Source organism: Leucopleurus acutus (genome assembly GCF_964270905.1).
Source record: "Leucopleurus acutus genome assembly, chromosome: 16".
In the NCBI taxonomy this organism is placed as follows: Eukaryota; Metazoa; Chordata; class Mammalia; order Artiodactyla; family Delphinidae; genus Leucopleurus; species Leucopleurus acutus.
In genome coordinates, this window is record NC_139158.1 from 87,716,630 (window position 1) to 87,785,801 (window position 69,172).

Below are 69,172 nucleotides of genomic sequence, written 5' to 3' on the forward strand. Positions count from 1 at the left end.
AATGTGCCCGCGAGGACCTGGGTCACTCTGTGTGATGGGGGTGGGGCATTCGGGGCGGGGGCAGAGGGGATCTGAGCCAACGCTGGGAGCTGGTCAGGGAGCCTGGGGTGTGTGTGCAGCCCGGCCCCTGCTGGTGGTGCCCAGCCCGGGCGATGGTTGCACGGGTGGAATGCTGCTTTGCATGGCCCAGCACTGGCAGAGACGGCAGGACAAGGGGCCTGCAGACTGAGGATGTGGGGGAGTGCCCCTGGGCCTCGGGCCACTGCTCTGATGGCTGGTTGGGGCCGAGCTCCCCCTGGTGCACGAGGCACTTGCACTCTGGTGAAGAGAAGGCGGGGGAGGGGCTGCTCAACGCCCCCCACCCCCCACTGCCTGGGCTGGGGAGGGGGCCGCGGGCGACCAGAGCACGTTGCTCAGCCCCGGAGTGGACAAGGTGGCAGGGGCGACGGTGTCTGCGGGGGGCAGGGGCTGCCTTGTCACCTGGCGCCCCAGGCAGGCAGGGCACTGGGCAACCAGTGAGCCTTGCGCGTTGGAGGGATAAACGCCGGTCCCAGGCCCGGAAGACCCGTCCAGATGCCCTTCTTGCTGACGTTTATCTTGTGGAAAGCCTGGCTGGGGGCCCTCCCTCCACCCCTGGCAGCTCCTTCCTTGTAAATTCACTCCGAAGTCAGCTGTCTACAGAGGCGATTCTAACGGGAATTTTGCGGTGTGAGTTTATGGGAAGACGGTCTTTGGGACCCGGCACCGCAGGGAGATTACTCAGCCAGGAAAAGGCTGTTTCCCAGAAGGCAGGAGAGCAGCTGCCACCGGAGCTGCCCCCGCGTGGGCTTTCTGCTCCCTGAAGACCCCAGGGCCACCCTCTCGGGACCCCTCCCGGCTGCTTGCAGGGCTTTGGGGTGGAATGCCTCGAGGTCCTCGGCATACGTCCTGTCCTTCACAGATGGCTGAATTCCCCCAAATGTTGCTTAAAAGACCCTCAAAACGAAACGAGAGATGTCTTCCACCTGGCTTAAAATGCTTTGCTCTCAGACGTGTTTGGGCTGATGGCTCCAGAGAGGACGGAGTGGCGAATGCTCGCCAGCAGGGGGCGCTGCTCGTGCTTGGCCTCCCTCTGCTTGGAGCCTGGTGTCCATTGCTCCCTCCTGTTTTCATTTTTGAATTTACGCTTTAAAAAATGCAGTGTTATTTTAATCAGATGCAATGAAAGTAACTCCAAGGATGGTTTAATCTGCCTCTGTCCAGGATTAGTCCTGGCCGGAGGGGGCAGAGCCCTTGCCCAGTGCTGGCCGCTCTGCGTCCCCGGGCCCCCCTTCTGCCGCTCAGGCACCCGGCGGGGCCGTGTGGGGTTGTGCGGACACGTGTGGTGTGTGAGGGGTTATTCCGGACTGCAGCCTGGGAGCAGGGTCCGCATGGAGGGTGCGCCGGGGACAGGCCCGAGGCACCGCGTGGCGCAGGGTGGCGGGCAGGGCGCAGGGCTGTGTCCATCCGGACGCGCCATCTGGCCGAGCTGCCGCCAGACAAGCCCTCACGCCTGGCTTCACACCTTGATCCTGCTCGATGTTGGTCTGAGGGCTCCTGGGGAAGCCATCTGGGGCCTCTCCTTTTCCCCCATTTTGTTGCCTAAAAACTCCACATTAAAGCAGCAGCGTGAGAGAGAGCTCCCCGGGGCTCCAGGCTGGACGGCTGCCCTCCCCTCGGCCTGCAGCCCCCGACCTCTCTCGTCTCAGACTCCGGACCCAGGGCCCACCTGCCGTTGCCTGGGAGTGAGGAGGGTCTGGCTTCTCCGTTATTCTTTATCCCCGTGCCTGCTTTACTCGGTCCTAGAGGGTTAGACACCTCGGGTCGCAGGTCTGGGGCGCGTCCCTAACTTCCTGCGTGCCAGGCGGTGTCCCTTCACTCTTCACACGTACAAGGTATAAAACGGCTTGGCCCCCGTTGTCCCCTATGGGCAGCCCGGTGGTTCCTGAGTGAAGGGGGGCACAAGACGTTTCACAGACTCAGAGCTGCACCTGTGACATAACTAAGGTGCTCTGAGACTGTAACTGTACTGGGCTCCCAGACTCAGTGGTTCACGACGGCCTGCTTGGTTACCAGACTGCTAACTGAGCAGTGGATTGGTTGGTTAACCATCAGTTTGCATGTGTAATTATGGAACTTCTCACTCAAGTCCCACACCTGCACAGCCTGACCGCCCAGGAGGTCATCCTCAGACCACACTGACCCTCGCTGCCCTCCTGGGTGCTTTCCCACTGCGTGGGAGACGTCCTGGGTCTGTCTCCAGCCTGTCTTCCAACCTGATTCTCCAGCCCCCATCTGGGCCACCCCAAGATCCCTGATCCACCTCCTGTCTCCTTTCACCTCCAGCTTCTCTTCCACGGCCTCTAACAGACGCCGCCCGGGCCCCTGGCGGACCCTCCCAGGCGTCACAATCACGCCCTTAGGTGTCCAGTAGTTGGAACATCTCTGCTATCGTATTGGATCCGCCTTGTGGGTGTCCCCACTTGCCTTGGAGGAGGGCCTGCAGGCCCCCAGGTCGGGGCCTCCTGGCGGGCAGTGCCTCAGCGTTCGCGGTTCCGGTACATAACGCAGGTGCTGGCCTGGGTGCCCTTGTAAACGCGGGCACTGAGCTGTCAGTGCTGGGCTGGAGACAGCCAGGGAAGGTTCTGAATCAAGGTGGCAGGAGAGTGCTTCAGTGTTCAGTTCTGAGTTTTGCCTGCACCATCTGTGAGTGAAGACCCTGTTGGCCTGGGTGTAAGGTTAGGCTCTGTTGTCCAGGCTGAGGGGGTGTTTCTGTCATTACCTTTTGTGGTCTGATTAGGTTCTGGCTAAATTACTTGGATGTTCGTGGCTCTCCTTTTAGTTCATGGAGCCCACGCCCCAGCCCTGGCTTCCTGGGGTCTCAGTGTTGTTTTCTTCGGCTGCACCGCGCGCGGCGGGTGGGATCTTAGTTCCCTGACCAGGGATCGAACCCACGCCCTCTGCACTGGAAGCGCGAGGTCTTAACCACTGGACCGCCAGGGAAGTCCCACGGGGTCTCATTCTGCAGCAAAGCATGTTAGCTGTGAGGCTCCCCTCCCCCAGCACACATAAGGCAGCACTTGTCACGACGTGTGAGAGCTGTGAGGAGCTGTGAGCTTGGCGCCTTCCTGCGTCCCGCCATTCTGATGCTTCTAGAAACACCACTGAAGCCATCAGAGAAACCCGTGGAGACCCCGAAGTCAGTGCATCAGCCCAAAGGGAGAGGAAAGGCGGCTTGTATTTGATACCGAATCGCATTAGCAAACTTTGTAGCCCCCTTGAAGGCTGCGAACGGGTCATGGGACCGGCTGTGGGCTTCTGGGCCAGGATTTGCTGGCTCAGCTGCAAATCACATGTGCAGCTTCTGGGTTCAGAACCTGCTGCCTGGTGTGGTTCAGACCCTGCAAGCCCCAGGGCCTGAGCTCTCATGCTCCGCCGTGGCCTGCACCTCTGGCACGCGGGGGACCCCAAATGGGCCCTGGTGTGAGCGTCAGAGTCCCACTGTTGCTGTGATGCCATCCCAGAGAGCATCCTGACAGCTCCCGAGCACGCCTGTCAGCGTGGGGGAGGAGGTGGGGGACGCAGGGCCTGGAGGGGCTCTCCCCACCCCGCCATGCCCCCCTCCTGGCGATGGACGCCTTACTGCCCAGAGCCATTTGGAGGCAAACGTATGGTTTGCGTTCTCTCCAAATTCTGTTCCGTGTTAGCACTCTGCGTGTCCCGCATGCCCATCCAGACTGGGAAATTCACATGCACAGCCCCCCAGTATTTCTAACTTAAAAGGCAGCAGAGTGGGCAGTGTACGAGGCTGACAGGTGGGTGTCTCTGCTGGCCACCCCTCCCCCGAAAATCAGCCACCACATGGGGGCCATTCTGAGCCCTGGGGCTGGGGCTGCAGTGGCAGCCCCCTGGGTTCACCCTCCTCCCCCAGACAGGAGTGCTTCCACGTCCTGGAGGTAGAGGGACTGGGGTGGGAGAAGGAGAGTGGGACTGTTGTCGAACCCCGTCCCCCAGGCTTCGAGGCCCCAGAGCTGCCCGGACCTCCTACCCCCGTGTCGGTCCCCTGTCCTGAACGGGACACGAGCCAGGGCATGGACAGACCTTCAGGGAGCCGCGAGCAGCTTGGATTTATCCTGTTTGTACGAGAGAGAGCCCGTTCTAGTCGGGTTAACTGCAAGAGCCTAAGTAAAGTGTGGTCTCAAGGAAGAAGGAAGCGGCCATCTCTCCTCTCCTCGGGCAGGACAGTTCTGTCTCCTGCAGGGGCAATCCCGGGGACCCTGGGGGGTGTGGGGGGCGCGGCGAGGACGCGGGCGCCTTCCCTGGCCTGCGTCCTGACTCGGTCAGTCGGGTGGGTCAGGGCCGTGGAAGCCCCCGCCCAGCGCCGCCTGTGCACCCAGTGGCCGTGTCCATTTCCCAGGCCCCGTCTCCAGCCTCCTGTCCAGGCCTTTCCTGTTGGCCTGGGGGGTTGAGGGAGGGCCTCCCCCGACCCCCACCCCCACCCCGACTCCTCGTCTGGGGGTGAAGCACGTGTGCCTGGGTGGGGGTCAAGGTCGGGGTCACTCGTGTTGACCGCTAGCGCTCAACTCCTTTTGGGGTGCGAAGGCCCTCTGTGAAATCCTGTGCCTCCGCCTGGAGCAGACACAGCCTGCGGCCTGCGGTCCCCGCACCTGCCCGGGAGTCGGAGGCCTGGCTCCACACCATTGTGCCTCTGCCGGGACGCTCAGCCCGCCCTGGGGCTGCGAGGCCCCCCACCCCTCGGCATCCGGGGGCCCCTCCCCTGCTGGCAGGCTCCCTGACAGGCCGCCTGGGGAGCCAGTCCTGTGATTGGGTTTGGAAAGTCTTCATTACTGCCCGGCAGTGTAGCTGTTGTTTTTACAGCGTGGGTAAAGTTAAAAGAAATAATAATAATCATATAAGAAGGACTCAGCCTCAGTAACTGCTTGCAACGTGCTATTTGCATTTTTAAGGAATCACTTCTTTGAGACAGCCTGGGTGAAAGGTCACCATTTGCATATAAATGGAAAATAAAGTGTACAATGCTGGAAGTTACATCTGTATTATTTTCTCAGCAGTGAGCTGCTGTTCGAGAGATTAGGGGACGTGGCTTGCGTTTGGCTTTTATTGAATAGAGAAGGCACCAGCGCGGCTGATTTAGAAGGAAAATAATGAGAATCGTGCAGAGCGATGGAACTGCCGGCTCCCCTGCCCCCAGCGCTCTTCTCTCATTTTCACCTAAACTCAGCAAAAGCAGGTCTGTCTTTGCTCCACTCAGCAAGTCTTCATTTTACTTCTCTCTGAATTCCAGCAAGAAAGAAAAAAAAAAAAGGAAAGAAAAAGAGCAAACCTTGCCCTCATTTTCCCATCGGCCCTGTTTGCATTTCCTGCCGAAAGCTGGTCCAGTGGGTGCGACACCAGTGCTGCCTCCAGACCCTGGAAACCAGGTCACAGACAGGCCTGGAGCAGAGAAGGGACCGGGGGAGGGGGAGAGGGGGAAGGGGGAGAGGGAGAGGCCACCCAGTTCAGCGCTCCCGGGGGCTCAAGGTGCTCCACCTGTCCTGTGCCCGGCCTGGGACCCGCAGCGTCCAGGGCACGGGTGCCGCTCCCTTTTGGATTTTCCAGGCTGTCAGACTCTCCCCGGGGCACGCCCTGCCGCCGCTGTCCCCGCCTCTCCAGGAGGTCCCTGGGAAGCCAGCCTTGACCCAGGACATTTTAGCCTCTTCGAGGAGCTAGGAAGCTGGAGACGGGCTGCTGGAGGGGCCTGAGGAGCCCCCAGGCCCCGGCTTCAAGCTCTCTTCGCAGAGGCCTCCCCTGACCACTGTTACTGCAGTCACACCCCACACCATGTCAGTTTTAAAAATAGTTTTTGATGCAATCTCAAACTCACAGCAACTTTTCAAAGGGTGTCCCTCCTGACCACGTGAGGGTGCATTTGCCACTCTGTGCCACTCTGTGCCCATCACCCGGGGTCGTCTGCTCCTCAGCAGCGTCTCGGGGGGGGGGGCTCGGAACCACGCGGTGTGTCGGTCTTGGTCAGGCGTGACCGCCCCCTCGGAGGGCGCTGGGCGCCGGGTGAGCTGTCCTGGGGCCTGGACGTGGGCTGCTTGGTGACACCCATGGGTAGCTCTGTCCCTGGGTCGGGGGCCGTCATCCCAGCATCTCTTGCTTCAGGGACACTTTCCTCTTTGCCATGAATCAGTTATTTGGGGGAAATACCACACTCCTCTTCACATACCAAGGTATTCATTCTGATTGACCTCTGAGCAGACGCACGGCTTACTTTATCTGGTGGATTAGAATCATTATTTTGATGCTCAGATTATCCTGAGTGCTGGTCTCTGTGTCCTGCTGATGCATCTGTGACTCTCTGAGCACTCTGTGCCCGGGACCTGGAGCCACCCCTGGACCTGGCGTGGACGTGCTGCCAGCCTTTCAGTGGACACACGTGTGGACACACACACATCTGACTTTATTTCTTGCTGAGAACCACACGTCCACACTGATGCCTCTGACTGCAGTCCCCCGGGACACGTTCTAGATCCCTCCCTTTCCGTCAGCAGCGAGGGACCCAGTTTCCTTCGTGTGCTCGCTTACTCCATCAGCCACGTCTCTGCGCCAGGCCCTTCTCACCCTTCCGCAGGCACTCGCCTGGCCTGTGGGCTCTTGACACCCACTCCCGTGGGACACCCCACACTCCACTCCAGGCCGGGCCTTCATGGGCCCCGTTTGCCCGGGACTGTGGGTTCACAGGATGTGGGGCAGGACAGACCCATCAGGGCTTACGGCCTCAGGACCAGAGTCTTCTGCCAGTCTCCATCCCAGCCACCGGCTGGCTGCCCCTGCGTAAGGCTGAGTGTCATCTTTATTCATTCGTCTTCACTTCTGCGCCCAGTCATACACAGCAAGATTATTTCTCACACAAGTTTTGCTTTTCTTGCAGATAATCTTCCCTGTCCCCTCTGCTAACTTTCTTAGCGTCCAGTGGGCTGCGTGCTTTTGAGACTGTCTCTGGAGGCGTTTTCCTTGACTGATATTTTGTCTGGGCCCAGAGGGCAGAGGGAGTTGATTTTCAACCTTACAGTTTGCAGGTCTGGCTTCGCCGTTGGAATGCCGTCCCGAGGATATCTTCCGTGTGTGACCTTCCCTCTGGGGGGGTCTCGGGCCCTCTCGTTTCTCCTGGTGCGTCAGGATCTCACGGTGCCTGGCCGGGTTGGAGCGACCTTCCCGCTGGGGGGGGTCTCGGGCCCTCTCGTTTCTCCTGGTGCGTCAGGATCTCACGGTGCGTGGCCGGGTTGCAGCAGGTCTTTTTCATTCACTGTGTCGGGCACTTGATGGACCTTTCGATCTAGAAACAGAATTTCCTTTAGTTTTGGGCAATTATTGGTTCTTATTTAGTACGTGTTTCCCTCTCATTTTCTTGGTTCTCTCTGGAGCTCGGGGTTGGCCTTTAGGTCCTACTCAGCGTTTCCTCCTTCTCTCCCATCTCTCTGTCTTTTTCTTTCTTTCTTTCTTTTGGCTGCGCCGCACAGTATGCGGGGTCTTAGTTCCCCAGCCAGGGACCACACCCTCGCCCCCTGCGGTGCAAGCGCGGAGTCTTAGCCACTGGGCCGCCAGGGAAGCTCCTCTCTGTCTTTGTCTTTCATGTGCTTTGCTAGCGTGTTTCTTTGACTCTCTCCCAGCTCTTCCACTGCATATTTCATTTTGGTTTTACATTTTATTTCCAAACTGGGGAAGACAGACGTGATGGTGTGAAGCCTTCTAAAAAAACTCGCATACCAATCTCTATGTGCTCCTGCCGGGGCCAGGCCACTTCCACTCTGTCCAGCCGTCCCTGGTTCTGTCCTGGCTCCCGCTCTTAGCCGCCATCCACGCTGCAGAGGAGGGCCGCTTCCTACGATGCTTACTCACTCATCCACTGAAGGTTCCCAGGTACATTCCACACCCCACCCTGCCCAAGGTTCTGGCCCACAGGTCTAAGGAAGGTCCTGGGAACTCCCTTTGATGTTGGAGGGATGCTAAACCTCCTTCTGCAGCCCTGGGAGCCGTGCAACGTGGCCTGGGCCCTCCCAGGGCCTCCAAGGGCCTCCCGTGTCTGGGAGCACCGTCTGCACCTCAGGGCTTTGGGGTCAGAGGTCCTCTGACTTCAGAGGGTAGAATTCTGGGCTGTGGCTGCACACCCCCAGCTCCCCCGCCCAGTGGCTACTGTGACCTGTGGTCAGTTTTGTGTGGGCCTTCAAGTGTTGCTACAATTTTATTCTAACCACTTTCTTCCTGCCTTTCTGGGCTTTGCCTTAAACCCGAAGAGCTGGAAGGGGAGGGCGAATGAGGATTGAGATGAAAGTACGAGAGAATTTTTCTTTTTAAATGTGTTTATATAGTCGCCCTTGGGTCTCTGCTGGGGATTGGTTTTAGGACCACCTCTCCAGGATACCAAAATCCACAGATGCTCGAGTCCTTCATATAAAACACTGGAGTATTTGCATGTAACCTACGCACATCCTCCATAGACTTCAGATCATCTCCAGAGTACTTCTAATACCTGATACAGCGTAAATGCCGTGCAAATCGTTGCTGGCAAATTCAAGTTTTGCTTTTTGGAACTTTCTGGAATTTTGGGGAGTATATTTTCCATCCATGGTTGGTTGAATCCGTGGATGCGGACCCTGCAGATGTGGGGCCGACTGTACCCGATTCCAGGGTCCAGGCTTTCAGTGGATGTGTTCAGTTCATGGCTTTGATGTGGAGAATGTTCTTCCAAAGTTGCCTGAGGGCTGGTGAAGGCTGAGGAGGCCCGCCCTCTCCAGGACAGTGGGGGCCCCGGCGTGGCAGCCCCACCGATGCACAGGCCGGACACAGGGCCATGTGGTCAGTCTTGGGGGTGAGGCGGGGAGAGGTCGGCTGCAGCCCTGGCTCAGCCACGAGCTGCCGACAGTCCTGACGTGGCAGAGTAGGGCCGCGTGCGCTGCTTGGGGTCACGGTGCCCCTGCTACACAGAAGCACTTGTCTCCTCCTGGCCTGTGTCCCCAGGGCTGCTGCGGGGTGGGGTCTGAGACGCCTCACCCTGCCCCCCAAGGCCCGTCCCACACTGCTGCCATTAGCTGTCCTCTTCCTGCACCCCTGGACCCAGCCCTGCCTCATCTCCAGGTGGGCCCGGAACACAGGCCCACAGAAGCCAGGCTGGGGGAGCCAAAGGCGGCCTGCTCGCACCTGCTGCCCCGTACGAGGGTCTTGGGTTGGGGGGCCTCACGGACCAGCCCCAGGCCTCCGGGCCCGCGGCTCACACGTCACGGAGGACGCAGCTCACCTCTTGTCCTGCAGCTGCTGTCATCAGAAATGTATTTTTGATGTGAGCCTCCACTGCATGGACCTCCTACAGCACCCGGAGCACAGCGCCTGCCGGCTGGACGGCCCTGGCGATCGGCGCATCCCTCGCCCGCCCTGCGCTCCCGGCGTGGACGGGAGCCCCGGCCCTGCCCCAGAGCACAGCGAGCCTGCCGGCTGGACGGCCCTGGCAATCGGCGCATCCCTCGCCCGCCCTGCGCTCCCGGCGTGGACGGGAGCCCCGGCCCTGCCCCAGAGCACAGCGAGCCTGCCGGCTGGACGGCCTTGGCAATCGGCGCATCCCTCGCCCGCCCTGCGCTCCTGGCGTGGACGGGAGCCCCGGCCCTGCTTGTCTCCTCAGGTTTGCTCACTTGGGCCGACCCGCAGGCCTCCGCCCTCTTTAAAGTCGGTCATCGCACCCGTGTCCGGGTGGGAGTTCCGTGCGTCAAGAGCTGGGCTGTGGGACTCTCACCATTATGCTCCCTCGTGTGTGCCATTGACTTTTAAAAAACAGCTTTACTGAAATATAATTTACTCGTCACAAAATTCACCCATTAGAAGTACACAGTTCAGTGGTCTTAGCATATATATAGGGTTAGGCATTGATCACCACAGTCTAACTTCAGAACATTCTCGTCCCCACAGAGAGACCCTGTGCCCGCGAACAGTCGTGCCCACTGCCCCTCCCCTGAGCCCCGGCACCACTGATCTACTTTCTGTCTCTGTGGGTTTGCCATTTTCGGAGACTCTGTAACTAAGGGACTGTGCCGTCTGGGATCTTCTTCCACTGAGCTGCTTCCCCTGAGGTTTCTGAGGTTCACCCACATTGAACCCTGGACAGACACTGTAACCCTTTTTATTGCCAAATACTATTCCGTCATGTCTGGTGTCGTCCGTTCAGCAGTCGATGGACATTTGGGTTTTTTCCACTTTTTGGCTAGTATAAATAAACCTGTGATAAAGAGTTGGGTACAAGGCTTTGTGTGGACGTATGTTTTCACTTCTCTTAGATCTATACCCGGGAGTAGAATTGCTGGGGCCTATGGTATGTCTATGTTTAATATTTTTTTTTTTGCGGTACGCGGGCCTCTCACTGTTGTGGCCTCTCCCGTTGCGGAGCACAGGCTCCGGATGTGCAGGCTCAGCGGCCATGGCTCACGGGCCCAGCCGCTCCGCGGCATGTGGGATCCTCCGGACTGGGGCACGAACCTGTGTCCCCTGCATCGGCAGGCGGGCTCTCAACCGCTGCGCCACCAGGGAAGCCCAATCAGGAGCATCTTTTATATGTTAACTTTGGAGGAATGCCTGTTCAAATCCTTTGCCCACTTTTTTTTTTTTTTGGCCATGCCGTGCGGCTTGCAGGATCTTAGTTCCCCCACCAGGGATCGAACCCGGGCCCTGGCAGTGAAAACACCGAGTGCTAACCACTGGACCACCAGGGAATTCCCCTTTGCCCACTTTAAAATTGGGTCATTTGTTTTATTCTGGAGTTGTAAGAGGTCTTCCTATACTCTGAATACAAGTCCCTTATCAGACATGTGACCTTGCACATGTTTTCTCCCAGTCTGTGGGCTGTCTCTTCACTTGACTCGTGGTGTTATTTGACTTCCCAAAGTGTTCAACTTTGATAACGTCCAGTTCATCCATTTCTTCTTTTGTCGCTTGTGTTTTAGGAGTCAGAGAAACCACTGCCTTACTCAAAAAGTCAGGATGATTTACTCCTGCGTTTTCTAGGAGTTTAACTCAGATGTTGAGATCTCCGATCCACTGTGTGAGTTTTTACGTATGGTGTGAGGCGGGTGCGCCTTGATTGTCTTGGATATTCTGTGTTCCTTGATCTGCCGTATCAGTTTTAGAATCAGTTTATCAATTTTTGCAAAAACAAAACAAAACAGCTGGAGAGTCAAAAGTGCTCAGATACTGGTGAGAGCCAGAAAATGACAGGCAGGATTCAGGGCTCAGGACAGGCAGCAGGGAGGGGAGAAGTCAGAGGAGGAGGTGGTAGGATGGTCAGTGGGGCAGAGGAGCAGAGGCTGGGGGTGAGCCGGAGTGCCCCAGGCGAGGAGGGAGGGAGCGAGTATCGGTGCAGGACGGGCAGGCGGCCAGGATGGTACCGGTGACCCTTCAAGGGCTGCTGCTTTGGTGGAGGGCTGGGAGCTGGCCTGGGGAGCAGGGACGGAGTCAGCTTCTCGGGGACCCTTAAGAAATCGGGTTGTGAAGCGGGTGGAGATGTGGAGCCCCGGGGCTGCGGTGCGGAGTCCAGACACATTGTGTTTTGTGAATGTGGACGCCTCAAGCTCGTTGCAGAGTCGAGAAGCCCCAGGAAGGGTCCAGTTAGGGCAGGTCAGCAAACATCTGAGAGGAAGATGGTCTACGGTTGCTTCTCCGAGGACACTTCGATTGGCTTTGGGAAGAAGGGCCTGACAAGCCCCGGGGGCAGAGGTGGGCTCAGCCAGGACGGGACGGAGCGGGGACAGAGGAAGGCGGGGGATCGGGGGCTGACAGGTCCTACCGGGTGGGGGCCTGGAAGGGCCGAGAAGTGGGCTCCCTCTAAGCAGAGACCCTCCTCCCTTGCTTGCCGGGTGGAAGGCCGATAGTGACAGCTCTTGGTTCCGCAGGCAGGTCACAAGAGACGCACACTCTAGTGAAGACTCTGAAAGCATTTTGACAGGACTTTCTCTTGAGTCCACAGGGTCTCTACTGCCTTCGGAGCTAAACAGTCCACATGCCAAAGTGGCATGTGTTGGGGAGGCCTGATCTGACCCTGAACACTGGCGTCATCAGAAGAGGGACAGACCTGGCTCTGGCCCCAGGAGGGCGATGCCAGTTGAGCTCCCAGGAGCCTCCCTGCCCTGTGGGCCCGAGTGTGGCTGTTAACAGGCCCTGGTTGCTTTTCTGAGCTTGTCTGTCAGCTGGAGTCCTGCCAAAGTGAGTTTGGGGCCTCTGTGGGGTCAGGCGCTGGGGCAACACGGAGCAGGCCGTTCTGAAGAGAGGCCACGGCCAGGGCCAGTGGCTCCCAAGCGGCCTCTTTGTTCTGTGTGTCTGGGAGCGGGGCTTCAGATGAGCTCACTAGAGACCTGAGAGCCCAGGAAAAGGGCCGGTCTTGAGGAGAGCGCTCCCCACTTGTGACCCCGGGCAACGGAAGCAGGCCACCCTCACGCGGCCACTGTGCGCCAGGCGCTCGGGCTCCGATGGCTCTTCCTCCCGCCCTGTGGCTGGCGGCCGCCGTTTGTGGGCATCAGGTGCCACCTCTGTGGCAGCTGGGCTGCTGCAGCTCAGCGCGTCCACGCAGCGGAGGGCTTGTCTGCGGTGGGACGTAGGCGGGTCCCAGTGGGGGACCAAGGGGCCCTGGGTTATCTCCAAGCAAAGGAGAAGCACCATCACGCTTTACTGTGGTGGCTGTGGTTTGCTACCAGAACATTCCTGGGAAAAGGAAGGAATCGTGTCAATTACGGACCCACGTCGTGTGGTGCTGGTCTCGGGGTGTGTGACCCCTGCAAGTTCCCTCCGCCTCCCAGGGCCGGTGCTGAAGGCATTGCTGGGGTGCTGTTGTGAGGAGATGCTGGGCACCTGTTCTTTTTACTCTTTCCTCTTAAGCTTTACAGACCATAGTCTTTATTTTATTTTTATTTATATTTATTTATTTATTTATTTTTGGCTGCGTTGGGTCTTTGTTGCTGCGTGCGGGCTTTTCTCTAGTTGCAGTGAGATGGGGCTACTCTTCGTTGCGGTGCGCGGGCTTCTCATTGTGGTGGCTTCTCTTGTTGCGGAGCACGGGCTCTAGGCGCGCGGGCTTCAGTAGTTGTGGCACATGGGCTCAGTAGTTGTGGCGTACGGGCTTAGTTGCTCCGCGGCACATGGGATCTTCCCGGACCAGGGCTCGAACCTGTGTCCCCTGTGTTGGCAGGTGGATTCTTAACCACTGCGCCACCAGGGAAGTCTGGGGTAGATGTTCTTAAGGTCCTCTTGTGTGGCCTGAGCAGGCGTGGGGCACAGGGAATGCAGGTGAGGGGAGGGTTCCCGTCAACAGGGCTTCGCTCCAGGAGAGAGTGGCGAGGCCCAGTGAGCTGGTTCCCTCCTGTCACAGAGCACAGAGGCCCCCTGGCACAGACTCGCGCCCTTCACCTGCTGGGCTTCTCCAGGAAGCATGTGGGACCGAGAGCAGGAAGGCCTGGGAGGGAGGCTTCCAGGACACCTGCTGGGACGCCGAGGGGGAGGGACCCATCCTGCTCTCAGCAGCACAGATCTCAGGGTATGTCCTTCCCTCCAGCTGCCAGGGAGATATGCCCAGTTACCCCACTCATTCACATATGTCACCATGGTAAGAAATTCCCCTGGAGCCTCGCAAACCAGCCCAGGATGAGGGTTTCTGCAACGTCTCCTCTGACGGGAGGTATGTGTGGAAAGGGAACCCCATTTGTGGCCAGGGGTCTCCCAGCCTCCACTGTCACTCTAGATGCAGAATTCCTGCCACCCGTCTTCAAGTGCGATGCATACCCTGTGGCCAGGGCTGTTCTTGTCAACTCACCTCCCCAGTTTCTTCCCTTCCATCGCCTTTGGAGGAGACTGTCTGCTCCCTCCTCACCACAGATGCTGTTTGCTGTCTCCTCCTCTGGGGTCCGGGGCCCTGGGCGACTCCTCTCACAGGTTTGATTGGGTGGGCCTGGCTCCTCTTACCGTGCGCTGATGGCCATGGGGTTGCTGGCCCGAGATGATCGGTTTACACCTCTCTAGCGGGGTCCAGTCCTCAGGGGGGTCCCCTGCAGGTGGCCCACAGCTCGGTGAGGGTGAGGCACACAGTGGGTGCCAAATTCTGGTGGTGTCACCCATTCCTTTGAAGACGGTGCACTAGGCCGTCTCCTTGACAACCAATCTGCTTACCTCCTGTGCTACTGGAGGTCAGAGGAGGCCCTTTAATGGGATGGAGACATTTCCAGACAAGAGGGCACTGTGGCCGGAGCACAGGGCTGAGCGGGGCAGGAGTGGTGGAATTATAGCAAAATGGCATTTGGGGATGCACATCAAAAACGTGAGGAAAGAAGGATGATGGGTGTTACAGCAGTGAGCCTGACCGGCCTTCAGCGGAACCCAAACTCACTTCCAAGGAGAAGCAGAGAGCAGGATGCAGGAATATTCATTTCCTGTTTTTATTGTTGGTTACTTCATGACCTTCCTTTGAAACGCTGCAGTTGTAGAAAGCTGGTTGTCATGGAAACAAGGGAGTGCCGGGCAAGGAATAGGTACACGATGCATTTCTTTGTCCGGTCCAGCTGATGCCTATAGCCTCTGCTTTGACGTGTGAATTTATGTGAGGAATTAAATATTAACTAGAAGTATTGCCCTGGAGAGAGGCAGAAACACAGGGAGAGGAAAGATGCCGGGAACCCGGGCAAAGGGGAGGCAAAGCGTTGGACCTCACCTGATTTGTGCCAGCCCCCTGGTCGGAGTGGCTGTTAGTGGAAATCCCCACCCCCACCCCCACTTTCTGACATGTTCCATAAAGCAGTGCAAGAGCTGGGACGAGGGTGCAGGGGTGAGGGTGCTAGCAGCCTCTGAGGGCTGTCCGAAGCAGAGAGTGATTTTCCCCCAAGAGCTCCTGTCCTGTATTCCTGAGATGGTCATGTCTTTCTGGTGGATTCCGGAAAACAAGGGTCGTATGGGTGCTGTGTACAAGAGTGGCCCAAGTTTCCCGATCTCTCCCCTCGAGCTGGCACGGCTGGCGTTCATTAGGTTTTCTTTTTCTGACTCTCAGAAAATGAGTTCCGGGGTGAGCTGCTGAGTCAGAGGTGGACGCACGGAGACAAGACCGACAACTGCAGGACCCCGAGGCTCTTCCTGGGTGGACACGGCAAGGTGAGGTGCTTGGAACGCAGCACCCAACCTGGGGCTCCGGGTCCGGGCAAGGGTCCTTCTCACTCCTTGGCGTGGAGCGTGGAGGTGACTTCTGGCCTAGTCATTATCCGTCTAGGTTAGGCCAAGAATAAGTGCAGGCTAGGACCATCCATGATCTTTAAAATGGAAGGAGGAAAAGTGCCTCTGAGTAGAGGAAAACCACAGTGTGGCGGCAGGTCCCGCATCTGCCGGGCCCCTGCTCTGGGGCCCGGCCCCGCCCGGGCTCCGCGGTGCCCTTCAGTACTTGCTTTTCTCCCCGCCGCTCGCCGGGCAGCCTGTGCTGCAGGGACTCCTGAGGTCTGCTGATCTGGGTGACTGCATCCTCCCAAGTGGGGGCCTGCGGTGCCCTGCTCACACCTGCCTGGAGCTCGCTGGTGGAGGTGACTCGGGCACTCCACCTCCACAGGGACGCTCCAGAGCCAGATATCACGTGCGCTCACACCAAACCGCTCACTCTGGACGTGCTCACTCCCCATGCTGGGCTCTGGGTGAAGCCAGGTGCCCAGCTCAGGTGACCCTCAGAGATGGAAGTGTGGGCGACGGCGGGCTCGGTGGGCATCCCTTCCCAGATCTCAGATTCTGATGTCTCATACTCTTTGACATGTGGACGCTCTCCACCCAGGATCCAAGCCATGGCCCAGAGCATGGCCACGGAGAAGTGGCGGCCGGGGGACAGACAGGCAGGGCTGCGAAGTTTTAGGCGGCAGCGTCATTTGAGGGGGCTTGCATTCTGCTCCCGAAGCCCAGCGTTTTCTTTTGAATCTGGTCTGTCCTAGCGCCCCGTCGGGCGCCTCCACGCACACTCTTGTCCCTGTGTGGCCGGCTGAGCTCTGCTGGGCCGTGTCCGGGCTCAGCTCAGACAGTAGCGCTGGCCCAGTCTTTATTTCAAGTTTTGTTATTTTGCTCATCATGGAAGTTTTGCACTAATTTAGATGTTTGAAAATATTGCATTAAACTATTATTTAATTTGATCACTTAGTTTTGTTTCCCCCTTAAATCTGCACCTGACTGAATGCTGTACTCGCCTCACCCATCCGGCCCTGAGCGCTCAGGGATCACGCGACCAAGAAGCTACCTGGTTTGAGGCCAGGGGCTCTGGGTGCCGTGTCTTCACAGTGGCTGGCGTTGTGTAAGGGGCAGGTAGGAAGGCTGCAGTCACCCCGCGGCTCAGGTGTGACGAGCTTGGAGCGTGTGGGACCTGCTGGGAACATGCCTGGTGGCCGTGCTCAGCTTCTCCCCCAGCGCCGACTGTTTCACACCTGCTCCGTTAGGGTCATTTCCTCTAGTTTGGGCAGACAGGGCCAGAGTTACTGCTCTGAGCAGAGAAGCGAAGAAGACTGAGCCAGAGAAGGAGGGACTATGGGGCTGGCGCCGGGGGCACCTTCTCACCGATGAAGCCAAGAAGGGGTGGGGACACAAGAGGGCAGAGCGTGCACAATGGCAGGACTGGCCCGAGAAGGAGGCGGGGAGCTGGGGAGCTCGGCGCCCCGAGGGCACCCGGAGCAGAGCAGCCCTGTGTGGGGGGTGGTCGCAGCCGCCTTGGCCTCTGAGTTCAGCACCAGGCGTGTGGACAGCTCGGAGGTGGGTGTGGAAGGGGCTGGTAGACGAGATTAGGTGGTTGTGTGCTTGTGGGAAGTGCTGGGCACCGGGCTTTTTTTTTTCTTTTTAATAAACTTAAGGAGGAAAGAAGCAGGTATGGATGGTAGGACCTTAAAGCTCTTCTTGACCTTGAAGAATGAAGCACTTGGGCCCCAGATCATGGGTGTTCAGTGGATGACCAGAGGTACGCAAGCCAGGAGCAGGGTGACTGCGGGGATGCCCAGCAGGGCCTCCCTCCTGCCACTGCAGGACGCGCCTGACGGGGGGAGGAGGTGGCCCCAGCTGTGTCCTCTGACCTGCCTGCTTGGATGTGGCTAGATTTCTACCCCGAGAAGGTAGAAACTCCATTCCTGCTGAAGTTTTAGACAGATGGACCCAGGCATGGCTGCTGTATCAGGGTGTCTGTTATATAGTTATAATTTTAATGTAGGGGTTGGAGTGAGCCATGACCCCACGCTTGGAGATGCCAGGGAAGCCCCTCCCAAGACGCGTATTAAATGGTGCTCCATGGGGTGTCCTTCCTACAGCCCAAGGAGAGGGCTGCTCTCTTCAGCTGCCAGTCGGTTGAACAATGGGTGGAGCGTCAGAGATCTTCAGACACACAGTCAGACGTCCTCCGAGGGGGACACAGGCATCACCGCCAGGAAGCAGGCGCGCTGTGACAGCTGTCAGGAGGCGCAGGGGTGCGTGTGTGTGGTTTAGCCTCAGCCGTCAGAGAATGGAGAGCAGGACGTGTGCTGAGGGTCCCGGAGACGGCAGGACTTCAGCACCTTCCAAGCAGAAGGCTGCTCTGGGGTCTGCCCTGCTGCGCTTGTGGGCTGGGCTGCTGGAATGGCTGGTGGGAGACGGAGCAAGGGACGTACTTGAAAGCTGCTCGGAAATCCTTCAAGGGGCGTCTCTCCAGAGGTAGGAGTGTGGGTTTGTCCCAACGCTCTGCTCCCAGGCTGTGTGCACGGTGAGGGAGTAAGACCAGCCCAGACCGTGCCCCTGCTCGGCCCTCCTCTCCCCACGTCACCCCTCCCTCTAGGCAGGCTGCCTGGTCCTGCGAGCCAGCAGACACTTCCCCTTCTTCGTCTGGGTCTTCCCGGAGGAAAAGGGACGCTATCACCCAAACAATCTTGTGCATTTTAAAAGTTGTCCTAAGTCCGTTCTAATCCCCAGCTTTGCACGCTGTTGCAACGCGTTCTAAGTGAAATGGGGCCCAGCCCGAGCTCCTGGACTTACTCCCGCAGCCCGGGGCCAGGGGGAGTCCTCTGTGGTCCCAGGGGCCCTGGACTCTCCAGCAGCTCGGGGCTCTGGTCTCTGCTCTGATGGCTCCTGGCCACCTTCTCCAGCTCCAGGATCTCAGAGTTGTTTCAGATCGTCCCAGTTTGTCTGTCCCTCTGCCTGTTTGTCTGACCTTACACAGTATGCCCCGAGCAGTCAAAGAGGTCTCTGCAGGGAGACACTGACCTCAAAAACATGAATGATTGAGCTTATTTCAGATGGAGATGAGCAGGCCAGGGGGAGAGCGAGAGAGGGGGTGCAGAGAGGGAGGACGCAGGCCTGACCACTGAGAGGCGCTGGCCACCCGAGGGTGCACCTTCTCCACGGGGCAGGCGCCCCCGCCCCCTGAGGCCCTCTTCCCTGAATGTCCTCAGGTCCTCTCTGATCCACGGGGCCTCCCCACTCCCACCCAGGCTCCCACGGCTGAGCAGCCCCTTCCTCTTGAGCTCCCCCCCGACGCCCTGACATCTCCCCTTCTCTGCAGTGAGGGACCTGCTGCCTCGGGTCCCATAGTTGGTGCTACTCAGGCCAGGACAGCCCGCAGGGGCCGGAGTGTCAGGCGACGTCCAGGGCTGCTCAGGGCCAGGCTCCAGCGTGGAGTCTGGTTTTCGTCTAGCCCTTAGCCATGGTGCAGAAGGGCAGGGACGTGGTATAGGGTGGAGGGGGGGGAGCTCTTCAGCTGTGAAGGCCCTGGGAAGAGCCAAGAAGGAAAGGGAAGGAAAGAGAAACAGAGGGAGACACAGAGTCAGAGAGACAGAGGCAGGGACAGAGGGAGAGAGTCGGAGGGAGACACAGAGAGACAGACCGACGGAGGGAGGGTGGCTGAGCCAGAAAGAGAAACGGGGCAGGCAGCCCTCCAGAAACCACCTGCAGGTCCCTGAACTGCTGGGTTCTAGGGGTAGAGTTGAAGGTCGCACGAAGCCCGTTGGGCCTCTGACTGGACGTTCCTGGGGGAGAGCCCACCCTGTCCACTGTGTCACTGGCTGTGCGTCTGGATTCTGAGAGCCCTTCTCACAGCCACAGCCTAAGAAGCTATTGGTTTCAAGGTTGCTCCGCACGTTTGCTCTCTTGGTCCCCGAGTTTGTAAACATCCAACTCGGGGACCTCAGGTTTGGCAAGGGTGCCACGTGGAAGGGGCTGGTTTTGTAACAAGTCATTGTGAGAACCGTTTACATTGAAGAAGGGCTTACACGATTACCCTTGACTTTACTGAAAAATACAAAACAGAGCCAAGCATCGCCACCCCCGTGAGTGAGACCATCACGTGACACAACAAAGCAGGTTCAGAAGAAGGGCGAAGAGACCGTTCTCGCTGGTTAAGAGATGTGGTCAGGGACTTCCCTGGTGGCACAGTGCTTAGGAATCCGCCTGCCAATGCAGGGGACACGGGTTCGAGCCCTGGTCCAGGAAGATCCCACATGCTTTGGAGCAACTAAGCCCGTGCGCCACAACTACTGAGCTGTACTCTAGAGCCCACGAGCCACAACTACTGAGCCTGCATGCCACAGCTACTGAATCTGTGCGCCTAGAGCCCGTGCTCCACAACAAGAGAAGCCACCGGGCTTCCCTGGTGGCGCAGTGGTTGAGAGTCCGCCTGCCGATGCAGGGGACACGGATTCGCGCCCTGGTCTGGGAAGATTCCACATGCCGCGGAGCGGCTGGGCCTGTGAGCCATGGCCGCTGAGCCTGCGCGTCCGGAGCCTGTGCTCTGCAACGGGAGAGGCCACAACAGTGAGAGGCCTGCGTACCGCAAAAAAAACAGAAACAAAAACAAAAAGAGAAGCCACCACAATGAGAAGCCCACGCACCGCAACGAAAAGTAGCCCCCACTCACAGCAACCGGAGAAACGCCTGCGCGCAGCAACAAAGACCCAGTGCAGCCAAAAAATAAACAAACAAACAAACAAATAAATAATTAAAAAAAAGAGAGAGGTGGCCAAATGGGGTGTGTTTGCATTTGTAAATTACTCTCCCATAGTTTTCCTGTTGAAGACAGAACGACTGAAATGTTAATTAGAGCGAAGAGCTGGTTCAGGGAGCCCAGGGCAGCCGCAAGACAGGCCGCTGGCGGCGGAAAGCAGTCGGCATCACAGAAGCAGCGTGGACCAGTTCTTGAGAGATCGCTAACCCCACGGGGTTGGGGGGGGGGGGCGCGCGTTGGGGCCGGTAGGCCGGGATGGGGCCTTTCACCCTCCGGTGGGAGGTCACTCAACTACGTGTGGGCCTTTCAGAAACAGACTTGACTGGTTTGTGCTCGGAACAAGGGAAGAATTTCAAAAATAAATTAATGAAAAATCGGGAAGTGTCTCCCTGTCTTGGCCTGTCTTGCTGTGGTGGGGGCAGAAGGCGGGGCGGCCGGCAGGCTGAGCAGGGCTACCCATCCCCACATGAGGCACCAGTGCTGAGGGCGGGAGGAGGCAGAGAACCACCCTCAGAGAAGGAAAGCAGTAAAAAGCCAGTGGCGCTGGCTCAGAAATCAAGGTTTCCCTGCTTGCCCGTCAGTGGCGGCACCCGGCTCTCAGAAGCTCATTCTCGTATTGAAGAGCTATAACCCTAGTTCTTCCTCCCGTAGTTCAGTTTTTCCCCTTTGCACATCAAAGCTCCGTGCACTGGAGAGAACTTCTCGCTTACTGACCATTTGATGCAGGTAAATTGCAGATGGAAAGGTGCTTGGCAGAGTGAATGCCACAGCTGTCGGCTCTGCCGACAGGAGCTTGCAGTGTGCGGCAGCGCCCGCACGCACCCCGCAACCCTCTCTACTCTGTGCTCTGTGAATAATTTATCTTCAGGAAATCCAAATGGCCAAGGCACGTTTTAGCCTAGCAGAGTGCTCGCCAATTTCCTTGGGAAAACTGACAAAAAAAAAAAAGAGCTGTAGATTGCATTTCAGCTGAGAGCGGCCTGGCAATCAGACGCCGCGGCCCCTTTGTGCCACTGCATCGGAAGCCGCTGTGCTGGGCTCGGCGCAGACGACATTTGAAGACTCATAAATGTGATGAAGTCCCTCTGACACCTGCTCCTCTCTTCGCTTTAAATGTGAGCCATCGGTCCATGGGGAGCGCTGCTTTAAAACAGGAATTACAGTAATTGTCTTCCGTGCTGTCGGGAGGCTGCAAGCGCGCAGCTCTCAGCTCTACCGCCTGGAGTCGACGGCGGCATAAATTACCCCAGGTTGTGATTTCCGTCCTTAACACAGCACATGAATCTCTGTGCGTTCGTGCTGCCCGGGTTGGGGGCTCACTTTGCAAGTTCTAGCTTACTAGCCGGGGAGTTAATGGGAGGGGTCCCTTGTCTTTCTTCCTGAGCGGCACCTTAGCTGCTTGTCCTGAGCTGGCCTCTGGGGACTGAAGCCCCTTCCCTGGCTGCTCCTTTCCCACTGGCTGGCTTTGCTCTGATGGCCTCTTGGGGGCCTGGGAGGTGGGGCTGCTCCCTCCCCCGCCCCCCACAGGGCACACCTGCTGGGAAGAGGGCCCCTTCTATCTCCCACTCGCTCCAGCCCAGACCCAGCTGGGGATCCCGTGTGATGACCTGTGCTCCGGGGCGTCCCTACCCTCCCGGGGCTCTGCCTTGTTCCCTGGAAGGATGTGGGCAGCATCCCCCATGGAAGTGGGTCTGAGGCAGAGAATGCGGGACAGGAGCTGATGGGCTCAGGCAGGGTAGCCAGAGGACGTGCGGGGTCCCCGTCCCCCTCGAGGGCCTCCACTCCCTCTCTCCTGGGGGAGTCAGCAACTCTGGGAGGGTGGCCTGTGTGTCGGGTCCAGGGGACGCCTCGGCCTGCGCTCCTACCAGCTCTCACCCCCGTCTGCTTCCCGCCTCCAGAACCAGTGCCGTGACCACGGGCCCTTGGCATGTGGCTGGTCAAACTCAGAGGGGCTGTGAGTCCAGGAGATGTGCAGGATTTCTAAGAGTCAGCACTAAACAAAATCCCGTTCATAACTTTTTCTATTGATGCTGTAGAAATGATGATGTTTTGGAGAGATCGGGCTAAGTAAAGTTTAGTATTAAAATCAATTTCACCCGCTTCTTTCTACACTTTTTTTTTTTTTTGGCGGTACGCGGGCCTCTCACTGTTGTGGCCTCTCCCGTTGCGGAGCACAGGCTCCGGACGCGCAGGCTCAGCGGCCATGGCTCACGGGCCCAGCCGCTCCGCGGCACGTGGGATCCTCCCGGACCGGGGCACGAACCCGTGTCCCCTGCATCGGCAGGCGGACTCTCAACCACTGCGCCACCAGGGAAGCCCTCTTTTTACACCTTTAATTAGAAAAAGTTATTAGAAAAGTTTAAATGACGTGGATGACCTGCACTCTCTTCCACTGGGCAGCGGTGCCTGCAGGCCCCTGTGCTGCTGGAAGCACCCGCGCATTGGGGTGCCCATGTCATGTTGAGGATGATCAGGTCCCCAAGCTCAGGCTGCCCCCCTTGGCTCTCCGTGGGACAACGCACGGGGGACAGTGAAGCCTGCTCAGGTCCCAGGCACCTGTTTCTAACAAGACGACCCTCGAGTGCCGGGGTCACCAACTCCCAGGGGAAGCTGGGCTCTCAGCATGGCGGGGTCAGAGTCTGCGGTGGGTGGTGTCGCCAGGGGACCGTGTGTTACGACACCCCGACGTTAATGAAGGCTTGGTGGCTGCAGCTTCCTCCTTGGATGTGAGCCTGGGGGCGTCAGGAGGGCCCAGAGCAGGAGATGAGGGACACTATGGGGCCAGTGGTCTCCGCCCCGAAGCTCCTACGCCTCACCTGCTGCTCGCGGGTTCGCAGGCCGTTCCCGCCACGTGAGCTCTTCCTTGTCTCCTGTGTCAGCTTCACAGGCCCCGGTGACGCTTGAGACAGAAAATGCCTGGAGGTGGCGCTGCAGACACAGGGGGTGGCTCTGCCATCTTCCTGTTGACAGCGCAGTTGTTTTTACTTGCAGATGAGCTTAGAAAATGACGAGAAGAGAGCTCGTACGAGATCCAAGGCCCTCCGAGGTGAGTTCCCCCCTCCCCTCCCAGCAGGGTCTGGCCAGGGCCGTCCACAGCCTGCCTCTGGCCAAGAGTCCCAGGTCCTAAAGCTGTAAAGGCCACCTCCCGCAGCAGTTGTCCTTAGGAGGACAGAATCCCGCAGCAGTGCCTCGCCCCTGGGACGCTCCTCCCCTAAGCCGGGCACCTGGTGGCCTCAGGCTTCCTCAGCCTCAGGGTGCATTTGAGGGCCACGGCCACTGGGGGGCTTTTGGCCCAGATGCACCTGCTGGGGAGGAGAGGAGGGGGCAGCCCCAGCGCTGCAGAGTGGGGAAAGCAAAACCTGGTTAGACCTGTTCTGTTTGGGAAGGAGAGGCCGCCAGCCTCGCATCACCAGCCTCTCTGCCTCCCAGATTAGTCTTGGCGCTGAGGGCACTGGGATGTTGCTGGGCTGAACTGGCACTGGGGTAGGGAGAGGGGCTGAGGCCCTGCTTGCTCTGCAGGGACCAAGTCCCGACACCCTGGCCAGCCTTGCCACCCCGACGCCACAGGGCACACACTGCTACTGTGCGTGGGTGGCCCTCAAGGAGGGGCCAGACGCCCCGAGCTTCTCAAGTGTCTGCCAGTCAGACTAATGCAAGTTCTTGTCCCAGTGGCCCCATCACTGAGGAACCAGGTGCTTGGGCCACCTGTTCTCTTCTCCGGCCAGCTTTATCCTCTGGGTCCTCTTTCCAGCCAGAAGATGACTGCTCCCTGAGATTAGAGAAAGAGATGCTGTCCCAGGGAGGCTGTCTTAGCTGGGGCCTCTGTCCGACTCTGCAAAACCAGCAGCCACGGGGCGGGGGGGGGGGGGGGGGCGGGGTCTGACATGCACCGGCTTGGAGGAGGCAGCTCCCTCTGCGAGACCCTGGAGGACATTCTAGGAGGGAAAAGCGGGGTTCAGGATGGGGGTCGCCCCGCCCTTCAGTCGCTTGTGCTGTGGAGACACACGTGCCTTTTCAGTTCTGCTTCCCACACGAGTTTCCCTGTTTCTCTTTCTCTCACTCAGCTCCCCCAGAGCCCACAGGTGCCGACCTCAGGTAAGAAAGGCTTCCCGCCTGCACCCAGCATGGTGCACGCCTGTGACCCCGTTCGTCCTAAATGTTGCACTGGGCGCTTGGAGTTGAGCGACCGCGCCCGGGCCCCTGCTTTCCCTAACGAGGCTCCTTTCTGCCTGGCCTGTGTGCATCCGTCTTCACCCTGCCTTGTCCTCTCCCGCCTTGTCCTGGCACCACCATGCAGCCAGCCTTGCACAGTGGCACAGATGTGCTCACACCTTGTCACCATGGTCCTCAGCCGGCAGCAAGGTGCTGTCTTAGTGGCTCCTCGGCCAGAGATGGGGGGACAGGCTGTCCCACGCCCAAGTCTTCCAGTGACTTGAGGGCAGCAGTGGCTTATGTACCGGCTGAGCTCTGTGACTTTGCAGATTCCAGGCCGGCCTCACAGGGACGGGCATCCTGAACAGGAGGGAGGACAGACACGTGGCAATTTCCTGGGTTGAAGCAGGAGGGGCCAGGCTTCCTCCCCAGAGGTCGACTTGCCCTCGCCTGCCGGCTTCCGTCCTGGGCTTGGCCAAAGCCCTTGTGTGTGTGTGGAGGGGAGGGGCTGGGGGAAGGCCAGAGAGAAAGCCACCCCAATGCTCACGGGCTGGGCTGCCCCAGCATCGCCCCACGTGGCCTTCGGACTGCAGGTCCTGTGGGCCTGGGCTCTTCCTGGGGCGTCCAGGGCCGGCCCGGGGGCCATCTTGCCCAGGCAGAGCTCCAGTGAATGGTGTCCAGTGAGTGGCAAGGAAAGCAGCCTCTCGCATCCCCCCTTTCCGGGCGAGGGGTAGGGCCAGTGCGTCTGGCTCAGAACACTGGAGACGGAAGGGAGGGCCACCCGTGTGCCAGGTGGGCTCTGGGTGCCCCGTCTAATTTTTATAAGTTTCCTGTGAGATGGGGCCAGACTTGAACTGTGGCCAAGGTAACCTGCCTGAGGCTTGCTGGAGGGATGAAGGGGCTCCGAGCCCACCCTCCCGCCCCTGGGGCAGCTCTGGTGCTGAGTTCGCCGCGGTCCTGCTCTGCCTGTGCTGCGGGGTTGGGGGTGACGGCCACTCCCTGATGGACATTTCTGTGGGCTTCCAGGCTCGAGGATGGAGACAAACAGAGCTTTCTAGTTACTGAGGGTGGGTGCTGCTATTTCGTGCTCCCTGTGCCCCAGCCTGGAACAGCTCTCTCCACCTAATTGCACGGTTCCAGGGCATAAGCCACTTCTACGTTCTTAGGGGTGAAGATTCTCACTAGACAGGGAACATGTCTGGGGCTGGGACCATCTTATTCTTCACCAGATAGTGGTTGAGTGGATGGCTTCTTTTGCCAGTCAGGAAAATGAGAGGACCCCAGAACATCCCAGCATCTCTCCAACCTTTGAGGCTGTAACCTGGAGGCGGGAGGGGAAGCACGTGGGAGCGGTGCTCAGAGCCCCGCGCGTGCGGCGAGCCCTGCAGCGGCTGCACAGTGCAGTCCGATCTCAGGGATTCTCATGGAAGCACTGGCGGCTGCTGGTGTTTCCCCATTTGTGAAGTGGGGAAACTGAGGCTCGGAGGGTTAGAACTCACACAGCCGGAAGAGCTGAATCATACACCCTCCTGCTCAAAGGCCAGTCCTGGTCACAGGGCTGGAGGGTGAGGGGGGCACAGCCGACAAGCCAGGCCCCTGGAGTTGCATGGAGCACAGTGGCCAGCTCCCTGGAGGGTAGGGGCCTGCGGGTGGACCAGTGGAGGAGACCCCACGTGACGCTCAGAGGGGCCGCAGACCGCAGGGTGCAGAGCAGGTCTCCCGGGGGAGGTGCTGCTTCCCTTGGGCTATGTGACGTTCACCTGGGGACATCCTGGGGACATCCTGGGGACAACGAGGGAGAGGAGGCTGGGCACAGGACTTGAGTTTTGGGAACAGATGAAGTAATGGAGGAGACTGGAAAGGCAAACCCAGAGGGCTAGGTTTCTCTTGAAACTTTGAAGCAAAAATGACCCAGAATAGATGTATTTTGACATATTCTGAGAGCGGACTTGACCAGTGTAAGTAAGGGGATTGTGTGGGCATCTGGAATTAGTGCAGCGTCATCGATCTCTTGGTCTCACCCTGTTTTCATGGTAATAGTGAGGCCCGCATGCAATCTGATGGAGAAACTGGGGAGAGATGCATTGACGTGTTCTAGCAACGATGTCCTCAGCAATTCTTCCCGTTTCTGAGAATCGATGCTTAGAGGAAAATCCACGTGGAACGTGCCACTCACGCCTGAGTTCACAACCGTTTGTTGGCCACGAACCAGCCGTGGGGCACGATCCCTGAGGCTCTGTGATTGTGCGCTCACCCCGCGGGAAGGGGCAGGTGCTGCAAGCCCGACTCCTGCCCCCAGCACATGGGGGGCTGTGGTTGGTCCCGGCGCGGCCTTCGCAGTGGGCGCCAGCACAGGCAGAGCGACCCTGGAGCAGACTTGCCGCTGGGATGTCAAAGGAACCCCTTCGGAATCACTTGACGGGAGGACGGGTCACAGGGAAGCTGTACCCGCGGGACTCACTCTGTGGACGAGGGACTTGCACCCTGTGGACCCAGAATCTGTGGCCCACTGCCCCCAGCGGCCCTTTCCCCATCGCAAGCAGAGACTCCGGGAGCCGCTTGCCGGCGAGTGGCGGTTGCTAGGAAACGAGCTGAGGAGCTGGTGGGCCTGGACCAAGCAGGACTCTCAGCTGCCTCCTCCCACCCGGAGCCCCTTCAGCTCTTGCTCTGACTTGAAGCCGAGTCCCTGAGAGAAAACAAGCGGGTCTGGTGGCCTTTCCCTTTGCGCAGTGAAGAGCCAGCAGACTCCCCCTCCACCCCGCCCCCGCTCTACACGGGGCCCATCTGCTGTCCACGCTGCGGGAGGCGGCTTATGCAGGGAAGGGAAGGGGGTGGGTGGACCCCTCTTGGGGCATCCTTGGGGCGTCTCCCAGTCCCGGGAAGGACGCCCGTCTGCCACGCCCGCGCCCCAGTCCGCAGCCCGCCTGTCCTCACCTGAGGACCTCCTCTTGAGCCACTGGCCAGCTCCTGCCAAGGCGACAGAAGGGAGTGGGGAGCCCTCTACCTGCCTCCACGGGGCCGGAGGGAAGCCAGTCGCTTCCAGGGGCTCCCACTGGGGCACGGCTCCTCCCGGCCTCCGCCATGGCCTGAGAGCTACTGTTTATGTCCAGATCCTCAGATCCCTCCGAGCCATCGCCAGGACCCCTCTCAGGCTGATGGCAGGCAGGCCCTCTGCCCACCTCCCTGTCTCTGCCACACTCAGGGCCATGCTGTGGAATCGGGGGAGGGCTTGGCCGGGTCTCCCTCTTCCTCCATGCTGGGGAGGGGCTCCAGAGGCCTGGAACCAGAGCTGGTGCCTCACCCTGCCCTCCAGCCCCGCGCACACAGAGGGCATCCTACCAGCACTGGGGGTGCCCGTAGGGTGACCTGCTGGCACTGAGCCCCTGGGGCTCGCTTTCCACGGGTACTCTCTGTGCTGGCACGTGGGGAGGAGGGGGTCTCCAGGTTCCTCTCCCAGAGGGGCCCTTGGCAGCTCTGCGCATGCCTGGCCCGCTGCCCTTGGAGGGCCGGCCCTCGGGGCTGGAGGCCAGGTGCTTCTGAACTGGTGGGCGGAGGTGTGCTCGGAGCAGGTGACGTGTTTGGGGGCAGTGCCAGTGCTACAGCAGCTGGCACCTAATTGCCTGACTGACTCAGTGATTAATCGACTAATTGGGACCTCAGCTTCAAATCCCCAATAACAAGGAGCTTTTGTGAAGAGTCTCAAAGCTAGTTCTTGAGAAAGTGACAGCAAGTGTGGGGCATAGATTTCAGAGCGAGAGGCCTCGGGCAGCAGCAAGTCCTGTCTGTCTGGAAAGGAAACCCACACAAAGTTCGCATGTTCCCCCCATCCTCCCCCTTCCTCTCCCTCTCTCCTTTCCTCTCTTCTTTTAAACACCAGGAGACGAGCCACGGTGGCCTCATCATGGGGGGCTGCAGGGTGCGTCCCTCTCAGAGACCCCGGCTCCCGCAAGGGCCACCGTTGCGCAGGGGGCGCGACCCTGCCTCCACGGACTGTTCTGTTTCTCGCTGATCCGTCAGTGAGTGTGGACCCACAGTCCTCTGTAGTCAGGTCCGTGATCGATCAGATTAGACACATCAGTGTGTCTGCACGGAGGTCCAGAGTGGGGCCCCTTTGTGAACCTCAGGAGCTCACAGCCTTCCTTCCCAGGCTCTGGGAGAGCCTGCTCGGAGGCGGGGGGCTCAGACCCTTCTTGGATGGGGACACCCTGGGTGATACCTCCCGGGAGGAGCTCGGGCTCCCCCTGTTCCCACCACGGGTTCTCCGTCTCAAAAGCCCACAGGACCCTGACCTCAAGCCCCACACAGGCCCCTTGCTGCCCTGGGGAGCTGACTGCTGGGGAAGTGGGTTGGGTGGTCTGTGCCTGGGACTGGAAGTTTCCAGAGCTTCCCACCATCTGGTTCTGTGGGGAGATAGATGATGGTGAAGGGAGAGGAACCCCTGGAACTGTAAGAGGCCAGGCTTCGCCCCACCGAGGTCTCCCGCAGCTCCTGGGTCATCGGCCCTCCTGGCTTCACCTCCCTTCACGGGGAGCTGGGATCACACCAGGCCGCAGGTTCTGGAGTGGGGTCTTTGCTGCCACCCGCAGCCGGGGTCCTGTGGCCTGGGTCAAAGCTGCACCTTTGCAGAGTTGCTCCTGCCGGGGGGGTCGGCTGTGTACTGGCGAGGGGCCCGCCTGGCAGGGCCTCGCAGCATCTGGAAGGCCCTGGAGGATCCCCGTGTTTGTGCTTTGCCCTTGGGCCAGCTGCAGGTGCTGCTCTGGGGGCACCCTGGAGCTTCCTTGTTCCCAGCCCCCTGGAAGCCTGGTGGTGGTTTGCCTGCAGTGGGGAAGACTCACTGTGGAAAAAGGAAGTCGTCCAGCCTTGATTTCGTACACACAGATCTTTAATTAAACACTCTTATAAAATTGTAATGCGCCATTCATTTATATAAACGGGGGTGAGTTATTTCATTAATTGTTCGCAAACTGCAAGCAGCCATTCTGAGATGAACTGTTTGGAGACAATTTTCTGCTTCCCCGGGTGAGGGTCTGGGGTGGGCCCCGAGATTCGGACCCTCTCCCCATGCCCCACGGGGCCCGCCCCCAGGTGACCACCCCGCTTGTCTCCCCCCAGCTGTCCCACTCCCGGATGCACGGGCTCGGGACATATCCGGGGCAAGTACTCCAGGCACCGAAGGTAAGGAGGCTGGAGGGCCCTCAGCAGGGTTCCTGGGAAAGAGGTTGGGCTGCTGGGGGTTGGAGCTCCTCTGCTGCTTGGGAGCCTTTGTGGGTCTAGAACCTTCCACCCCTGCTCTTGGCTGCCGAGCTGCGGTGGCCTCCCACGTGACCCTCTCACTGGGAGGCCGAGCGCGGCTGTGGCGTGCCTTTCCGGTGTCTCCCCTTTGGGGCTGCTGTGAGGCCGGAGGAGTCTGTGCGGGAGAGCCCAGAGCAGAGCCGGCACACGCTGGGTGGCTCTTCTCACTGCTGTCATCCCGGGGGTCTGCTGGGCCTCAGGGGCCCCCGACTGCGGTGCCAGGCTCAGGAGGTGGGTGAGGGTGTGAAGGGTCTGGAGGTGAAGGAGGAAGGGCCTGGGCACTCCTGACGACCTGCCTGGGGGGCGGTGGGCACGGAGCAGAGCAGCCTGGGCCGCCCCCCCCCCCCCACGCCCCGGCCATCCCAGGGGGGATGACTGTGGCGTGGACAGGGCCGTTGAGATTAGGCCTTCCCAGAGAAGCAGGAAGTGAAATTTAAAGCACAATCAGGGCCTTTTTAATGCAGACAATTACTGTAAAATTTTGAACACATCAACCTGCCAGTCTCGAGTTTGGGGCTTTGGCGGAGGGGTGGTGATGAGATGCAAAGAGAAATTTTCAGGACAGGGATAGCGCTGCAGAGGGTGAAGGCCGGGGGCCCGGGAGGTGCTGACAGGGTGGCCCGGCCTCCTCCCTCCCAGTTTACTGAGCTGCCCTCTGGCCAAGAAGAGGAAGCTGGGGGGCGCCGAGGCCGAGCACCTGGGGTCCAAGCGGAAGGCGCACCCCCTGAAGCTGGCTCTGGACGAGGGCTACGGCGTGGACAGCGACAGCAGCGAGGATGCCGAGGTGAAGGGCGCCTCTGTTTCTGATGAATCGGAAGGAACTGCGGAGGAGGACGAGGCTGAGGCGTCAGGACAGGAGGAGATTCATCGCCCCGAGCCAGCTGAAGGTGCTTTGTTGCTCTTTCTCCCCTGAATAAAGGCGCTTAGTGTGGGCCCGGAGAATCGCGGCCTGTGAGCAGGCGGGGCTCCCGCGAGCGAGGAAGCCCTGCTGAGAACAAGCGCCTCTTGTCTGACGTTTGCAAGGCTTCCTGGGGAGGGGCTGGCGCTTGGGGCTCGGGGGGGGCCCAGAGGCTCATCTGTATGTGAGCATTGTGGACCTGGATGTGTGTCTGTGTGTGTGAGAGGCGGTGGGACAGATGGATGTGGCTGTGCGTCTGTGTGGTGGGGTCTCAGATAGACCCGCCCCACTTGGCCTCAGGAGAGCCACCTGCAGGAGGGGCAAGGGGCCTGCTTGGCATCAGGGGAGCTGGGCGGGGCCCCCAGCCCTTGGCAAACACTAGTGCGAAGGTGGGACACGTCCTTGTCCCGAGTCCCTGGCTGACTGTAGGGTCCTGGGGATGTGTCTGAGGCCTGAGGCCCCAACCCCGCGACACCTCCAAGCTTCTGGTGCTCTCGCCTCTCAGGGCGTGAGGTGGATTTTTATTCATTTTGGAGCCACTCCAGGGAGGGTCCTCATACCCGCCTCCCTCCTGGCGACCCGGCTCTGCCTGAGAGGGTGCAGGGCCAGGGGACTCTCGCTTGCTGGGTTTCTTATAAAGGAGGGAGTTTGGCGCTCAGGCATCAGCCCTGGCTTGGCCCCTCCTAGAGTGGGAGGACGTGGGCTGGCTGCTGAGCCCTGGGGGGTGGTCCTTGTCGTTGATCCCAGGGGGCCTGGGTGTGGTGAGCACCCACTGTGTCTTAGCCGTGGCAATTAAAAGCCTTAAACTTTAAAAACAGCTTTTGCTGTTTATCAGTTATGAAACAATTTTTAAAAATCGGATCCATTCTTTTTTTTTTTGCGGTACGTGGGCGTCTCACTGCTGTGGCCTCTCCCGTTGCGGAGCACAGGCTCTGGACGCACAGGCTCAGCGGCCATGGCTCACGGGCCCAGCCCCTCCGCGGCATGTGGGATCTTCCCGGACCGGGGCACGAACCCGCGTCCCCTGCATCGGCAGGCGGACTCCCAACCACTGCGCCACCAGGGAAGCCCTGATCCATTCTTTAAGCTCCATTTTATGAAATGTAGATTCGCCTGATTTAAGAAAGTGCACATGACAGGGAGGACCGTTAATCAAAAGTATCAGAGTAATTCTCAGCTTCAAAATACAGCGGTGGTTTCTCCTTCCACCTCCCGACGTAAGTTTACTGTGACCTCCAGATCCGGGCAGAGGGGCTGACAAAAACGGCCACCCCGAGCCCATTTCTGGGGGTTTGATGTCCCCCGGCGGCAGTGGGGCAGGCTGGAGGAGCCCCGCCTGGAGACCTGTCCTCTATTCCCCGTGTGCCTCCCACGCAGTTTCTGATTTTGTGCAGGGAGGAGCCCCATTAAGGCCCGTTTCGGATCCAATCCCATCAGCAGCCTCACGGGCTCCTCCAAGGGCAGCTACAGCAGCTATCAGGAGATCATTGCAACTTCTCTCCTAAATTTGGGCCAAATCGCCGAAGAGACACTGGTCGGGGAAGACTCGGGCCAGGGGGCCAAGCGGGGCGCCGGCATCGTGCGCCTGGTGCGGGAGGAGGCTGAGGAAGGAGCCACCAGCGGCGCGGGGGAGAAGGGTGTCTTCGTCCAGCCGGAGGACGCAGAGGAAGCGATCGAAGCCACCAGGGAGCGCTCCCAGGAGCTGTGTCCCCAGTCCCTGGAGGGTGTGGCCAGCGAGGAGTCCAGCAAGCAGAGGGTGGCCCTGGGCACTGAGCGGGGGGATGCCCCGCCTGACGCGATCTGCCAGGAGCAGGCCCCCCCCGCCCCCCACCCGGAGGCCTCTGAGCCCCGACGCCCGGCGCCGCCCAGCCCCAGGCCCGCGTACTCCGTCCTCGTGGAAGTGCGCTCTGACGACAACGGCAAGGACGAGGACTCGAGGTCCCAGAAGTCCACAGTCACGGACGAGTCGGAGATGTACGACATGATGACCCGCGGGAACCTGGGCCTCCTGGAGCAGGCCATCGCCCTGAAGGCCGAGCAGGTGCGGGCCGTCCGTGAGCCGGGATGCCCACCCGCCGAGCAAGGCCCGCTGGGCCCGGGCGAGCCGGGGAAGGCGGCAAGGCCCCTGGACGCCGCCCGGAAGAGCTACTGCAGCAAAGGTAGGCTGGGCACCTGGGCACCTGGCCCTGCCCCGCCCCCTCCCGGGGGTGCGCAGTCCCGGACCCATGGGCGAGTCCTGAGGTCTTTACGGGCTGGGGGGCACGGGCGGGGGGAGGTGGTGTGGGCCAGACAGAAGCGGCCTGTGGTCGGTGAGGCAGGTGGCCAGGCTGGGAGCACTGAGCAGTGCAGAGCAGGCCCGAGCCATGGAGGACAGTGGGACTGGTTCTCAGGGACCGACTGACGCTGAGGTGCAGACGCCGTATGAGCCCTGGACAGAGAGGCCGGCGACAGCGAGCGCAGGAAGGCGGTGCCCGGGAGAGGCTTGTGAGCCCCTTAGGGTGCCCCTGCCTGCCGGGTGGTCTGAGGACAACTTCCTCCCATTTAAACCACACACACAGAGCCCACCAGGGCCCTGCCCTCCCTGGGGTGGGCTTTCTGAGGATGGTCTATGAATTCTGCATTGTGGCTTCCCTACCAAAGGGGATGGATGGCTCCTCTGGAAGTTTCCCTGGGACACTGGCTATGCTCTGGGGACCGTGTGTGTCCGGAGAGGCATTCCCTTCTGCCCCACACTGAAAGTGACCTCTCTGAGCCTGCAGAGGCTCTACGAGGTCAGTAACTGAGATTTGGGGTCAAATTTCTGCCCAGGCCTTTATTAGCTGCTTTGGGTAAGTGACTCAGCCCCTCGGTCCCTGTTACTGTCAAATACAAAGGACGTGTCCTGGCAGAGACCTTGTCACACAGCTTTACCTCTCTGTGCAGAGGCCTGGCCCCCAGTCCGAAGCCAGTGGCCCTCGCATGACATTAGCAGGACAGGGCAGAGGGTGCCAGCCGCCATCTGGGGGGGTCCCCCCTAAAGCCCTGCGGGTCCCGCTGTTTGTGGCTTGCCGCAAGCTGTGGGGAGCTTTTCCACGCGGACGGCCAGTGTGGACGGTCTCTCCAGGGTCCCCGTGCTGTCCAGCCACGGTCCCTTTTGGGCTCTTGGGCAGTCTGGTCACTCTCCTCTCTGGACAGCCAGAGTGAAGGATGGTGAGCTGCCCTGCCGCCTCCCTGCTCACCACCTCCCGCCCAGCTTCCTGGCTGCCCTCTGACGGATAGGCCTTGTGTGTTTAGATCCCTCAAGAGCTGAGAAGCGTGAGATCAAGTGTCCGACACCAGGCTGCGACGGCACCGGCCACGTCACTGGGCTGTACCCGCACCACCGCAGCCTGTCTGGCTGCCCCCACAAGGACAGGATCCCCCCGGAGAGTGAGTAGCTCTGCACGGCTCAGGCCGCCTCTGGTGTTTGGATGGTGTCCACATAGAGGAGTGGCCACCCAGGACCCTGTCCCTCTGGACTGGCACGTCCAGAAGCCCAAACTTGGGCCCTACAAGCGTGGCGACATGGAGCATGCCCAGTTATTCACCTTGAGATGGCAGCCTGGGTCAGGGCCCCTGGAAACCGGCCACAGACACGGGCACACAGGAGGGGAGGCCGGGCCCTGGACCGGGGGAGGGGCCGCCGTCTGTGTTCTGAGGGCTCAGGAGAAAAGCCGTCCTTGCTTCTAGGCGAGGGGCAGCAATCGTGACCATTAAGTTTGTAAGGTTTCTGCCTCAGGGAGGCCAGGGTCACCGTGAGAGGGGGCGGCGTGGCCTGACTGAGCGGGGCCTGGGGCTCCTGCACCCTCCGCGCTGGTGGTGCTCACCGGCTCCCCCCCCCCCCCCCCACGTTGTCTTGCAGTATTGGCCATGCATGAGAACGTGCTCAAGTGCCCCACTCCTGGCTGCACAGGCCAGGGCCACGTGAATAGCAACCGTAACACGCACAGAAGGTACGGGGCTGGGCTGGGAATGGTGAGGGCCACGGAGGGGGCTGCCTGCAGTGCATGCCCCAGCCTGGGACACGGTCTCCCTGTGTGCTGCCCTTTGGGGTGAGTGCACGGTCAGGGCAGACCTTTGGCGGGAGCAGAGCAGCACCTGGAGGGGTGGTCACCTGTGCCACTGTGAGTGGGGGTCCCGAGAGACCGGAGGGCGGCTGGAGGAATGGATGCGCGCAGCGCAGGGAGGCCTGCAGCCTGTGGGGAGAGCCAGGTAGAGACCCTGTCCTGCTGAGAGTCGGGAAACCTCTGGACACTAGCTTGTGCTCAAGGCAGAACCTCGGCAGCCGGGGCCGAGCCTGGCTGCTCCGTAGGGGAGCTGAGAGCCTGGTGCTTGAGATGTCTGCCCGGCTTCTGGTGAGAGGTCGCCCCCGCCCTAGCCCCGAGCCACGGGTAGCTGCAGCCGTGGCGGGGTGTGAAGTGGCTCCGGCAAGTGACACTCGCTGGAACGACTGGCCAGAGTTTCTGAGGCTAAATTCCCAACACCGCTGGGACGATGTCGCCTCTCCTGGCTGATCGCACTTTCTCAGTTCTGACAGTGGAAGCTGCACCCGTGGCGTCTCGGGTTGGGTGCTTTCCTGGGCAGGACCATGTCCTCCAGGGTCAGCACCCAGCCCGTGGCCCGTGGGCTGATGGACTGTGAGCAGCTCTGGTTGGTGGTGAGGGGAGAGGAGGGAGGTGAGGGGTGGCCCGGGCCCCGCGCCCACCCGGAGGAGGTGCCTTTGCTCAGAGCCTTGAAGAACTTGCGGGTGCATTTTGTCTCTGTGTCTTTGGCTTAGAATTTCCAGAAACAGAAGCTGGCTCAGCAGCAGGTGCTTTGAGGGCTTGAGGACAGACCTGGGGAAAGGCCCCTCTATAGGCAAGGCAGCCTTCCCTGAGCTCCTGCTGACGCCTGGCTCCCGGCTCGGACGGGTGGGGCCTGGAGGAGGGCTCAGCTGTCCTCCTGTCCTTTCTCTAGTTTGTCTGGGTGTCCCATTGCTGCTGCCGAAAAATTAGCCAAATCTCATGAGAAGCAACAGCCACCGACGGGAGGCCCTTCCAAGAATAGCTCCAGTTCGGATCGGATCCTCAGGTGAGTGAAATGAGTCACAGACCGGGAGGCGTGTTTTCGACCCCGGGTCCGTGTGCCTGACGTGCAGTGAGGCCAAGCTCAGAGTCTGGAGCGGAGAAGGTTTGTTACAAGAGCCGAGCCAGGAGGACAGGCGGCTCGCGCTCCGAAGACTCGACTCCCCGGTGGCTGTCAGGCAGGGTCTTTACGGCCAGTGTGAGGGGAGAGGGTCCAGGATGGGTGATCAGCTCGTGGACCCTCTTTTGATCAGCTGATGGTGAGGGAATCTCAGCCTTACGGTTCCAAGCAGTCTGGGGTCCACGTGCTTGCGGTCAGCATGTCATCACCATCCTCCACCGGGCGGGGGTCCTAGTTTCTGCAGAATGACTCAGAGATGCGTGTCAGATTGTTCCCTCTGTCTCTTCAGGAGGAACTAGGAGCCCTGTGACTGTTGTCCTATTAACTGACTGAACCTGCTCTTTGGAACTGGGTGGGAAGGCCTAGGGGGCTTCAAGACTGTTTTTTTTTTCCCTACAAACAAGAATCAGGGACGCGCAGGGGCTTTTTTACCCAGGAAGGCCCTGCAGGGTCCTGTAGGCTTCACGGCTGCCTCCGCAAGTGCCCAGGGGGCTTCTCGCCTCTCCGCCGCTGTGTGTGCGTGTCCACGCTCGTGTGTATGTGTCTCCCAGGGGGGACTTGGAGGGTGGTTTCGTGGCCCCGACACCCGCACGGCTGCCCCTGCCTCGCTGTCCCCGAGGGTGTCTGATGTCACCGCCTGGGATTGTTCAGGGATTTGTTTGTGGAGTCGCTGGTCCTGTTTGGAGAGAGTGGGTTGCACCAGCCCAGGACCCCTGCTGTCTAGGGAGCCCTGGGAGCTGCTCACCCCAGGACAGACCGTGAACTGGGGAGCGGAGTGGGTGCCAGTGGCACCCTCCGAGTGCCGCTCCCCGTGACCCTTGAGGTGCTGTGTGTTTAGGTGCATATGCACACGTGTGAGTGTGTGTGCACCCGTGTGTGCGTGCAGACACGGCTCATCAATGAGGGGGCTTCTGAAAGACCCTTCAGAGCGAGTCTGCTTGGTGTGAAGTCACCCGCAGGCCCCTGTAGGTGCCACGAACAAGGCCAGAGGCTGAGGAGCTTTCCCAAGGCCACACGCTCCCCGGCAGCCTGCCTTCAGAATCGCCTCCCAGTGGGACCGGGTCTCTGGCGCCCACCGTGCTGGGCGACTCTCCCTCACCCCCGCGTCCTTGCTCGGCGGACTCCCTGCTCCCTCATCTCCGAGGAGCTAGAACTGACAGGTCGTCCCGTCTAGACTCTCTGTTCCACGTCTGTCTCCCAAAGGAGAGTGTGGGAGACCAGGGCCACCGTCCCCTGCACAGGCCCGGCGTCCGGCAGTCACGAGCATGGGCGACGGCACAGACCATGGTCTGGAGGTGGGCGGGCCACCTCCGTCACCCAGCTGTCCCTTCCCTGGCATGTGCCTGGCAGAGCCTCTGCCTGAGCAGCGTGGCCTCCCACCTTGGCCTCAGGGTCACGTGCAAGTGGTCTCCGGGCTGGGCCTCGCCCTCCCGCACTGGGGAGCCCTTGCGGCCCCGCCCTTGGGGCGCCCTGCACTCCAGTTGGCTTCTTTCAAGCGGGTGGCGCTCACGGTGGTGGAAGCTGCTTCTTTCCTCCATCTTGTTCCTGTTCCTCTGGCTTCTTGTCGGGTTTCTTGCCTTGATCCAAGTCACTGACAAAACGTCAAACTACCAGGCAGGTGCGTCTTGGCGAGGCCAGGGTGGGGGCCAGACCGCTGCCAACTGTGGGGGCTGCGCCCCGGGAACGCGACTCCGTCTGTCTGCCTGTAAAGTGGGCCGACAGCGTTATCGCCTTCAGAAGTTTGTCTGCCTGTAAAGTGGGCCGACAGCGTTATCGCCTTCAGAAGTTTCTCATGAGGCTGGGTGAAGCAGGGCCGTCTTGTTTCCGGGCCCTCGGGGAGGAGGCCAGATGGTGGCGGCTGTGGCCGCGGTGCAGAGCTTTCCATCCAGGCTCCACGTGCTCCATGGAGGGGCCAGTACCCCGGGGTGTGGGGAGAATCTCTGCAAAGCTCTGTGGGCATCACGGACCCTGAGTCTGCTGCTGGCGGGAGCCCCAGCTGAGGAAGCCACCAAAACGTGGCGCAGACGTTAAGTGTAGGACTCGTCCCCCCCGGGGGTGCCTGAGCACTACCAGCCGCTTCTCCGATGCCACTGGCTGGCCCAGAGGCGCCCCCGCCCTCGCTTTCCCAAGGCCCTGCAGAGCCAGTCTATCGTGGTTGCAGGGTCTTCTGGCACCCGGCTCCCATTTTTGGGTCACACCTAAGTTCTCGTAGTGCCTGGCGCCCTGGGGGCCTCACCACTGACTCCTTCTTAATTCCGCCCACCACCTTTTCCAGACTGAAGTCATGCGTGGCTCTCCCAGGCCTCCTCCGCTCTTCTCTCAGCTGACTGGTACACAAGCCCCTCCGCAGACCGGTACAGACCCTGTGGCCTTTCTGTGCCGGGCTGGTCTTCCTCCCGCCGTGGCTCCAGTGCTGTCAGGGCTGGTGTGTTCGCACCATCTCTCGTGCATTTAAAAATCTGAGCTCTTTCAGAGCTTCAGTAACAGTGGCTGAATGCTTGCAGCGTCCTTTCATGCGCGTCTTTAACCCTTGCAGCAGCCCCTCCGGGAGCATCTCAGGTGACTTTCAGCAGACGACCTGGAGGGCTAAGGGCTGAGTCGGCCGCCCTGAGGCTGATTCTCAGAACCTCCTTCATGTCCCCTCCAGGCACCCCAGCTCCCTCCCCTCTGGGGAATTGTAAGTTATTCCACCACCAAGAATTCTGCCTCGGCTGCCTGCCGCCCTAAGGATGCTCCTCTAGGTCTCCCTGCAAAGGGCTCAGAAACCTGCTCTCCTCATTCCCTCTGTTGACGCGGTCCGCAAGGGGACACGCGCTGTTTATTCAAGGCTCCTAGTGCTTCGTCCCTGTGGCAATTCTTCCTGCACATCAGCCCCTAGGCACCCTGTAGTGGTGGATGTGAGGGAGGGCCTGCCTGGGTCTCTGTCCGCGCCGGGGTCTGAGGGATGGCTGGGCCAGGCCATGGCACGGGGCATTGAGATGAACAGCACAGAGTCCTTGTGTCCTGTCTTCATGATTCTCATCTCCGTCTCACGCCCCAGGCCCATGTGCTTTGTGAAGCAGCTTGAGGTCCCTCCGTATGGAAGCTACCGGCCCAGCGTGGCCTCCACCACACCCAGGGCCAACCTGGCCAAGGAGCTGGAGAAGTTCTCCAAGGTCACCTTCGACTACGCAAGTTTTGACGCTCAGGTTTTTGGCAAGCGCATGCTTGCCCCAAAGATTCAGACCAGCGAAACCTCACCGAAAGCCTTTAAATGTAAGTTGGGGAAGCTGCTCCTGGAGGTGTAGCGTCTGAGGGGCAGCGGAGGGGGAGCCCTCAGCAGCAGCGTGTCGGTCCTCTCCACCCTGGGGCCCAAAATGCCCCAATCCCCCGTGGCGGCTTTCTCAGAGTTCGTGTCTCACCCACGTTGCTGCCCACACGCTCACCGTCAAACTGGATGTGCCTCCTCACTACACGTGAAACAAACCCAAGTCCGTTATGCCGTGCGTGTCCACAGACTTAACGACGTCGCTGCCGTGGTTCACCCTACGAGCGTGCCCTCCCCTGGCTGTCCGTTCCCAGCCAGTTTATTCCAGCTCAAGGGCTGGGGGTCTGGGAGGGTCAGACAACCGCTGTGCTGAGCCTGGGTACCCGACAGATGCTTCCTGCGCGGGGACCATCTTGCTGGATACAATGTGACATTAGCAACAAACTTTCCGGGTGCTCGTCGCGCTAACAACATTCATTCCGCCAAACCTTCCGGAACAAGCCTTCCTGGCTTATTTTTTGGGGGGGAGGGGTCGCTTATTGCACTAATTTGTGAGTTGCAAGCCTGTTAGCCCTGGAAATACAAACAGAATGGAAAAGCGCCCCAGTGCACTTGAGATTGGAGCTGGCGGCCCCTGGTGGCTGTTGTCAGCCCCCAGAATTTGCAGTGATGAGTCTCCTACAGGTTAATGATACAATTGCCACCTGGAGTGCGAGTGTCTCTCCGGCTTGTTAGGACTGGGGGCTTCATGCCTTCCCGCAAGGCACCCACTTACGCTGGGGCGCTGGAAATTTGCTGGCGATATCCTGATTACTCAGAAATCATACCTGAGAGTGACCTTACGGTTATAGCACAGTTACTAGAAAAGATAACGTTTGATGCCCTCCTGTGTCGTGTTTATTTGAACTAATGTCATTCACCAAAGCCGTGGCTCTTGGCGGAGGGGGCGGGGCGACACCGAAATCAGCCTTTTGCGGCGTTGTGATCAACTTTTCCTACTTGAATGATATTCCAGACGCTCCTCCTACTTGCAGACTTTAGTCTCTAATGAGCATCACCGACAGACAACTTGCTTTGTTTGAAATATCGGGGGCGCTCGAACGTCTTTGGAGGCTTTGCCCTTTCTGCCCAAGTTAGGTCAGGATAGAAACGGCCTTCTCAATGCCCGATGGGCGGGGGCTGCGGTGGGGCCAGGCTCCCAGCCATCCCGAAGTACCCCCACCCCCACCCCATGTCTGCGTGGCCGCCTCCCGTTCAGGTTGTATATCAGCCTGCTCTTGTTCCCTTTTTGCAGCCAAACCTTTCCCAAAGGCCTCTCCCCCCAGGCCCAGCCCCTGCACTTCGTCCTCTTCTACAGGCTTCGACTACGCTCATGACGCGGAGGCCGCACACATGGCCGCCACGGCCATCCTGAACCTCTCCACGCGCTGCTGGGAGATGCCCGAGAACCTCAGCACGAAGCCGCAGGACCTGCCCGGCAAGGTTGGTGTGTCCCCTGCCAGGAGCCCCTGCTGAGGCAGAGAAGGGGGTTGGGATTTGCAGTCAGGGGCACGTGCTGCCTGCACGAAGGGGGCTCAGCAAACCCAGGGTCTACTAGGTGATTACCACTCTTTCCTCTTCTCCCTCCTGACCGTTGACCCTGCTGGGCAGAGACATTGGATGGGTCCCCTCCGAACTCTGTGCACTGTGCCTAAGGGGGCCCAGGTGGCTGTGCACACGTGTGTCCCGTATCTCGCCGAGTCTAAGGGCCCTGCGTGTGTTTTGGGGCCCACACGAGCTGCCGTGTCAAGAGTCTGCTTTTCCAGCGCTGGAAGCCTCAAGGCAGGGGGCACTGCGGCCCACATCAGCCTCAGGACGCTGTCTTCCCGCGTAGGCTCTCCTCTTCCTGTTTGGGTCTGCTCTCTTTGGAGGGAGACGCTGTCTGGGCTTCCGGTGAGCTGAGTAAGGGACCAGAGGCACGCGTGGGAAGGGGGTGGGGTCTGACACAGGCGGTACCTTTGCAATGCAGGCCACGGACATTGCGGTGGATGAGAACGGAACCCTGGATTTGAGCATGCACAGACACCGCAGGCGGGAGAACACTTTCCCCGGCGGCGGTGGCGGCCCCGGCGTGACCTCACCTGATGCCTCCCAGGGCCAGAGCATCACTGCCCCCAGCAGCTCCGTGACCTCGCCCCAGTCCAGCCATGCCTCCCGCCAGGACGAGTGGGACCGGCCCCTGGACTACACCAAGCCCAGCCGCCAGCGAGAGGAGGAGCCCGAGGAGGTGGGTCCTGGGGTCCTGAGCCGGCAGAAGGCCGAGCAGGCGCTGGCGGTCAGTCTGCCTTACCCGAGGCGGGTGTGAGCGCACTTTCGCTCCAGGCAGAGCCTCCGTGTGTCCTGCCCCTTCCACCCAGGGTCCTGCGCCCTTCGGGCAGCTAAGCCCACCTTCTTGGAGGGGTTTTCACCATTGGGCCAGTCTGTGGCCTGGTCCCCTCCGAGAGAGAGGTGGCCTTCTCACCTCTGCAGAAGCGGTGTTCAGCACCAATGCGGTTCTCCGAGAGCACGGGGAGGAGAGGGCTTTTGTTCAGACCCCACGGGGGATGATTCGGGAGTGGCTCCGAGTTCCTCGTTTCTGTGGGCCTCCCACCGACCTGCTGTGTCCAGATCAGGGACACCCAGAGCTCTGGCAGCAGCCTCTTCTCACTGTCACCAGGACACTCCAGGCGCCTGGCTCCCTGGACGGAGGCAGGAGAAAACTCCTGGACTCAGAAGCCCCTTGGGTGGCCAGCGGCCAGAGTCCCAGGACAGTACTGCCTGGTGAAGGGCCGCACGCCAGGCCACTGTGCTGGAGCTGTAGTCTGGGGGCAGTGGAACATCCCCTTCCCAGTTACTCCACCCAGCTGAGATGGGGCAGGGCTTCTCCCCAGAAGAGCCTCCCGAACAGCAGGGCCCTGCTCTGAGGGCTCAGACCATGTGGCCTCTGCACAGTGTGGACAGGCCTGTGGGTGCCCCCCCAGCCCTGCCCTCCTTGCCAGCCCCTACTCCCAGGAGGGCAAGGGGGGCAGGTCCCTGTGCAGGAGTACGGGGTGGTGAGGGTCCCACCCTCAGGGCCAGCTAGGGCCCCTCTCTCTGCAGGCTTCGCATGCAACCCCACTTTACAGAGGAGCCGACTGAGCCCCAGGCCTAGGTCTTCTGCCTCGGTCACGTGGCTGCAACTCAATGTCTGGCCTCAGAAGAGGGACACCTCTTCAGAGGGAGCCCCCAGGGGAGGGAGGCTGGCTGAGGGTGCCCACCCGGGGCCGGCAGGAGGGCTTCTCCCTGGCTGGTGGGCCCGCCTTCCTGTTCCTGTTCTGGGCCACCAGCGTAGCGTCCCCACGTCTGCTGTCACCCTATTCAGTTCTGCCCCCCGGCCCCTCCTTCGGCTCCTTCCCTTTCCCTGCCCCTTTCTCTGACCCCCAGCTCAGGCTGGCCTCTCTGGCCACGCTGCCCCCGCCCCCTCCACGTGCCCTCTGAGCATCCTCCTCCCCTCCAGGACTGTCATGCCCTCTGTGGATGACCCTGGTCTCAGAGGTCCTGTGGTCCCTGGCCACAGGGGCCTGCCGCTCTGCCCCATGGTCGACAGTCCACTCTCCAGCAGGAAGCCTCGGCTGACCCCCAGGCCCTTCCTCTCCTCCCCTGTGCCCTGGGCACAGGTGCCCACGTCCTATTGGGTGACCCCCCAGAAACACCTCCTGCATCAGGCCTTCCCAGTCCCTCTACCATGGCCCTGGATTCCCTGCTCAGACTCTCCTTCTAGCTCTGTCCGAGGCTCCTTGACCATCCTCGTAGGGCTACTGCCCCACTCTTTAGCCTTGCCTCACCCAGCTCTGGCAGCAGCCCCGCCCCAGGTCCCCCTAACACCCCAACACCCCTGGCCCCGTGTCTAGGGGCCTCTGGGATGCTCCCTGCTCTGCAGCAGCCTCTACCCCTATGCTCTGGGAGGCCCCCGCTTCTCCTGCAGACTGGGCTTGAGTTGAGGGGCTTCGTCCACCCAGCTGCACCTTGTTCAGTAACAGTAACAGTGGCGACAGTGACCTCGGCGTGACACGGTGCCGAGGGCCCTTCCTCCTTCTGTCTCCAGACGTCCTGGGAGGGGCAGCTATTCTTTCCAGTTGAAAAGTGTGGCGCCCAGGAGGTCGGACAGCGTGCCTGGGACGCACAGCAAGTATCAGTCCTGAGATCTGAATCGTGATCCCCCACGGGGGTAGTGGTCTGCTGCAGCCTGACCTGGAGGGCACTGACCTTCCTGGCTCTCGTGGACTCCTTCCCTGCGCCCGGACGCAGGGACTGTCCTCGTCCACCCCCTGCACCACAGCACCCTGCCCGTGGGTGGCGACTCAGCACTTGCAGGCCCCGCTTTTGAGGCCAGAGTGCTTGTTCGGTGCCGGCTGCGGCCAGGTCGCCGTGCCGGCTGGGGCTCGGTGGGGCCAGATGGTCCCGAGGTCGCGTACTCCGCGCATCGTGCCGTCTCAGCCTCATAGCATTTCAACAAACACGTCCTTAGTGCCACTGCCTACTGAGCGCATCCCCAGCCCCAAAGGAGCCGCCCTCGGTGTACACTCTGGCGTGTAGATTGCAGCCCAGGGCGGGTAGTTGGAGGTGACCCACCTGCCTGAGTCCGTGGAGGGCGTCAGGAGCCGTGGTGCTGGGCAGCGCCCGGGTCTCCTCGTTCCCGGGCAGCTCAGGAGCGGTGGCTGAGGTGAGGCAGCACCCCAGCCCCTCGGGGCACCGTTTCCTGTGTCTTCCTCCTGCTTCCAGAAGACAGGAGACTCCGGAAGATGCCTCTGAAAGGCCCCTCTCCCTCAGCCCCCGGGCCGGGCGCCCGGCCCCCCGCCAGCCGGTTAAAACCTCTCCCTGCTGGTCTTTTGCAGTCAGAGCCAGCAGCCCATTCTTTTGCTTCTTCTGAAGCAGATGACCAGGAAGCGTCGGAGGAGAATTTTGAGGAGAGGAAGTACCCCGGGGAGGTCACCCTGGCCAACTTTAAGCTGAAGTTTCTCTCCAAGGACATAAAGAAGGAGCTGCTCACGTAAGTCCCCACCTTGGGCGGCAGGACCCCTCAGGGCACCGCCACGGCCCTGAGAGGAGCTCGCCTCGGCGGGAGCGCCCCGTGCTGACCGTCCTGCTGGCCTGGCTGCCTTGGTGGGCAGAGGCTGGGCCTCCGCTACTAGGCCCCTCCTGGGCCAGGCAGCGGGGGAAGGCGTCCTCTCACCCCTGCACCACGCGGGCCTCTAACCCACTCCTTCAGGCTGATAAAGAGTGAGCGCAAAAGCCCCCGTCTGGCCCACAGAGCAGACAAGGGCCGAGGGGAGGGGCCGCCCCCAAGCGCCCGCTGCGCTCCTGGCCCTCGCGCCGTGGGCTTGGGCTCCATGACCTCAGCTCCGGCAGCCGAGTCAGTTTAACCACGTGCCACTGGAGAGGGGGCGGCTGCTGGTAGACGTGCGCTACCCCACGGCCTTCTGGCCGGCCCCCACTAAGAACCACCTTCCCTAGGGAGCGTGAGAGGCCTGGCCCCTGCCCCTCAGGTGATCCAGCCCCCACCGACGCTTAGAGTCTGTTCCTGGGGTTCCTCTTCCTGCCCCGAACCCCGCCAGCTTCCAGCTTCCTCCTGCCCTGTAGCTGGCTCGCCCCAGGATGGCTCTGGTCTTGTCCTCGGGGAAGGCCCTGCCACGTCAGGAAGGGGCTCCCTGCACACCCATCCCCCAGCACGCACACGTGTGCACGCACAGCACGTCTGCTTCGGAGGCACCCCGACTTTAAGCTGAGCTTCACGTGGGTTCCCTTTGCTTCTTGAGTTAAGTTGCGTGGGAGAAGCTTGTAGTCGGAGAGGCGAGGGCCCGGCCCTGCGGGCTGGTGGGGACGAGACGCTCCTTGGCTTTCGGGTGAGCCAGAGGCAGGTGGCAGCCGCCCTCTCCGAGCGGGCTCAGCCTGGGGGGCGGGCCTGGCGGGGGCCTCGCTCTCTGTTCTGACGCTCTGTTTCCTTTGTCCAGCTGTCCCACCCCCGGCTGTGACGGCAGCGGCCACATCACTGGGAACTATGCTTCCCACCGCAGGTTCGTCCCCCACTCGGGTCCGGCCCGGCCTGGGTGCTGCGTGGTGGGTCTTCCTCCTCTGCGCCTCTGCTCCCCCTCTTGGCTCACCCCGATATCCCATCTCTTCTCTTTCAGCCTCTCTGGTTGCCCTCTTGCTGACAAGAGCCTCAGAAACCTCATGGCTGCCCATTCTGCTGACCTCAAGTATGTCTGCCCTCCCGGCCCCCCGTCTCTTGGGTGGCTTCCTTGCTCTGCTCACTCCTTCCATGAGGCTCCGGCCCAAAGCAGCCTTCTGTGGGGCTCTGGCACAGGCCGGCCCCAGCCCGAGGCCCGGGGCCGTGGGGCCGAGAGGCAGGGCCACGGAGGGGCTGATTCTGCTTGGCTGTCGCCGCTGCTGCCTGTATCTCCCTGCTCTGAGCGCCGCTGTCTGCCTGCCCCCTTGGGCCCAGGGCCGCTACGGGCTCCTGCGCTCCCCTCTGAGGGCCGAGGGCCGGGAGGGCCAAGCAGGGGTAGGGCCTGGCTGCGCTCGTGGTGGCCCGGCCCGTTCTCTCCCTCTCCCGAGGAGCCCTGCCGGGCTGTCTGGCCTGCTTTCCTCCTGCCGTGGAGATTCGGGAGGAGTCCCGAGTTGGCCTTGGCTCGTAAGTCTCTCCGGACTCGGGGCTACAGGCCGTGCAGCTCTTGCTAAGTGAGCTGGATGCTGGTGACAGCAGCGGAAGCTCTGTGCGCCTCCCTCCTCGTGCAGCCCCTTCCAGCTGCCTCCGTCTTGGCCCCTCGTGCCCTCGCCCCCACGCCTCTCCTCCGTGCTCACCCCTTCTTTGGCTGTGCCCTGTCTGCTCCCCCTGCCCCTGACGTCTGGGCAGGGCCGCCCTGTGGCACCAGCCGCTCTCCGTGATGGTCTTGTTCAAGCACGGAGCAAGGCCCCAGAGGTTTCCGGCTCTCAGCGTCCTCGCGGGGCTGGACCCGGGCTGTGATTGCCTTTGGTTTCATGCCTTGAGCTGAGCTAAGCCCTAAGCCACAAGGCGCTGGCTCTGGGTTTCCAGGCTGAGCCGAGGTTGTGGAAGGAGGGCCCCCTCTTGGCCCCTCAGGTCGCCCCCTCTTCAGGGGGTTCCTACCGCCCTGGGCCTCTGTGCTGGGGGTCTGAATCCAGGCCGGGTTTCCCCGGCCCATCCCCGTCTGAGGCCAGAGAGGAACTGGGGCTCTGGTGCCTCTAAGGTGAGGAACCACGGTTGCCGCAGGCTTCTGGCGACCTGAGCTGACTCGGAAACGGGGCAGGAAGCTCCAGCTCTCTCAGCGGGTCCGGTCCTGCCGGCCTCATTTCTGTGGCTCCGGGGAGCCTGTCTGGTCCTAGCAGCCGGGGGAAGCGTGGCGTTGCCTCTTTGACCCGTGGGGCCTTCCGTTCCCGCAGGCAAGGCTGGGCAGGGGTCATGGCCAGAAGCGTCTTTCTGGGATCTATCGGCTTTGACACCTGCGTGTTCTGAGGCTCAGCTCATCATGGCAGCTTCACACATGTGCTCACTCACCCCGTGTCCAGCCCCAGAAAGGCAGTGAGGCCCTCAGTCCTGTAGGTTCGACGCACTCTTCCCCAGCGTCCTCTTCCCGCTTCCCTTCCTCTCTTCTTTTGCCATCTTTCTCGTGATCCTTTCTTCTATTATCTTTTCCAATTCGACTTGCTTTTCTAACTGATCAGTTTTCATGGTTTTCCAGTTTGAAGGCCTGCCTGGGTGGTGGTGGAATTCTAGAAGTGACCACACACCCTCAGTAGCCCTTTTCCTGCAGAGCCGTTAGTCAGGGCTCCTGGAAGGAACACGCAGACTCGGTCTGGGTCCAGAAATGTGGCCGACAGGGAGGGTCAGTGCCCTTCTAAGACTGAGAGCCTGTGAAGAACTGTAACCCAAACTTGTCTGGAAGTTAGCAATGGAAAGTTTTCCTCGTGTGAAAGCAAATCACTCCCTAACTCCCTCCGGCGCGCTTCTCTCCCGCAGGGCTCCTTCCGTGGAGCGTGCTCCGTGCTTCTCGCAGGCCGCAGTGTGGGTGTGGCCTGGCTCCCCCATGCTCCTCTCTCCTTCCCCCGCTCGGTGGGGGTTTGGCACCCTGATCAGCCTTGTGGCAGTGCCAGCTGAAGGTGACCTGTCCACGGGGGGCAAAGGCACCTGTGCCTTGCAAATGAGTCTTTTTTGGTGGCCCCCCATCAACACCTGGTTTGCAGTGACAGTTGCAGACGATGTGTTTTCTGTGTTTTGATCAAATCCCAAGGGCGTTTGTTCTTCCCATCCACGTGCCCAGTGTGGTCAGGAGCTGGGGACGCGGCTGCCTTGGGCTGCGCAGCCCACTTCATGTGTGGGCGTTCAGAGTGCAGCCACACAGCCTGCAAGGGCGTCATGGGGGAGCTCTGCACGGGGTGGGGGACAGCCCCCCGCCACCCCGCCCCGGCCACGGGACAGGGCTGGGGGTGGGGTGACGTCTGCTGTGCACCAAGCGGCATGGATTCTTCGTCTTGCCCAGACAACGCACTCAGAACAGAAGGTGGGAGGGTTCCTGGAGCTGGCCCTGGGGTTACCCAGGGCCATAAGAGTGGCCGACGCTACTGGCGCCCAGAGCACACACCTGCTTTTCCAGCCGTGTGACGTCATCCTCTCTCGGACAGGACTCTTGGGGAAAAGCCGTTACATCAGGCCGGCAAGGAGGGTGGGGCTGCCCCGCCTTCCTGGAGGGCCCCAACGTGCGTGTTCTCGCCGAGTCGCCTCCCCCAGACCTGAGACCCACTCACAGGCACCACCAGAGGCTGCAACTCGCAGGGGTGTCACCCACAGACCAGAGCTGTGCTTATGGCCACAGAGGCCTGGGACTGCCGTGGACCCGCCGTCCTGGCCACTGCCTGCAGCGCCCAGCTTGTGTGTTCCGAAGCTGCGAAGGACCAGGAGGGAGCAGCAGTGTCCTTCCAGAGGGTGTCACAAGGCCCGGGCCTCAGCGCAGAGAGCCATGCGAGGGACACCCTGGTACCCTCAGTGCGGCCCGGAGGGCCTTTCTGAGCAGCTGGCGCCCTGGGACCGTTGGCCACGCAGAGACGCAGAGTGTCAGAGCAGGAGGTCCCAGCAGCTGGGGTTCATTTGAAAAGGGTGATGCTTACCTGGACAGAGGTGGTGGGTGGTTTCCGTTAAAACACAAAAACCTCTTTGCCCCAGATGTGGGGGCTGGAATGTGACCACACGTGACGGGCGGGAGGTGTCCCAACCTCAGTGGGGTCTGAGTTACCCCAAAGCCCGACAGGAGGGAGATTGACCCGTTGGCCGGCTGCCAGGCCAGGGAGGCGCTGGTGCGTGGCACTTGGGGCAGGGGTGAAGAGAGGGGCCAGCAAGGAGGCTCCTGGGCATCTAGCCCCTCCGCGTTGCCGTGCCAGCCTGAGATGGGCGGGCAGTGTCGCCCGCTGCCGGCTGCCGGAGCCTGGGCGCGAGGGAGCCCTCTGTTGATTGACGGGCCGCCCGTGTCCTGCCCGCTGGCGCTCGGCCCTCTGTCCTTCTGGGTCCACGTTTGTGCTGAGGAATGGCCTTGGCTCCACAGTTCTCTCTCCGTGTGAGGATGGAGCCAGGAATGGCAGATAAGCACCCAGTGAGAGCCAGCCTCTCCCGATGCAAGCACCGAGGTCCTGCCGGGTCCATAGGGCGAAACCACGCCCTCACGAGGGGCACGGCACAGGCGGCAGATCCACCCCGGAGGCCTCCTGAGGACCCACCTGCGGGATCGGGTGCTTTCCCCACTGACGCCAGCAGGAACGGATTCATTTTTCTTCAGTGGACATTCAGGGAAAAAATAAGAAAACCCAAGCCGGTGTATCAGAGGGGAAGTCTTACCTTCTACGTGATACATTCGCCAAGCACTTGGGGTCACCCAGCTGGGCTTCTGTGCTTTGTTCCTCCCCTCCCTCCCCTCGGCCGGTGCCAGCCATCCCTCGGAAGCCCGCGCCCGTGTGAACTCGGCGCTCACCAAGTAGGACTCACGCCCCGACGTCGCCGCTCCTGGGGGTGGCACGTCTCAGGGGCTCAGTGCCGTCTGTTCGTGCTCACGACGGTGGCAGCCCTGGTGGGAATAGGCCGTCTTCCTCCAGCAGGCTCAAGGAGGATGAGCCGGTCCTAGGTGTGACGTTTGCATCCTGGGCGCTTGTTTAAAGGCCCACATGTGTTCTGGAGCCTTCTAGTCCAGCCTGGTCCTCTGCAGGAGGCTGAGTCAGGAGCCCATCATCCCGCAGTGGAAACGTGCTCTCCTCTCCGCCCCCCGGGCCCCCTTGGGGAGCGTGGGTGGCCAGGCTCCGAGGCCCGGAGGTCGTGGCAGCAGGCCGGCCGGGACACACGTGGCCATCTGTGAGACCTTAGTGGGTAGACGACTTGTAGGGGGCTGAGTACAGAGGCGTCTTCTGTGGCCGAGTGACTTCCGCGGCTCTGGTCCCAGCTCCGCTCTCCTCCGCAGGTGCCCCACACCCGGCTGCGACGGCTCCGGCCACATAACGGGGAACTACGCATCGCACCGGAGGTGAGCCTGCCGTGCCCTGGGTGCCAGGCCGGAGCGGGTGGGGACGGTTTCCTCCTCAGACGAAGTTCCAGGCTCCAAGTAAGACATTAACGTTGCTGCATCCAGAGACGGTTTCGTCCCTTTCGTGGGAACTGCCAGTGTTCCCAGAGCCTGACCAGGGCGCCCTTTGACCAGAGCTGGGGGCTCACGGTGCCGCCTCCTGCACGTGGCCCCGCTGCCGGGGCCGCCGGGGCTGCTGTCACAGAGCTTAAGGGGAGGGGTGAGGCAGGGGGGTGTGAGGCTTTGCTGTCCTTGGACCACTGTGGCATTGTTTCCTCTTTCAAAACCAGCTTGTCAGGCTGCCCTCGTGCCAAGAAAAGCGGAGCCAAGGCTACACCCGCAAAGGATGACAAGGAAGACCCTGAGCTGATGAAGTGAGTCCGGGTCCTGCCGGCCTCTTGGCTGCCGTGCAGACTTGGGGTTTTCCGGTATTTTTATAATTTTAAAAGCTCCTTCTAGATTCTGTTTGCATTAATATAGCTGTGACAATGCCCACTTTTACAGACGTGCTCGCACTGTGCACGGGGACACCTTGCAGGCGGGAGCCGTGTGCGTTGTGTAGAGGGCACACGCGTGCGCGGGCTCCTGTCTGGGCTTCTCGGGTTTGCGGCGTTTGACGGGCCGGGAGAGGCAGAGTGCCCTGCTGCCCACGCACCTGGGCACCTGGGCGTGGACCTCAGGGCCTGGCAACCCCAGGCACTCACGGGCATTGCGGTCTGCACGGCTCCTGGCCTGGTGGGAAAGGTCAGGTGCAAAGAGTCGAGGAGGAGAGGGTGGTTAGAAAGACAGCAAGTCTCTGAACCATGTGTGTGCGCTCCCACACCTCTGAAGGCAGCTGACGCGCAGTGAGGGAGCCTGGGAGGGTCACCTTGAACTGGGACCTCAACAGTCCTGTGGGGAGGAGAGAGGACATCCTGGGCCTTAAGTGATCGGAGTGCCTGAAACCCTCTACGGACCTTCTCACTGGGGGTGCCTGACATGTCATGAACCCTGACCCAGACCCCGACTCGCCTGGTGGGGGCTGGTATCGCTGAAAACTGATCCTTCCGGGAGGGACCGCCCGAGCTCCCCACTGGCAGGTGGGGGCAAGGCTGTGCCACAGGTGCAAACAGGGTGACCCAGCACCCAACTTGCCCAGGACTTTCTGAGCTGACGCCAGGTAGAGCAGGCAGCGGGTGCCCCCAGGCGGGTGAGGGCTGGAAGGGAAGGGCTCTGGCTGCCTGGTGGCTTGGCTGGGGCAGGGCGCGCAGTTGCACGGGAAGCAGGTCTGCCCTGACTGTCAGGAACAGCTAGACGCTCACCTCTGTAGAGGGGATCAACCTGGCCCGAGGTTCCGTTGCTCCTCCCGGGAGCTCACCCCAGCTGCTTGGCCACCCAAACATCTGCTTGGCCACAGAGGAGGGGCCTAATTGACCAGCATTATGCCCTTCAAAGGGGACAGGCCCACCGGCTGTTTGCTGTAATAAGGCAGTGGCTTGTTTATTTAATTTATACAGTAAAACTGTAATGAATGCTAAATCAAAAATGCAAAATACATGGTTGTTGGTATTGTGAATGCTGCCTACTAAATGAGAGGGTGGAGAAAGAATATTTTTTCTTCCGAGAACCTAGGCATTTGCCTGTGATCGTACAGACGCATCGCTGTTACGGGTTTAGCAAGGATCCTGCTGGTAGGGATGATAAATGAATTGTGCTGCATTTGCAAGCGATTAGAGTCAAGATCAGCGTTTTTCAGGTTAACGGGGAAAAGTGGTTTTCCTTTCCCTGATGTGCTGTCAACTTTGCTTTAAAAACAAACAGCAAGATTCTGCAGCCAAGTGGAGAATGTGACTTGTAGAAACAGTTCACCATTTACAGGATGGATGGAGTTTCTAAGGGCTCCATGGCAAGGAGAGGGGGCCGCCCACTTAGCACCTCCGTTTTATAGGATCTCTTCCCTAGCCATAGACTAACCGTATTTGTAAGTGACGAGCATCTTAGACAAGGGCAGGTGGCCGCAGAAACCTCAGTCGGTGCGCCAGGCCCTGCTGCGTGGCGTGACTTGGTCGGCCGGCACTGGCGTGGCTGCGGAGGGACCCGTAGAGGAAGAGCGCCCTCCTGGGCGCCTCGTGTCTGCAGCGTTTGAGTCGGTCAGCACGTTGCAGTAAATCCCTTTGGCCACGACTGAATAACTCACCTAGACAGTCTGTGGAGGCGGTGGGGGGGATGACTTGGGAGACTGGGATTGACACATACGCGCTAATATGTGTAAAACAGATAACTAACGAGGACCTGCTCTATAGCACAGGGAGCTCCGCTTCGCTCGCTGTACAGTGGAAACTTAACACAACATTGTAAAACAGCTGTACCCCAATAAAAAAAGAAGAAGGAAAGTCTGTGGAGGTTCCAGCGTGGCGGGTCGGGAGCTGCACATCCATTGCCCGTGGCGAGGCCTCGGCTGCCCCCGGCCGCCCTGGCACCTGACCAAAGAGATGTGCCTCTGACCGGGGGTCCCCTGGGTGTGCCACACGTCTTAACATGAGGTCACCTGACAGCTCTGAAGATTTGGACCCGGGGTGTGGAGGAAAGACTCGCAGAGTCACCGTTGACATATCTGAGCCACTCACCACGAGGGCAGTTGCTGGGAAACCCCAGCAGCCCCTCCTGAGAAGACAAGGGTTTCGCAAGGAGAGCGGGAGAGAAGCGCTTAGATTCAGCTGGTGACTCTCACTTGGCCTCTTGATCTTGTAACGTCAGGTACCTCAGGTACCTCAGACGGCCGGGCCCAGTGCCCAGTGGTCCCCCTGGGACCCCACAGTTGGGAGGTGTCCAGGCTTGGCGGTGGACATAGAAGGGAACCTCCCCAAGTCCCCTGCAGGGGCCCCTGGCAGTGACTCCGCTCTGGATCGGCGGCGAAGGTGACCTTGGGCCAGCTTGGTGGACAGCCCACGTTAGGGCCCACGTGGCTGGGATGAGTGAGAAAGGGGTGAGAGCTGAGAAGGGGACGTATGAGGATGGGCCCGGCTGAGGAGGGCGCCTGTGAGATGAGTCCGAGTGTGCGGGCCACGAGGCAGCACGCTGTCCCCCAGCCCTGCCACCTCCCGGGGGCTTCCTGCCTGTGGCGTGTCTGTACCCCAGCGAGCTCTCTGTGAACTGGGTCCTCTGTGCTTGCTGGGTCTGTGGCCTGTAGAAAGCGGTGACGAGCGGCCAGTGCTCAGGGCAAGCTCCCAGCAAGTGGCCTCCGGGCTGATGCAGAAATGATGCCGGACCTGAGGCCACCAAGAGCCAGCCCCAGGCCCCAGGGGTCACTGCTGCTGGGGGTCGGGGCAAGAAGGTGGCTGCTGACCCCCCAGCTGTGCAGGGGATGTGAGGCCAAGGCTAGCGGGGGGAGCGCGAGCCCTGTGCTGGGGGTGGAGCACGAGCCCTGTGCTGAGGATGTGAGGCCAAGGCTAGCGGGGGGAGCACGAGCCCTGTGCTGCGGGGGGAGCGCGAGCCCTGTGCTGGGGAGGGGAGCGCGAGCCCTGTGCTGGGGAGGCCCCGGGCCTCCTGTGCTTCCTGTGCTTCTCTTGCTCCAAGGCCTGGAGTTCGTCCAGGAGACCCTGGCGTGTCTTAGGGTCTGGCCTGGGGGGGGGGGTCTCTGGGCTCTGGCACCTGGGGCTCACCTCTGACCTTTTTGTGCCCAGGTGCCCAGTTCCAGGCTGCGTGGGGCTTGGTCACATCAGCGGCAAATACGCCTCTCACAGAAGTGCGTCGGGCTGCCCTCTGGCCGCCCGAAGGCAGAAAGAGGGCTCCCTCAATGGCTCGTCCTCCTCCTGGAAGCCCCTGAAGAACGAGGGGCCCACCTGCCCCACCCCGGGCTGCGACGGCTCCGGCCATGCCAACGGCAGCTTCCTCACCCACAGGAGGTGACTATCCCAGCCTCCCTGCCCCTGCGTCACCCAGGAGGGCCCCAGCTGCGGGGCTGTGGGCAAGGCTCCCAGGGAGGGCCAGACCAGGGCTCCGGCGTAAATGGTAGTTTCTTGAGGAAACAGCAAGACCCGAGCTGCTAGCCCATTCATTCCACAAGCCATTACTGGAAGTCCATCAAGCATCAGTCTCTGGAGAACAAGAGGACACCAGCCCCCCTGCAAACCAGCACATAAGTTAAATACCTAGTTTGGTGAAGGATGGTAGGTACACACTGCGGGGAGATAGCAGCAGGAAGCGGCTAGGAGGTCCTTTCTGAAAAGGTGGTGTGGTGCTTGCCCTGAGCCGTCGAGGGACAAGACTTCAGGGCAGTGGCTTGAGCTGGGAATGGCCTGGGCTGCTGAGGACTGAGGGAGCCTGGGGGCTGGCGTCGGGAGCGAGGGGCACCGGGGATGAGCGATGACATTCCAGACAGGATCCCACCAGGCCGCCAGCTCTCACTGTGACATGTGACCTCAGACTGGCCCGTGGTGCGTGAGCTTGTCCTGGCTTTTCACGTGTGACCTTTGCTTCCAGCTTGTCCGGCTGTCCCAGAGCGACCTTCGCTGGAAAGAAGGGAAAAGTCTCAGGGGATGAGGTTCTCGGCACGAAATTCAAGACGAGTGATGGTAAGGCTGCCCTCCTGCAGCCCCTGCACGTGGTCTTTGCGGCCAGAGTGGGCGGGTGGCACTGGCGAGAAGTGGGTCGGGAAGCAAAGCCGCCCTGGAGCGAGTCGCGGTGGGGACAGAGCTCTTGAGCTGAGCCGCTGGCCCTCCTGACCTGGGCTCAGAGCCCCTGGCTGCCCTGTGCCCTCGCGTGGTCATTACGGCTCTAACCTGGGGGCTGGTGAGCCCTGCTGGCCGCGCTGGAAGCCATAGTGTGGGCCTGTGAACTCACTCAGGCTCAATGAAGAGGGAAGCTGAGGAAATCAGCGCCATTGGAAAAACTTCCATTTTTATCTCAGCAATTAACACTTGCCCCAGAGGCGTCTATTTTCCCACCAAGACCCAGGGCCAGGAGGCAAACAGCTGACACACGTCTGCTAGTCCTGAAGGCCACCTTTCCCAGCCTGAGATGTGGGCCATGAGCCAGGGCTTCTGCTTGGGAAGGGGGTCCCTGGGTCCATCTAGACATCAGGCCTCGGCTGACCCCCACTTGCGAGAGCCGCGACTGAGGTTTCTCTCTGGGGCAGTGCTGGACAGCGACGAGGAGATCAAGCAGCTGAACCAGGAGATTCGCGACCTGAACGAGTCCAACTCCGAGATGGAGGCCGCCATGGTGCAGCTGCAGTCCCAGGTGGGTGGTGCTGCCTGCCTGCCCCCGCCCCGCCCTCCAACCCAAGGATGTCCTTCCCGTCCTCGGCCTCCTCTTCTGGGGAGGGTGCGGGGAGCCCAGCGCCTTGTCCTGCTTCTGCTCAGCGCGTGCTCTGCTCGGCGGGTCAGGAGTCCCGAGGTGCTGGTGGCTGTTGGTCCCGTTGGTTAGTAGGAGCAGAACCCCAGTGTGGGTCCTCAGAGCCCGGCTGGTGCTGGGTTCCAGCCCAGCGCTGCCACAAACCACCTCTGTGACCTTGTGAGGCTCTCATCTGATCCGTACCTGGATGTCCTCCCAGGTAGCGTGGAGATAATAAGAGAACCTACTGCGTTCATTTGTTGTAAGGTGAATGCATTTCTACGAGGAAAGCGGTGAGCACGGTGTCCGACCCAGAAAGAACTGCTGTGCTGAGGGACAGGGTTACACGTTACTTTAGGTGTCTGCATCCTACCTCTCTGATTTCCCCAAATCGAACATTTGCAACCAGAAAAAAACAAGAACAAAACCCTACAAAGAACGGTGATGGTCTGTTTTGAAAAGAAGACCATGCCCTTCCCTTGCTGAGTGGGGGCCGGAGCAGAGCTAGGGGCACAGAAGGGGAGGCCGCGCACAGCCACGTCCCCAAGGACAAGGAGGTGACCTGGCCTGCGGAGCTGGAGGGCAGAGGGGGTGGATGGGAGCTGTGAGATGCTGGAGTCCACGTGACTCGTGCCGCCCCTCCTTCCCCTGGCAGACGGGCCTCTACGCTGACCTCCCGTTACCCAGGAACTGGTGTAAAAAGAGCATCAGCCCATGAGGATCTGGAGGGAGTTTTGTCCTGCTGTGCAGCGTCTTCTCCACGTTCACAGGCAGTGGAAGCAGAGAAGGGGCTGTCTCTGGGGACCGAGACACCCCACTGGGTGGCTGTCCCCCCCATACCTCCCTGCTCCTTTCCTTCTCAAAGTCCAAGGGATCTCCCAGTGTCAACACCCTTGGGAAGCACCTCTGATTTCTCTTTACTTGCCAATGCCCACCTATTTATAGACAGATTATTCACTATCGTCCTTTTGGAAGGACTTGGATCACCTTTCCCATCCAGGGAGTTTTGAGTTGTGTGCTCCGCAGGAGGGCTCAGGCAGAGAAAGCAGGCTCCGGACCTCTCCTCAAAACGTTTTTAAAGCCAAAGGCTTGTCACTAGGCGGTGAGAGAGTGATGCTTCCCAGCCGCAGGTCACAGAGCCGTAGCCTCCTGAACGGCGGCTCGCCATCCTGCCCCTGAGGGATGGCTTGGTGTGTCACACACACTGCATGAGGTTGCCTCTGCCTGAGGCTCCTTTGAGATGCAGCGAGGCTGGGGGCTGCCCTCCCAAGCATGTCTCCTCTGGGCCAGGCCCCGGGGTTGGCTTCTCTCCCACCTTCCCCATGGGGTGGTGACCCTCTGCACAGGGTTCTGCTCGCCCTGAGACTCATGTGTGCCTGTGGCACCTAGAGCAGGCGAGACGCCCATGGCCATGAGCCCTGTCATCACCGTCCTCTGCTGCTCCATGTGGAACCCATAGAGCCCCTGGGAGAACTTCCAGGCTCCCTCCTAGTGCCCTGCTGGGTCCAGAGAAGGAGAAGTGTTTGTGCCAGAAATCCCAGGATGCTCTCTGGTGTGCTGGTTCCGCCGTGAGAAGGAGAAGTGTTTGTGCCAGAAATCCCAGGATGCTCTCTGGCGTGCTGGTTCTGCCGTGAGTTGCAGAGAGCTGCAGCGGCCTGCTTTGCTTGCCTTCACAGCTTTACTTTTTTTTTTTTTTTTTGCTGTACGCGGGTCCCACTGTTGTGGCCTCTCCCGCCGTGGAGCACAGGCTCCGGACGCGCAGGCTCAGCGGCCATGGCTCACGGGCCCAGCCGCTCCGTGGCATGCGGGATCCTCCCGGACCGGGGTACAAACCCGCGTCCACCAGCATCGGCAGGTGGACTCTCAACCACTGCGCCACCAGGGAAGCCCACCTTCACAGCTCTAATAAGGCACTTGGTTGGTCTTTCTGGTGGGGGAAACCCAAAGGCAGGTGGACGTCCCACAGGGTGTGTACAGTGTCCCTACCAGAGAGGAAGAACAGGAAGCTAGTAGCAGCTGGGACTTGAGCCCAGGTGCCTCAGTCTGTGCTCCTCTCCACCCCGTGGGGCACATAAAGCCGTGGCACCCCCGCCCTGGCCCAGTCACTGCATCCCCTCCTCCACCCAGGGACCAGGGTGCTGCCAGCCCTCACTTGCGGCAGGGCCTCTGCCTCCTCACCCTCTCGCAGAGGGACGTGAGGCGTGGCCCAGCGGGCACGCCCCGTGCGCTCGCAGGGGGATGCGTCGGAAGGCAGCTCCCGTCTCTGTCTGGCGCAGATCTCGTCCATGGAGAGGAGCCTGAAGAGCATCGAGGAGGAGAACAGGCTCATCGAGGAGCAGAACGAAGCCCTGTTCCTGGAGCTGTCCGGCCTGAGCCAAGCCCTCATCCAAAGTCTTGCCAACATCCGCCTTCCGCACATGGTAGGTAGCAGCGGCCCCGTGGCAGCCACGTCCTCGGGCTCTCGGGAGGGCGGGCGCCCCTCTGCCTCTGGGGTCTCGCTGGAAGGGCCCTGAGCTGGGGGTTCTGCCTGGGCAGACAGCTGGCCATGGTGGCTGTAGCACCCTGAGCAGCCTGGGCCGTGGTTGTCTCAGTCCGAGTGCCGCCCGTGGTGGGTCCGTGGGCTTGTCTCTGGTGGCGTGGGCGTGTGGGTCCGAGATTTCCCACATCGATTTCCCTTGCTTCTGGAAACCCTGGGGCCCCCTGCACAGATGGGCCTCGCTAACCTGGTTCTGTTCTCTAGGAGCCAATATGCGAACAGAATTTTGATGCCTATGTAAGCACCCTCACCGACATGTACTCCAACCAGGAGTGCTACCAGAACCCCGAGAACAAGGACCTCCTCGAGAGCATCAAGCAGGCCGTGAGGGGCATCCAGGTCTAGTCCTCCTCGTGTGAGGAGCCCTCGTGCTGATCCGGGGCACCGGGGGTACCCCGACTTGCCTCCATCTTTTACCTCCCTTGCCCTGCCCTCCCAGTGGAGATTCCCAACTCACAGTGACTTCTAGTTGGCAGCCCAGGGCGGCCTCGGGGGGTTTACCCAGAGGGGTGCCTGGAAATGCGTGTCTCCCTCGATGCGATGCGCTCGCCGGGCCGGAGGCCTTGACCTCTCCACGCGAGTGCGGGGCGTGAAGTATTACAAAGTGATTTATTTTTGCTTCTGAAAGCTCGAAGTCTCCAGGGGAAACTCAAGGACCAGGTTCTCAGGGAAGTTTTGGAGCTGCAACCACAGTACTCCTTTGTCTGTCAAGGCCGAGAGGGCAGCCCGGCCGGGCGGTGGTGCGTGTGATGAGTCAGCTGGAGCGGCCAGTGCGCCTGCGCGGTGAGGCCGCGTGGCAAGTGTGTTTCCTGTTGTCCTTTAATTCAGTTTTTACGTTAAGGGTGGAAGAGAACAGCGTTCCAGAGGGTAGGTTAGGAGTAGGCCTTGAGGACGCTGGCCCGGGACCCCCTGAAAGACAGCGCCAGCTCCGCATGGAAGCACCCCCGGCCGGGCCTGCAGACCCTGTGCTCCGGGCTTGGCTCCCTCGAGGCTGTGGCCTTTAGGCCCATGTTGCGGTCGAGGCCGGGGCCTCTGGCTCTCTGTGTGCCCACGTGGCCCGTGACCCGCCCACCACCCGGGTCATGGCGAGCTTTACTGAGGTGGGGACAGTGTCAGCGAGGTCAGGGGATAAGTTCCTAACTAGAGACCACCAAGGTGTCACTTCTTTTTAGATCCATTCGAGATTCGAAAGAAGGTAAATTTTGATTTAATGTGTTAAAAACACAATGTTCCTAACGTGTAAATAGAGTCCAAATCAGCTGTGACTGCGATTCCAAGTTAGTATTTAAAAGTAGAGAAATTGCACTTCCTGGAAGAAATAAGAAAGTAGTTAGTTTAATTATTCTGTAAATTATTTAATTTTGTCAAAATGTAAGTATTTATATTCACAACCTCTTATGTTAACGTTTGCTATTTATTTAACATTTTTATTTATTAATTTTATACTATTTTACCTAGATCCCACACTAGGACACACGAGAGGGAAATAAATGAAATCAAAGCGAAATTACCGATTTCACTATGAGATAGGCCACACAAAAAATCTTGCTATAACTTCTAGTTATGATTTTAATGCAACTGAGTTATTTTTTATATATTTTGTTATTTATTCTTTTAATAATGGAATTTTAAAAAAGTATTTTGTAACAGGAATTTTGATAATTTGGGGATATTTCCCCCTCGGTCCAATGGAAAGAACGACTTTTTGGTTTTCTTCATCCCTTTTGGCTCCTTTTGTTTCAGGCACGGACGACAGCAAATGGAATTCTGTATTTATTGTTTATTTAAGCATAGTGCAGATGTGTGTGCTCTGGCGTGTTTCTTGTGTCGCGTCTGTGTGCCGGTTCTTGATGTGAGTCCTGTCGCTGTGAGGGGTGCTGGCCGCAGGCCTCCCTGAGCAGCTGCCCGCCCTAGGCTCCCGTCCCTCTGACAGCTCTGATACTGTGATTCTCCTTCCTCAGGAAACGTTGAACCCACAGCACAGCACTTCTCAGTGTGTCTGCAGGGTGATTTCCTAATAAAAGTCCACTCTGACTGCGAGTGGGAGCTGTGTCTGGTGAGGGTGCCGTCTCTGTCCCGAGAGCTCTAGGGGTCACCTTCCTGGGGAGTGGGTGGTGGGTGGGCTCTCCTTGATGCTACACGTGGAACCCACATCTTCTTTGTGGAACCGCCCTCCCCCCCAAGGTTTGAGTCACAGACCTGCATGTGTAAATCAGAGTTTTCTCTTAGGGTCAGAAGAAGTCTTCCTGCTGGGGTGGCTAGACTGGGGGTGTGAAATGGGGGGTGCCCAAGGCCACCTCTCCTGGCTGCAGGAGAGGGCCATCTGCAGAGGAGGGAGTTTGGACATTTAGGAGGGAGGCAGAGCTGGGAGGGGGAGAGAGAAAGGTGGAGGTGGGAGGGGGAGGCAGACAGAGCTCCTGGATTCAGCCATACCTGAAGGCGGCGATGGCTGTAGTGGCTCCTCACTGCTTTACCCTTTGTGTCAGACGGGGCTCTCCCAGGTAGGACTTAGGTTTGGGGCTTCTGGTCACATTCAGCCTGAACTGTCAACACACTTTGACCTCACTGGGAATCTGGCCCTTGAGGGCAAACTGGAGCTCCCGCCCGAATTGAGAACGAAGGGAGAGTCTTAGGAATGCTGGGCCTCACTTCCAAGACCCGTCCCAGCTGGACGGTTGAGGGTCTGGAGGGCCTCAGCTGCTGGCTGTGGGGACCAGAGCATGTGACAGTGCGTGGAACCTGTGCAGCCTTGAGGAGGGGCTCCCCGGGGGGGGCACAGGGAACCAGTGGTCTGGGTTGGTGCTCATCTGTGTCAGCACGCAGATGCTGGGGTGACAGCGTTCTGGAGGCGTGAGAGTTGGCAGGAGACGAGCAGAGGCCAGGACTGCGGAAGAACGGGCGAAGGGCCGTGTCCGTCCCACGCGTGACACCCTGCTCCCACCCTCTCCCCGGGCTTCGCCGCTCCCTGCCGAGGGTTTAGCGGGCCTCTTAGCCTCCTGACTCTGAACTTGTGCTTCGGGGGACCCAGCTTACCGCACCCCGACCTGGCACCAGTTCAGCCAGAACCTCTCCCCAGCGCCACCCGGCACGGCCTCAGCACAGATTTCCAAGGGCTCCGGCAACGTGAGAAGCGCTGGTGCCCGTGGAGGTGACGGTTGGGTGCCGGCACACTTGCCACGCAGGTCTCCAGCTGGCTTCGTCGCGGTAAGCTCTGCCTGTGGGCTCTGCAGAACCTGGTTGGTCCAAAGAACAACAAAGACAACACGGCTGGGAAGAGGGCCCCAGAGGTCAGCGTCCAGAGCAGGTGAGTGCACAGATGTGGGGGGACAGAGGGGCTGTGGAGGGTGGGGGCAGGGGCGGGCCAGAGGCTCCCTCCACGAGCCACATCTCAGTGAAGTTCTGTATGCATAGTTGGGGGACAGGTGGGCCACAGCGAAAGGACAGCCCGGGGAGAGGTCAGCTCCAAACCAGCCCTGGACTGGCCCTGGGCCTGGGCTCCAGCAAAGATGGACTCAGCCTTGCCCTCAGGGCTGCTCAGGCCCATGGCTGGCCGGGTGGGCCAAGGGCGTGCCCCTGGAGTGTGGGATCTCGGAAGACCTCTCAGAGGCCGTGTGCCGGATGTGGCAGGTGGATTGGAGGAGAGGGGGCTTCCTGGAGAGGTAGCACCGTGGGCACGGATGCTGGCGTGTAGGACCCTGACGTTGAAGAACCACAGCACTGAGGAGGCTGCTTTGCTCCTGTAAGACCTGTAGGCTTTCCAAGCTGTTCTCCGGCTCCAGGATTCTGGGAGGTCCTAGGCAGCCTGGCCTCGGGCTTCTGGGTCCTCAGTATCTCTCGGCTTCCATCCACGATGATATCCTGGGCTTCTGAGGCTTTGTCCACTGTGGTGTCAGCAGACCTGGGCTTGAATGGGGCTCTGCACCTACCTGCTGGTGTCTGCGTGTGATGCTGTGGGCAGAGGGTCCACGGCAGCCCCTCTGGCTTCAAGCAGATGCAGCAGCACCGTGATGCTAGAAGGTTGTATGGTCCCACAGTCTGATGATGACATTAGCTGTTCACCCCCCAAAAAGCTGATCCCACCTCCTGCTTGGAGGGTCTGCCTCAGCCACCAGCCTCCTGGGGTCCAGGGTTGGGGGAGGGTCTTGGTGTCATTGGCATATGCTCTCTTAGGATTTATTTTTGGGGTGGGGACCTCATCCACAGCCAGGCCTCCTCTCCCAGCCTGCAGACCCTTCTTTTACACCCTTCAGAGAATAAAACTCAAGGCTTTATCCTGAGGGAGGGGAGCGTTCCTCAGCTCTCAGAGACACTTGCCACCAGCCACCTTTGTTACAGGCCCTTTCTTCCTTCTCCAGCATCACCTGAATCTGCCAGGTACCCGGGTTCTGAGGTGCAGATGGCCTTGGTTCTGAGCTTCCCACACTCTAGCTATAATTCGGGTTTGGGGTCTGCTAAGTCGTCCACTGCATGTCGGTGTCTTTTCTGCCTTCTGAATCACATTGTTGTCTCCTCTTCCATCTTCCCATTCCTGCCAGTTTATACCTTTTTTTTTTTAAACATCTTTATTGGAGTATAATTGCTTTACACTGGTGTGTTAGTTGCTGCTGTATAACAAAGTGAATCAGCTATACATAGACATATGTCCCCATATCTCCTCCCTCTTGAGTCTCTCTCCCACCCTCCCTATCCCACCTCTAGGTGGTCACAAAGCACCGAGCTGAACTCCCTGTGCTATGCGGCTGCTTCCCACTAGCTATCTATTTTACATTTGGTAATGTATATATGTCCGTACCTCTCTCTCACTTCGTCCCATCTTACCCTTCCCCCTCCCCGTGTCCTCAAGTCCATTCTCTATGTCTGAGTCTTTATTCCTGTCCTGCCCCTAGGTTCTTCAGAACCATATATATTTTTTGAGTCCATATATATGTGTTAGCATGCGGTATTTGTCTTTCTCTTTCTGACTTACTTCACTCTGTATGACAGACTCTAGGTCCATCCACCTCACTGCAAATCGCTCAATTTCGTTTCTTTTTATGGCTGAGTAATATTCCCTTGTATATATGTGCCACATCTTCTTTATCCATTCATCTGTCGATGGACACTTAGGTTGTCCATCCTAATAGCTTGGACTTCCATGTCCTGGCTATTGTAAATAGTTTTGCAGTGAACATCGTGGTACATGACTCTTTTTGAATTACGGTTTTCTCAGGGTAGATGCCCAGTAGTGGGATTGCTGAGCCATATGGTAGCTCTATTTGTAGTTTTTTAAGGAACCTCCATACTGTTCTCCATAGTGGCTGTATCAATTCTCATTCCCACCGGCAGTGCAAGAGGGTTCCCTTTTCTCCACACCCTCTGCAGCATTTATTGTTTGTAGATTTTTTGATGATGGCCGTTCTGACTGGTGTGAGGTGATACCTCATTGTAGTTTTGATTTGCATTTCTCTAATGATTAGTGACGTTTAGCATCCTTTCACGTGTTTGTTGCCTGCCAGTTTATACCTTAAAAACTGTCACTTTAGCCAGGTTTTGAGAGGGTGCCAATGTAGATAGGCGTGTCCACCTGCCCTCCTTACCTGGACCCACAGGTAACGCCCCAAGTGGGTGAGCATCGGGCTGTGTGTGGAGGCTGTGTTGAGGCCACCCCACGATTGCAGGAGAGACTTTCCCCTTGACCACTGCACCCCTAAGGCTCATGGCTCCGTAGAGGCTGTTACAGCTGTGGGTGTGGAGGGTTTCCTAACACTGGGCGATACGGGGCCACACCTTGCCATATGGGTCTGCAGGTGTCATGACGCTGCCTTTCTCTTTGCTCCTCCTTGAAATAGGAGGTGGCTTCTCCGAGAGAAGCCCAGCCCCCACCTCAGCCAGGTGCCCGTCAGGTTAAAACATAGGGGTGCCAGGGGACCCACGATTGTGGGCACACCACCAGTGCTGGCAGCTGACCCTAGGGACAGGCCCCTGCGGTCTCTTCTGCCCCCCAGACCCCGCCCCTGCTAGCCTTGCCCCTCTCCCTGTCCCGTCTGGTGTAGGGTGTGTGGGCCACTGAAGCCTGGCCTCTACCCTTCCAGTGCTTTGATGGCTCCCTCATCCCTCCCCTCTGTGCCCTCCTCCAGCCTGTCCCCCTTGCGCCCCGCAGAAGCTGCCCTGGGTCTCCTCCTGGCCTCTCCCCTCCCTTTCTCACCATCCCTACAAGAGTGTGCCACGTGCAGAGAACGCCCACACTGTTCCCCAGGCCTGCCTTTCCCAGTTCTAGCACCTTCTGGGTCTCCACTTGGATGTCCCACCTGCCACAGGAAGGCTGAGCAGGGTGCCCCCTAGATCAGGCCAGAGTGGGGAGAGGGGTGGCTGCATGGGGCAGGAGGTGGGCCCAGGGCCCTGGGTCTGAATTAGGAGGATCCAGTTGTGCCCCTGGACACCTCAGCTAGGAGCAGCCCACAGGGGTGAGCCACGCCTGGCAGGAGCCCCAGGAGTTAAGAAGTCCCCAGACCTGCTTGGGCCGCCAAGGGAGAGACCCTGAGCCTAGCCCTCCCCGACAGGTGGCTGCACGGTGAGCTCCAGAGGAGCTCTGGCCCCTCCTCCCAGGGTGCCAAGCTCTGAGACAAAAGCAATCAGTGCTTCTGATTCGCGCATAACTTTGCGTTAAGACACGGCGGAGGGGCCACAGAGAAGGCATTTGTCTCCCTCCACCTCGGGCTAATTACAGACGGGGTCTTTTTTTCCAGAATGAGAAGGCTCTTTGCAGACCAGCTTGTCTGTAGTGTGGCCCAAGGCACACTGCCCCACTGCAGTGTGGGAGGAGCCAGGTGGAAGCTGGCCTCTGTGTCTTGGACAAAGAGGTTGACGTAGCCGCAGGGGCCCCACCTGGACGTCAGGGGTCTGGGGCCACCAGGCCCAGGGGATTCCCTTCTCAGCTTTACTGCCAGGTTCACAGTCCATGCCGTCCGACGGGAGGAGGACGGACCAGCCACATGTTCTGATCTCCTCTTTCTGGAGCCTCCTGGAGAGGCTCCTCCTTCACTGTGAGCTGGGGATGGTGGCAGCCACCAGGCAGGCCAGACCTGCTGTCAGAGTGGCCCCTCTCCAGTTGTTGTCCGGTGAGGATTCACTATCACTGGGGTAGCCATGGGTTTCCCTCAAGGGCGGCCAGGCTTGTCCAAGACGTCTTCTCTGGACGCCTAAAGGCGGTCTCCTCCGATGCACACATTTTCAGTCAGAGGCAGAGAGGAGTAAGACATGGTCCTTGCCCTGGGACCACGTTTTCCGGAACGTTCCTGATTATTCCGGAGCCACCTTGACACTGTACCCTCCCTGGAGGCCCCTCCACATTCATGCTGTTCCCAGAGGTTACAGCGGCCTCCTGGCCTCATCCCCTGTGCTGACCCTGGGTGGGGGAAGGTCTGTCCCACGTGATTCCTGCCAAGCTGGGGGCTGGGATCACGACCAGACCCTCAAACGTGTTTCCTTCTTAAAGTGCTGAGTCTAGGGGCCTTTTAGAGTCCAGACAACTTTAAATTGAGAAATCATGTGTGCATGTTCAGAAGGGTTCTTTCCCTGGTCCACAGCCCACCCCAAATTCTTTAGTGCAGCAGGGATACTTCCCAGCTCACGGTCCCCACGTGTCCTGTGAACACAGCACTCAGAGCGGTCCAGGCCCTGGGCAGGTCAACCCTCTGTGGCAGTTTCCTCATCAGTTCAGGGGGCAGACACGCTGAGACAAGTGCGTGCACTGCAGTGGGGAGCAGGCTGCCCTGAGACATCTGGACACCCCACCCCTGCCATCGCATGTCCCTGGGAAGCCAGCTCAGAGGCATCTGTGAGAGGGGTTCACAGTGGTGGTGATGTGCTCCAGGCCTCAAGGCTCACCCCCCCGTCCACAGAGCTCTGCCCCAGGGGCCATCCACACCCAGCCCGCCCTCATGCCAGAGGGGCCCTAGGGTACCCCCAACAGGTTTATGTGCCCCTGGGTGGCCAGTGGTGTGGGGGAGGGGATGCTGCTGCTGCCCTGCACGTTGGAGCCCTGGGTCGGGACTGGCGGTCTTCAAACATTGTTCCGTCACCTAAACCCTTTAAGTGGTGTGTCACCCGGAGCCCCCATGCTGCTCTGGTGGAGGCTGAGGGTCAGACTGGTGTGGCCGTGGGCAGCCAAGCACAGAACTCATGCTCAGCAGGGTGGGGGATTTCTAGGGTTGGAGGAGGGCCCAGGAAGTACGTCTGGACAGTGGTGAGGGGCAGCACATGGACATGAGTTAGGAGTATGCCGAGATGCCCCTCACGGGCGCTCCTGGTTTCCGATACGTTAGCACAGGTGTCAGCTCTCTGGTTTGAGTCCAGGCCCGTCTCATACCTGGGAACCTTGAGCAGGACACTTCCAGCCTCTGTGCCTCGGTTTCCTTCTCTGTAAAGGGGTCCACGGCACATGCTGCTGAAGGAGAGTGGGAGGGAGCGAGCGGGAGCCCAGGCCCCGGGCCACATGCCACCCCTGACGCGCTGGGGACACCCTCTAGCCGCCTCTCCTTCTTGCACCCCCCAGCAGCACCAGCCATCACTCCTGGCTCCAAGATCTGCCCCTCGTGGGTCACCAGACACCTGATGTCTGACCACAGCTGCCAGCTAAGCCCTGGGTTGGGAGGCGCCCCCCAGGGCACTCCTGTCTGCAGAGTCTAACTGCCACCCACCTGGCGCCCGCAGGGTCAATACGACTGCTGCTGCCGCCTGCACTAGCAACTGGTCTTGTCCACTGACAGCTGCAGCCAGAGGTTCTGGAGTTTGCTCTTCCCAGGCTGGCCCCATGTCTCTAAGGCTGCTACCCGCTCACACTGTCCCCTCAAGCTTTCCCTCTCATAAGTCATAAAACACAGTGAGAGCTGGCTAAGGGGGAGGGGCCCCTCGAATCCTGGGAACGGCACCCTAAGAAATGCGGGTGTCAGCACCTCAGGGTGCTTCCGCCCCGGGTGTCCTGTAGACAGACCTCTGGGCCCTGATCTGCTACCACTTCTGGGTCAGGACCCTGTATTAGCCAGGGTTCTCCAGAGAAACAGAACCAAGAGGAGATACCTATATCAGCTGTATCTATATCTGTATCTGTATCCGTATCCGTATCTGTATCTGTATCCGTATCCATATCTATATCTATGTCTATATCTATATCCGTATCCATATCTATATCTATGTCTATATCTATATCCGTATCCATATCTATATCTATATCCATATCCATATCTATGTCTATATCTATATCCGTATCCATATCTATGTCTATATCTATATCCGTATCTGTATCTATATCTATTATCTATATCCGTATCCGTATCTATATCCATGTCATGTGTATCTGTCTATACCCGTACATCTATATCTATGTATGGAGAGTGGTTTATTTCCAGGAGCTGGCTCACACAATGTGGGGGGGCAAGTCTGCAATCTGTAGGGCAGGCCAACAGCCTGGAGACCCAGAAGACCTGATGTCTGGAGGTGGGTGGCAGTGAGAGGGTGGTGAGTGGGATCTCCTCAGCTGCATGGCTGAGGCCCTCCATTCTGATGGGTGATTTGCTTTATTCAAAGTTTACTGATGTAAATGTGAACCACGTTTAAAAGATACCCTCAGGGCAACACCTAACTGGTATTTGACCAAGTATCTGGGCACCATAACCTAGTCAAGTGGCCACATAAAAGTAATCATTGAAGATTCCTGAGCCCGGGCATTGCTAACCTTTTATTAAGGTGGTTTGTTTTAAGATGAGAAGTTATTCTTCAGAATCCCTTCCCAGTCATTTTACTTATATGAATACATTTGAGTTCACCAATATTTCCAGATCAACATCAAACATAGTACAAAGAGCAGAGAAGCCTCAACTCATGTCTGAAACTGTGGCTAATTCCACCACAAAGGGCTGCGAATGGCTTCAAATGAAGAACAAACTGTTTTCTCTTTTCAGATGACCTAGTTTGGACGCTCTCAACACAACAGTGCAGCGGCGACGCCTTGTGGTCAATATCGGGTCTCGTCATTGCTATGGCCTGGCCCTGGGATGCGATCCGTCCTGCCTCACTTCACAGATGGCCAGAGGCAGGAGAGAAGGTCCAGGTGTAACAGCATTCACTTGCTCTGAGGCCCCCTCCTTGACCCCCCCAGTGGAGTCTGATGCGTCTGTGGGCAGTAATCTCACTCCGAGGCCCCAGATGCGGAGAGTGGACGTGAGCCCTTCCCCCTCCGTTGGAGGAGACGTTGGAAGCAGGGCTGGGGGTGGGGTGGGGTGGGGGAGGCATGTTTTAGTTACTGTAATTGCAAAGGCAATTCTTGTCCATAGTAAAAACAGCACTGAAGTAGGTAAAGTGAGAAGTGACGTCCTTGCCCAGGACCGAGGCACACTAAAAAATAATCTTATATATTTACCCACACAGTTAGCACTTCCAGGGCTCTTCATTCTTTTGTGTAGATCTGTATTTCCATCTGTTATTGTTTGCTTTCTGCATGAAAAACTCACTTTATCATTTCATGTGTCAACTTAAAAAAATGCACAACGTGAGAGTTGCGAGTTAAATTTTATTTGGGGCAAAATGAGGACTGCAGCCCGGGAGACAGTATCCCAGATATCTCTGAGAAACCGCTCCAAAGAGGTGGGGGGAAGGTCAGTACAGATGTGATTTTGGCGAAGGGGGAGCACATGCAGTCAAACACATATCTTTTTGCAGAAGGTTTCTGCTAGTCACGAGGAACAGACGTCACCATGGAGGATTTTAGTGCTTTTCTAGATACGAGGAGATACAAGAAGTGGGCTCTTAAGAATGGCTCCTGGAAATATCTAACTATCTGAAGACCTGTTCTGCCACTTTTTCCCGGAGCACAGAGTCCCTCATTTCTGCTCTCCACCCTGAACTCCTTTCAAGGGGTGTTGAAAGTCAGCAGCTGCAGCTACAGGAGCAGCACATGATTTAACCTTTGTAGAGGCAGCTGGCAAGTGCCCATGGCAAGGGCTGATTTGTTGTTGACACATGTTGTGTGGGTCTGCTGCTGCTTCTAGCTTTTGTATGTCTGAAAAAAATTTCATCTCCTTTTAAAAAAAATTAATATACTTCATTTTTGCGAGTAGTTTTATGTTTACAGAAAATAGGGGATAGTACAGAGACTTCCCGTATACCCTCTCTCCCCTGCACACGGTTTCCCCTATCATTAACATCTTGCATTAATGTGGTACATTGTTACAACTGATGTACCAATATTGATACACTATTAAAGACCATAAGTTACATCAGGGTTCACTCTTGGGGTTGTACATTCTGTGAGTTTCGACAATGCATATGTCATATAGCCACCATTACAGTATCACACAGAATAGGTTCACTGCCCTAAAAACCCTATGTGCTTTGTTTATTTGTCCCCCCTTCCCCCAACCCCATCCCTGGCAACCACTAATCTTTCTACTATTTCTACAGTTTCGCCCTTTCCAAAATGTCATATCATACAGTATGTACGTAATCACACAGTCTGTAGCCTTTTGAGACTGGTTTCCTTCATTTATTTAGAAACAGCATAAGGTTCCTCCCTGTCTTTTCATGGCTTGACAGCTCATTTCTTTTTAGTGCTGAATAATAACATTCCATAGTTGGGATGTACCAGAGTTGTGCACAAAAATTGGCAATCATGACTAAAGCTGCTGTAAACATTCGTGTGCAGGTTTTTGTGTGGACGTAAGTTGTCAGCTCCTTTGGGTAAATACCAGGGAGACTGCTGTATCTGATGAGACTGTTTAGCTTTGTAAGACGCTGCCACGCTGTTTTCCAAAGTGGCTGCACTAGTTTGCATTCCTACAAGCAATGAATGAGAGTTCCTGTTACTCCATATTCTTACCAGCATCTGGAGTTGTCAGTGTTTTGGGTTTTAGCCGTTGTTACAGGTGTGTAG

The 69,172-nt window shown here is 59.4% G+C and overlaps 1 protein-coding gene across 1 annotated transcript; it reads left to right on the plus strand.

Moving 5' to 3' along the window:
* Window positions 1–15,093: 15,093 nt before the first annotated feature.
* MYT1 (myelin transcription factor 1) lies at window positions 15,094–57,612 on the plus strand (the record flags this gene model as incomplete). The annotated part of the gene is made up of 22 exons (XM_082857171.1): window positions 15,094–15,189; window positions 23,006–23,060; window positions 24,079–24,109; window positions 29,279–29,341; window positions 30,098–30,345; window positions 31,751–32,515; window positions 33,630–33,764; window positions 34,237–34,327; window positions 35,331–35,444; window positions 38,599–38,813; window positions 40,163–40,287; window positions 40,814–41,071; window positions 43,698–43,852; window positions 44,814–44,876; window positions 44,991–45,059; window positions 49,317–49,379; window positions 49,709–49,792; window positions 53,081–53,302; window positions 53,880–53,971; window positions 54,535–54,638; window positions 57,008–57,151; window positions 57,472–57,612. Exons 2-22 carry the CDS (start codon window positions 23,006–23,008, stop codon window positions 57,610–57,612), a joined length of 3,237 nt encoding a protein of 1,078 aa, XP_082713297.1. The 5' UTR covers window positions 15,094–15,189.
* Between the last annotated feature and the right edge of the window lie 11,560 nt (window positions 57,613–69,172).